This window comes from Xenopus laevis, chromosome 1S (assembly GCF_017654675.1).
Source record: "Xenopus laevis strain J_2021 chromosome 1S, Xenopus_laevis_v10.1, whole genome shotgun sequence".
NCBI lineage: Eukaryota > Metazoa > Chordata > Amphibia > Anura > Pipidae > Xenopus > Xenopus laevis.
This window is the reverse complement of record NC_054372.1, coordinates 92,950,891-93,022,979: the sequence shown is the minus strand read 5'-3', so window position 1 is coordinate 93,022,979 and position 72,089 is coordinate 92,950,891. Positions and strand designations below refer to the sequence as shown.

Here is a 72,089-nt window from a genome sequence, read left to right as displayed (position 1 = left end):
TAATACAGATAATGAATACATGGCAGCACAGTAACCAGTGCAATTAGCATGATAATTTAGTAATCAGCCTTGTAGCATCAGCTTATATTACAGACAAACCTCATTTTCTGCTTGATAATTTGCAAAACCCCTAAGCTTCTCAACAGCTGCTCAGAGCCCATTGAGCATGAGTGTCGCAGACACTTTCCAAGATGATGACCCCCTGTGACAAGTTTGAAGTCCTTGATAATTGCTGCTATTGAGACACTGAAACATTAGGCTGGCGTAATGAGTACAGTATATAAAATATGGCATTCTTAGCATATTAATTTTTACGGTTTAGTTCTCCTTTTGAAGTGTGGGATCAAAAAAATATGTTTTGGACTGTCCTATAGATAAGAAATGTGAGAGTTCAGGTGCCATATTAATCAAGGTGCTAAATTAATTTATTGGGTGATGGCATAGAAGAACTGTGCTTTATTTTAAGACATAAAACCAAGACTTATGTTCATTCCTGTTTTCACAGTGTCAAACGTGTTTATTTTTTTTTGTTTTGTTTTGTTGTTTTCTGGTGAAAAAGAAATTATTAACCCTTTAAGTGCCAGTAGAATTTCACATTTTGGTTACGCGAAATGCCAGCCATTTTTTAAACATTTGTGCTCTCTCACTTTAGGGGCATTTTCTGAGGGGAAACCTATAGTTTACCTAGGAAAACTATACATTGTTTTTTTCGGGAGAAACTGAGCTTTTTAAATGTGCCTGAGTTTTCATGTATTTCCACCTGTGCAAAAAGATTTATAGCGCTAAATACAAAAAAAAATGAAAAATTTCTATTTTTCACAATATATGAATTTATACCAGAAAAATATTTCATTTTACGAATGAAAATCCAACTGATTTGGAAAGCCTCATATCTCTCGAACGTGCCAATACCAGATATGTATAGTTTTAGGCAGATTTAGGATTTCTGTACAGCAAAAACTCCCGGCAGTATATTACCGAATTTTGAAAGCAGAAGGCAGAAAATGGCATACTTTAGATTCCAAGGCCACAAAATCCTGAAACATTAGGTTTACCCCAGAAACCCATATATTTTTGAAAAGTACACATTCTGCTGATTCCAAAATGGGTAACTATGTCTCTCTACTCCTAACTACCAAACATCAAAGCTTGTCTAAACGTAGTGGTTTTTATAAAAATTTATCAAAATTCTGAAAAATCACTTCAAAGTTTTTATTTTGCTGCTCCGCATATCCCACACTGTAATAGGTACCAAGTAAAAGCACCCTGAATATGATTGTCAGGGGTCCACTGAACAGTTCGATGCCCATTGTGCATAGCTTTACCAATTTATCTGGCATTTACAGACCCCAATATGAAGTTAGCACATACAAATTGTCCAGGACTTTACTTCAGCTACTGAAAAATCAACACATTGACTGCATTTTTTGTGGGGTAAAAACACAAAAATATATGTTTACCCCCAAAAACCATTTATTTTTGGAAAGTACACATTCTACCGAATCTAAAATGGGTGCCCATGCCTTTCTGCTCCAAACTACTGAGTCGCAAGGCTTTCCCAAATTTGTCGGTTTTGGTGAAATATCTGAAAATTGCCTCAAAGCTTCAACTTTCCAGCATTATATCGCCCATGAATTATTATGTACCAAGAAAAAACACCCTAAATATGATTGCCAGGGGTCCACTGAACAGTTTGGTGCCCATGGTGCATAGGTGTAGCAAAGTATCTGGCATTTAGAGGCCCCAAAATTAAGTTAGCGCATACAAATAGTCCTGTGGGTAACCAGCTAATGAAAAATCAACACATAGACTGCATTTTTTGTGGGGTAAAAACACAGAAATATATGTTTACCCCCCAAAACCATATATTTTTGGAAAGTACACATTCTACCGAATCTAAAATGGGTACCCATGCCCTTTCTGCTCCAAACTACTGAGTCGCAAGGCTTTCCCAAATTTGTCGGTTTTGGTGAAATATCTGAAAATTGCCTCAAAGCTTCAACTTTCAAGCACCCTATTGCCTATGAATTATTACTTACCAAGAAAACGCACCCTAAATATTATTGCCAGGGGTCCACTGAACAATTTGTTGCCCATGGTGCATAGGTGTAGCAAAGTATCTGGCATTTAGAGGCCCCAAAATGAAGTTAGCGCATACAAATAGTCCTGTGGGTAACCAGCTAATGAAAAATCAACACATTGACTGCCTTTTTTGTGGGGTAAAAACACAGAAATATAGGTTTACCCCCCAAAACCATATATTTTTGGAAAGTACACATTCTACCGAATCTAAAATGGGTACCCATGCCTTTCTGCTCCAAACTACTGAGTAGCAAGGCTTTCCCAAATTTGTCGGTTTTGGTGAAATATCTGAAAATTGCCTCAAAGCTTCAAATTTCCAGCATCGTACCGTGTATGTATCATTACCAGCATAAAGCATCCTAAATATGAATGTGGGGGGATCTAATTAACAGTTTGATGCCCAATATGCATAGATTTACCAAACTATGTAGCATACAGAGACCCCCAAATCCAAATAGGGCATATGAATTCATTATGTACCAAGCAAAAGCACCATAACTATGATTGCCAGGGGTCCACTGAACAGTTTGGTGCCCATGGTGCATAGGTTTACCAAAGTATGTGGCATTTAGGGGCCCCAAAATGAAGTCAGCGCATATTCAGCTACTGAAAAATCAACAAATTGACTGCATTTTTTGTGGAGTCAAAACACAGAAATATATGTTTACCCCCAAAGCCATATATTTTTGGAAAGTACACATTCTACTGAATCTAAACCGGGTACCCATGCCTTTCTGCTCCAAACGACTGAGTCGCAAGGCTTTCCCAAAATTGGTGGTTTTGGTGAAATACCTGAAAATTGCCTCAAAGCTTCAACTTTCTAGCATCGTACCGTGTATATACATACACGGTACGATGCTAGAAAGTTGAAGCTTTGAGGCAATTTTCAGGTATTTCACCAAAACCACCAATAAAGCATCCTAAATATGAATGTGGGGGGATCTACTTAACAGTTTGATGCCCAATATGCATAGATTTACCAAACTATGTAGCATACAGAGACCCCCAAATCCAAATAGGGCATATGAATTTTCATGTATGACACTCAATATAAGCACCCGGTATGTGTATTATGTGCCATGAGACCCCCTACCAGTATGTAGACCCTAGAAAACCATATATTTTCCGAAAGTATACATTCTGATAAATCTAAAGCAGGTAATGACATCTTTCTGCTGCAAACTACCAAACCGCAAAGCTATGCTAAACATAACGCTTTTTTTGAAATTTCTCAAAATAGTTACAAAGCTTGCATTTTACCCCATTATATACCCCACATTTTTTAACGTAGCAGCAAAAGGCATCCTAAATATGAACGCCAGGGGTCTACTGAACAGTTTGATGCCTGATATGAAAAGATTTACCAAACTAGGTGGCATACAGAGACCCCCAAATGAAAATAGTACATATGAATTTTCACGTATGACACTCTGACTTCTACAATACAAGCACCTGGTATGTGTATTATGCACCATAAGACCCCCTAACAGTATGGAGACCCAATAAAACTATACATTTTCCAAAAGTGCACATTCTGACGAATCTAAAGCAGGTAATTACATCTTTCTACTGCAAACTGCCAACCTGCAAAGCTATGCTAAACATAACAGTTTTTATGAAATTTCTAAAAATAGTCACAAAGCTTGCATTTTACCCCATTATATACCCCACATTTTGTAACGTACCAGCAAAAGGCACCCTAAGTATGAACGCCAGGGGACTACTGAACAGGTTGATGCCTGGTATGCATAGATAAACCAAACTATGTCGCGCACAGAGACCCCCAAATGAATATACAGCAGACAAAATTTCCATGGGCAAAACGAAGTAACAAAGAACAGAGCCAAATGGAATAAAATCAGTAAAATCCAACAAAACCACAAAAATCTATGGATAATGTAATTAGCAGTCAGAATCAAAGTTTGATTATTTTAGCATGGCTAAATAGGTTTTACGGATAGAAATAAGCGAACAACACCTACACAAAACTGAAAATGAAATAAAATGGCTAAACATGCAATAAAATGTCAAAAAAATCACCAATATCACTGAAATTGCAATATAGTCATGGAAATAACATACAAAAGGTATTGCGCAGTGCAATTAGCAAATACGCTATTCGCAATGGCAATAAAACAGTTTTTACAGCCAAAAAAACAGGCAATGCAATAAAAGGAAAAAAACACACAAAATAATGTATGTGGGGGGGGCGTGGCGTCATGCGTGGCTGAGCAGACGTGTTGGCGGATAGCTCCCGGTCTGCACTTCGATTTCTAGCTTTTAGCAGCCAACCAACCGTGCACATGATGGGCAAAAGCACCAAGAAACAACCACCGACTACCCCAGCTAACATTTCACAAGGCCAAGGCGATCTGACGAGATTTTTAGACAAGAAGTCTAAGAAGGCGAGTACGTCGGACGATTCCAAGATGGCGGACGCCATGCGGCGTAGCCCCAGCCCGGCAGGCTCCACGGCTTCGGGCTACAGTACGGCCTCCTTGCCGCAGGACCTCCGATCGCTCTTTGCGAACTTGCCGACTAAGGCGGATCTCAATGCGGTTGCACAAACGATTCAGGAGGCGCATAAGGCTGATATTGCGGACCTCCGAAAAGACTTGCAGGCCATTGGTGACTCTCAGGCCCAACTTGAGGGGCGGCTGGAGAAGGCCGAAACCGCCTGCAACACAGTTATAGACCGGGTTAATGATCACCACAGATACTTATACCTCATTAAGAAGCACATGGAAGATCTTGATAACAGAGGTAGGAGAAATAATCTGCGAATACGGGGAATACCAGAATCGGTCCCACAAGCCGAACTGCGCACCACGGTGTGTGCCATATTTAATACTATATTGGGGAAAGCCGTTACTGAGCCCCTTGAATTGGACAGAGTCCATAGGACGCTGGGCCCCCAACGCGTGAGAGCTGAGCAACCGAGGGACACTGTCTGCTGTGTACACCACTTTCTTGTCAAAGAGGACATTGTCCGCAAAGTGCGCAACCAGCAAACTATCCGTTATGATACTTATGATGTTGCTATATTTCCAGATTTGGCATGGCTGACGTTACAACAACGGCGTGCGCTGAAACCTCTCACCACGGCACTACGTGAGAAGGAAATAGCTTACCGCTGGAGCTTTCCCTTTGCCTTAATCGCATCCAAAAACAATAGACAGTTTTCTCTGAAGGAACCGGCTGAACTCGAATCTTTTTGCAAAGCTTTGGATTTGCCTGACATTAAGCTCACTGACTGGTCCGATCTGGCTTACAATGGGGATCTCTTGGATCAGCTACGTACAGATCACTGGGTCCCGGCTCATCAGAGGCCCTCCTGTGGCCCTAGAAGCCAAACAGCCACCCCTCGATCGACCTCTGAGTGAAGACCCACTTTTGGGCTGCAGATGCTGCAGTGATGGACGGTAAACGTATTGGTGGACGTTAAGTTTTCCGGATGGCATTTGCTTTATTCGGATCATTTCTCAGGATATATTGGACGACGCTGCTAGTTAGACTTTCCATTAAGATGCTACAAGATTTGCGGCGCCTGACCATTCAGTTTCGTTGCTACACTTGACAATTCATTGTTTCTATTTTTCTTGTTGGCCCTAGGGGTCTGTTAAGTTATGTTCCCTTCTCTCCATTTCCCTCTCCCCCCCCCCCTTTTTTTTTTTTTTTTTTTTTTTTTTTTTTTCTCCCCTGGTGTGTAGGTGTGACGCAGGCTATGGGACTGAACTCACAAGTGCTCGAGGCGGCTGACCCGGCAGGCTCCAATTATTACTTATAAGTTTGGCATTGTTGTTTGGACTTTTCTTATTGTTTTGGATTATGCTGGTTATATTATGTATGGCATGTCTGGGCTATTTTCAGATTTTCTACGGTATTTGCTCCTAGTCTCCCATTTTTGCACATATCCTGAGCATGTTAGCATTTTCCTGCCTTTGACGATGTGGGGGGCCTCCTTAGGGGGTTGATTTTATTTTGGTTCTCCCTCATTCATGATCGCCCCTTCCCCCTCCCCCCCCTTTTTTTTTTTTTTTTTTTTTTCTCCCACATACTTAACGGCCTATTTTATTTTACTGGCTGCTACATGTTCCGCTCTGTTATTTTGTGTGTAGACCGGGAGCCTGTCTTCCGTTGAGGCTACTCATTACCCTCACCCCCTATCTGAGGGGACCCGGTGGGATACGACCGTGGGGTTACGACCTCCCGGGAATTGGTTCTTGTTCTTTGACATTGTATTTGATTATGTCTTACTCTTTCTTATTCTATCTCTGCTTTTCTATCTCTTCTAGCACCTGTATTGTTGATCTCGAACCTTGCTTGGGTCGCCTGCTGGACGGAGGAGGCCGGCTCTCATCTCCACTACATCGTTATGGCTAAGGTGACGGTAGGTACTTTAAATGTTAAAGGTTTAAATATCCCTTTCAAGCGACATAGGCTGAATCAGGAAATGAAACGTTTGGGTGTTCAAATTATGCTTATACAGGAGACGCATTTTAAACTAGGTAGTATCCCGAAATTACGATTCAAAGGGTTCTCCACGATCCATACTAGCAAGCCGTTCCACTCTAAACGGCGGGGTACGGCGGTGCTCATTGCAGATACCCTGGGCTTCTCCACTATAGATGTGAGAACCGACTCCTTGGGGCGATATAACTTGGTCAAGGGGACTATAAACAATTCCATGTTCACTATTGCCTCGGTGTATTTACCGCCGACTGAGCAGTTGGGTGCGCTAAAGGATTTTTTACAAGATCTTGGTGACTTTGGTGACGGGACTTATATAGTGGGGGGTGACCTTAATACGGCTATTGACCCGAGACTGGATACCTCTTCCGGTTCCTCGAACCTTTCTCGTAAGACTCTTTCTGCCATCAAGGATCTTTTGCGCACCAATATCTTAATTGACACGTGGAGATTGTTGAATCCAGCCGCTAGAGACTATTCCTTCTTTTCGCACCCACATAATGTATACAGTCGATTGGACTATATTTTTGTCAAACATAGTGATATTGGGTTGCTGGAGACGGCCAAAATTGATGTGATCACCTGGTCGGATCATGCACCGGTCACATGCATACTTAGAGTTCCCTCTCTCACCAGATCACAGCCGACTTGGAGACTTAATGATTCCATCATTAGAGACCCGGTTTTCAAACTAGAATTAGTCACTCTTTTAAAAAATTTTTTTGCAGAAAATAAAACTGCGGAGATGGACCCATGGATGATTTGGCTTGCACATAAATGTGTCTTGAGAGGTGAACTTATTAAATTGGGAGCCAGAAAGAAAAGAGAAAAAATGGGTGCCATGAATAAATTGTTAGCTAAACTCCATAGTTTAGAGAGACAACATAAACAAACTGGGAGACCCTCTTATTTGGCGGAACTAACGCAGACTAGACAACAATTACGGGATATATATACCTCTTACACTGAAAAAGCGATCGATTACAATAGAAAGTTATTTTTTGAGCACGGGAACAAATGTGGGAGATTGTTAGCGTCAGCCTTGCGGCAACGACAGACGCGTAATCATATTTTGGCGCTTAAAGATAACAAGGGGCTTACAACGCATCGAACCTCTGAGATAGCCGAAATTTTCCGAGGGTACTATTCTAAATTATACCAACTTCCTAACTCTGATTTACAGCATTCCCAAACCACTCACAAATTGGATAGTGTACGGGCATACCTAGCGGAGGCTGGTTTAAATAAAATCACGGATGAACATGTCCAGGCTTTGGACTTACCTCTTACTTCGGGAGAATTGCTGCGGGTTATCAAGGATGCTAAGACGGGGAAGGCGCCGGGCCCCGACGGGTTCACAGTTGCATATTATAAAGAGTTTGGTTCTCTCTTAATGCCACATTTGCTAGATGCGGTGAACTCAATCTCGTCCGAGAAACCCATACCCAGAGAAGCTTTAGAAGCTCATATTGCCCTTATACATAAGAAAGGTAAGGACCCCCAGGACCCGGGGAGTTACCACCCAATTTCCCTTCTCAATGTGGATCTGAAATTATACTCTAAAGTTCTAGCTCAACGCCTCCAGAAATTGCTTCCGTCCCTCATTAATGAGGAACAAGTAGGCTTTGTTCAGGGTCGTGAGGCTAGAGATAATACTAATAAATTATTTTCCCTTATGCATTTTAGTCAGAAACAAGAGATTCCGTTTATGATTCTCTCTACAGACGCCGAAAAAGCGTTTGATCGTGTGGATTGGTCCTTTCTGACTGAATCCCTACAGTCGGTTGGGATAGGTCCCCGAATGCTGTCATGGATTATGACACTATACACATCTCCATACGCTAGACTCAAAGTAAATGGCACCCTTTCCAACCCCTTTTTAATTCGTAATGGGACCCGTCAGGGATGCCCTCTTTCGCCCCTTTTGTTTGCTTTGTCGATTGAGGGATTCTTGAATCATATCAGGGCGAACCCCAATATCTCAGGGATAGTAGTGAAGGACACCACCCATAAAATTGCTGCGTATGCAGATGATCTTTTATTCTTTCTCCGCAATCCCCGTATATCTTTACCCAATTTATTAAGAGAATTTGACCGGTTTACTACACTTAGCAATTTTAAAATAAACTTGACCAAATCAGAGGCGTTAAACATCTCTTTGCCCAAACAAGAATACTACGATCTTATGTCTAATTTCCCCTTTAAATACACCCAAACACATATTACTTACCTGGGGTTAGCCATATTCTCTTCTATTGCTCATACTGTGAAAACGAACTATGAGACTTTGTTAGAAAAGGTGAGATTGGATTTGAAAGCATGGGACAAGCCCCCTCTGTCCTGGTTTGGTAGGATAAATGTGACTAAAATGAACATATTGCCGAGATTTCTATACTTGTTTCAGACCATCCCTTACCCACCCCCCAAACACATTCTAAGGATATTGAAAAGTCTGATTATCAGCTATATCTGGAATCATAAAAATCCCAGAGTAGCTGCCTCTAAATTATCGGCTCTAAAGCGGAACGGAGGCGTTGGACTTCCAGATTGGGATGCTTATTTGAGGGCTGCACAAATTAATAGGTGTTTTGATTGGGCTTTCCATCACACTAGTAAACTTTGGGTGGGTATAGAACAAGAATCTTCACTGACTCCACTGATGGCTCTACCTTGGTTGACGTCGACTGAGAGACGTATAACTGACAAAACTGACTATAAGCTACTTTATACCCTTCGAGTTTGGGATAGCTTAGTGATGACAGGAAAGTGGACACGTACACCCTCTAGATACACACCTATCTTCGGCAACCCTACTTTCCCCCCGGGATTGAATCCGCGCCCATACGTTGGATGGACCTTGAGGAGACATATGGGGATTCAATCTTTTCTTTTCGGCAATACAGTCCCACAATGGGAGGTTCTGTTTCCGGATGTCCCCCCGACTCCTCTGGATGTATTCCGGCTGGAGCAGGTGAGACATTTTATATTTTCCCGACGCTTGCATTTACTGACTACTGAACCTCCTACGCAAGTAGAACTTCTTTGGGAATCTAAAGAGGCTCCTACTAGAACGATCTCCTATCTGTATCAATGCATTCTAAGTATCGCAGAAACACCGAAGGGTATCTTTAAGCATAAATGGGAGGCTGAATTGGGGGTTCGCCTGGAGGAGAGGGATTGGGATAAGATTGTTTGTTTAGCGCACTCAACTTCGACTTGCTGTAAAATTCAGGAACTCAATTATAAATTGTTGAGTCAATGGTATAGGACTCCGGCTAAATTGGCCAAGATATATCGCACACTCTCTCCTTCATGTTGGAGATGCGTTGGAGGAGATGGGACTCTGTCTCACATCTTCTGGGGATGCCCGGGTTTGACGAATTATTGGTCTCAGATTAGAGAGGTCGTTAAGGAACTCACAGATGTGGACGTTCCTAATGAACCCTTGGGGATACTTCTCCACCACACCTCCACTCCAATTAAGGCTTATCGCAAATCTCTGGTACCAATCTTGTTGGATATGGCTAAACTTCTTGTTCCCATGAACTGGAAACAACGAGCTCCCCCCAGGATACGGGATTGGTTACGGAAGATTTCTGAGATTGAAAGGTTCGAAGGGTATAAGGCATCCTCCACACAAGATATTGAGAAATACACTCAGAAATGGTTTTATTGGGTACAGTTTAAACATTCAGCTAAATACGAGCTGCTGCTGCAGACTTAGGTTGCCTTGACTTTGATGTTGTATTTGGAAAGGGGATGTGTTTCCTGATTTGGCCTGTCGCTCCCTGGGTAGTGATAGCACTGGATCTTTTATTCAGCCTGCTTTTTGAACATTAGCATACACACTGTAGGCTCTGCATGTGGATGTTGTCCGGTGGGAGCTGGCCTCTTCCGTTTGGTGGATCCCTATCTACTTCTCCTTATAACTGGGTAGGTGCATTGTTGCTTTTGCTTATTTTATGTAGACATGACAGTTTATGTGAATAATAACATGCTAGTATCTAATTTCTAGATTCAAAGACTCCTATCTAGTTATGCTGCGCCCTGTGCGAGAGACATTCAGATTTGCTGGAAGATTTCCTTTTCTTTCTATCTTTCCCCCTTTTTCTTTTCTTTTTTCTCTTCCTTTTCTTGCCCTTCTTCTCTCCCCTATACGACAATTGTTTCATGTTGCTATCAGCGGTTCTTATTATACTCAGGGACGTCAGGTCGCTCCCTCGATATCATTGTGATTCTATGTGATGTTTGACTAAATGGATGCCTTCTCCTGTTTTTTTTTTTTGGCTTCCCTGTGTGTATTACCCCCTTTTCTTCTTTCTGTACCCTATTGAAAATTTTCAATAAATCAGAATTTAAAAAAAAAAAAATAATGTATGTGTGCGTACAATATGCAAATTGTGTGTTGTATGTGTGTTGTATGCGTGTTGTATGCGTGTGCAAGCGTGTGTAAGTGCTGTGAATATGTGTGACCCCCATGATCCCCCAAAATTAATGTATGTATGTGTAAGTGTGAATGTAAGTGTATTAGTACAATAAGTGTGTGTTTGTGTGTTTGTGGGGGGGGCACTAACCTGGGGTGGCAGGCTGTAGGTAGTCCAGGAGGGCTGGAGGCAGACTTGGAACATTTGGAGACCATCTTCTTTTTTGGCCCTGGTGAGTAGGCGGGGCTTGATGATAAGCCGCTCCTCCGTTCAGTAAATGCAGGCAGCAGCAGAGCACGCACATTTCGTGTGCCTGCTGCTGCTTTGGGGCCCCTGGGCGATCGCGACCCAGGGGCCCATCTTTCCCCACCTAGGCTCGTTGCCTAGGGGCTGGGGATCCTGCTGGGCACACTAGGAACGGAGCGAGTGGCTTGTAAAGCCACTCCTCCGTTCTGAAAGTGCAGGCAGCAGCAGGGCACATATGCTACACGTGCCTGCTGCTGCCTTGTGGCCCCAGGGCGATCGCGACCCAGGGGACACTTGTTCCCCGCCTAGGCTCGTTGCCTAGGGGCTGGGGAACAAGTCGGAACGGAGAGAGCGGCTTTACAAGCCGCTCCTCCGTTCAGTAAATGCAGGCAGCAGCAGAGCACGCACATTTCGCGTGCCTGCTGCTGCATTGGGGCGCCTGGGCGATCGCGACCCAGGGGCCCATCTTTCCCCACCTAGGCTCGTTTCCTAGGGGCTGGGGATCCTTCTTGGCACACTAAGAACGGAGCGAGTGGCTTGTAAAGCCACTCCTCCGTTCTGAAAGTGCAGGCAGCAGCAGGGCACATATGCTGCATGTGCCTGCTGCTGCCTTGGGGCCCCTGGGCGATCGCGACCCAGGAACCACTTGTTCCCCGCCTAGGCTCGTTGCCTAGGGGCTGGGGAACAAGTCAGAACGGAGAGAGCGGCTTTACAAGCCGCTTCTCCGTTCCCAAACCTGCAAATGCTGCAGAACGTAGAATCTACGATCTGTGGCATTTCAAGTTACTTTGCCACAGAACGTAGATTCTACGTTCTGTGGCACTTAAAGGGTTAAACATAAAGCACCGATAATTTGATGTCCGAGAGGCAATGATCTAGACCACTTTGCTGCTTTCCCACTAGTATTTCTGTTTTCCTTTATTATTTTATTATTATTAACATGTATTTATATAGCGCCAACATATTGCGTAGCACTGAAAAGCAAATGTGATTATACAACTAAATCACATGAATTCTATACATAGAACATATGGAGTTAAATACATCACAATCAATTAGGGCCGGAACTAGGGGTAGGCAGAGTAGGCACGTGCCTAGGGCGCAAAGCTGAGGGGGCGCCTGCTCTGTCGCCTACCCCGTGTCCGGTCCTGTGTCTCCCTGACTGGCGTCGGTAATTTCTGTTTTAAATGCGCTTGCGGCCATGCGCGCCGGCGCTTAGTTTTGCGCATCCGTGCCGGTGCATAGTTTTGTGCATGCGCGCCGGTGCGTATTTTCGCGCATGCACACTAAGCCGGCGCCGTGCCCGGCCAGGTTGCCTAGGGCGCCTGGCCGGGTTGGCCCGGCTCTGCAATCAATACCGGTACAAAAGGTGAGGAACGCCCTATGCATAGGCATACACTCTAAAGGGAAGGGAGTAATACACAAGGTGTGGGAGTGGGCAAGATCGAATTAAGTGGGTACTGTATGTGGTGTTGTGTTTGGTAGTTAAGCAGAGTGAGGGTGGGCTTCTCGAAAGAAGTGCATTTAAGAGATTTCTTGAAAGCAGAAAGGTTAGGAGAAAGTCGGGCAGACTGTGGGAGAGAGTTCCAGAGGAGGGGTGCAGCCCTTGCAAAGTCTTGAATGCGAGCATGTGAGGAGGTAATGAGAGAAGAGTTGAGTAGCAGGTCAGTAGAGGAGCATAGTAAGTGGTTGGGTGAGTATATAGAGTTGAGTTCAGAGATGTAGGGTGGGGCAGAGTTATGAAGTGCTTTGAATGTCAGGGTCATTAATTTGAATTTGATTCTGAAAAGTAGCGGAAGCCAGTGAAGGGATTGACAGAATGGCGTGGCAGAGGAGGAGTGGTTGCTGTGTTCATTATGGACTGGAGAGGTGACAGTCTATGGAGGGGAAGGCCAATTAAAAGAGAGTTACAGTAGTCTAGACGCGATATGACGAGAGAGTGAATAAGAATTTTGGCAGCATCTTGGGTGATAAATAATCATATTTTGGATATGTTCCTCAGGTGGAAGTGACATGATTTAATAAGTGACTGGATATGAGGAGTGAATGACAGGGCAGAATCTAGGATAACCCCAAGGCACCGGGCCTGGGGAGAGGGGGTGATAGTGGAATAGTTAGCTATGATGGATACTTCAGGGGTGTTACTGGTGTTAATTGGAGGAAAGAGAACCATTTCAGTTTTAGAGAGGTTTAATTTAAGATACGAGTTGATTAATTTGCTGAGGGAGGAAGTATAGAGGGAGAATAGTAATGGTCCCAGGACAGAGCCTTGAGGAACCCCAACAGAAAGAGGTAGGGGAGAAGATGCTACTCCGTTGTAGGAGACACTGAAGGAATGATTGGTGATGTAAGAAGAGAACCAGGACAGGGCTGTGTCACGAAGGCCAAGTGAATGGAGGGACTGGAGGAGGAGAGGGTGATCTACAGTGTCAAATGCAGCCGAGAGATCAAGCAGTATTAGTAGTGAGAAATGATTGTTGGCTTTAGCAGTTAAAAGGTCATTAGTTAGTCGAGTCAGGGCAGTTTCAGTGGAGTGTTGTGGCTTAAAACCAGATTGTAGGGGGTCCAGCAGGTTATTGTCAGAGAGGAATGAGGTTAGTCGGTTGTAGACTAAGCGCTCAAGTACTTTAGAGATGAAAGGTAGCAGAGATATAGGTCGGAGGTTGTCAAGATTGGAGGGATCAAGAGAGGGTTTTTTCAGAATGGGGGTGACAAGAGCATGTTTTAATTGAGAAGGAAACAGTCCAGTTGAGAGTGAAAGATTAAATAGGTGAGTTTAGGCTTTGATTAGACAAGGATTGGTATTACAGAGAAGTTTTGATGGAATCGGATCAAGCGGGCAGGTGGTAAGGTGAGAAGAGGCCAAAAGCTTTGAGACTTCCTCATCAGTGACAGGGGTGAAGGAGCACAGGAGAGACTGGGGAGTGTGGAGGGAGGGTGGTGGAAGTCTAGGGGGGTTGAGTAGTGTCCCTTCTGATAGTGTCAATTTTGTTTTTGAAGTGCTCAGCAATATCTTGAGCAGAGACAGATGTGCATGAAGGGGGTGGAGAAGGAGAAAAGTGTTAAAGGTGGAGAAAAGTTGTGATGGTTTTTTAGAAAGGGAGTTAATGAGTGAAGTAAAGTTTGTTTGTTTGGCTTGGAAGAGGCTGGTGTTATAGGAGCGGATATGTAGCTCCAAAAGTCTGACTCTGAGCGGGATTTGCGCCAGCGACGCTCAAGTGCACGTGAGTGTCTTTGGATCGCTTTTGTATGAGCAGCATGCCAAGGTTGAAGTGGTTTGGGTCTAGCACGTTTAGTTTTTATAGGAGCAAGCTCATTTAGGGCAGTGGTGAGAGTACTATAGTAGACAGAGGTAGCCACATTAGGACAAGAGACACGTCTACAGCTTGCAAGTCACGATAAGTACGTGTTTGGGGAATAGCAGGGGGTGAGGAGGGAGTTAGTGAGCGTTGAAATGTGAGCATATTGTCATCAGAGAGGGGAAATGGTGAGTTAGTCAAATTGGTGGTTGAACAGAGTCTGGTAAATATGAGATCCAGAGCGTTACCACTGGAGTGAGAGGGGGAGTCTGAGCACAAAGATAACCTAGGGAGGAGGTTAATGTGTATTAGCAAAGACAGAAATCCCCTGCACACACCTATATCGATATATAAAATGCAGTAAGACATTCTGTCTATAAACTACTAACAAACACGAAACACCCCACCTTTAACCAATACTGAAATATTGGAGTATATCTAAGGTGTCCAACTATGTATAAAACATACCTGATCTGGTGGCTAGTCCTACCCTCTATTTGAATTGCTTTATCAAGAATTCTATGTTTCAACATACATTTTACATCAGTGCTACATTGAAACAGATTGATATGGGTGAGTGCAGAGGATTTTTTGTCTTTGTATACATTTTGTTGTCACACCTTGATTACACCATTGCCTAATGGTTAAAAAATTGTTTAGTGGTGAGCACAACTTCCCCTTCTGTTACTGTGTAGCAGTCAATGTTCATCCGCTGCCTTAGTTTCTATCCTGTTCTGCCCCTCCTGCAGAACACCTGTAGGACACAGTGCATATTATCAACATTGAATGTGGCACAGATGATTGTAAAGGGACTATGGATTGTGTAATCATATTGTCCTTTATGAATATGTATAGATCTGTGCGGAAGATGAAAGCATACGTCCCAGATTTCAGTTGTTCACAAGTAAATGTGCCAGTCATTGCCGGCTAAAACAACTTCTGACAACCATTGTTTTTAAATGTAGAAAAGGCGAGGCGTAGCTATTATTGAAAACATTGGTTTCAAGTCCTAGGATATTCTTCTAGGTACAATAGGTACCTGGGTGCATTCTTGCCACTGTTTGCACTGAAGGAGATTCTCCCTTGGTATCTGTGAATTTGATGTTAATGTGGGATAGTACATTGTAGTCTAACTGTAGATGATGTCTGTATTTTTTATTATTTTAATTTAAATGGTGGCATTCAGGGAATTGAACCCTGTGAGTGAATAGTTTAATTCAAGTTTAATATGGCTTAGAGGCAACTACAACAACCCCTGACTCCCCACCTATATTGATAGTCAAACAAAAATTACATCACCTATTTCATATGGATTGGTTGGAAGCAATAATCAGAAAAGAACACAACAAAATTCTTTAACACCTGGATAACATATATAGCATCAATTCCACACCATATTAGATACCTCACGATTTATACCTTTAGACAAACAACATGGTACAACGAAGAAACCCTTAGAGAACACCCACTTGTAATGGAGTCTACCCAATACCTAGACACATGGTTACATGAACAAGAAAGGCTGGGTTTTGCACCCCCCAGGAGTCATCAAGTAAATAGACTATTGGCTACATATCCATTCAATTCTACATACATAGGGTCATATACAAAATTCTGAGCTGTAAATTTCATAATGTTAATATATATTGTTGAAAACCATTGTTAAAAACTGTTTAAGAATATATACTGATTATTCTTATTATATACAAAACTGCATAATGTAAGCAATCTTTATTATGTGACAAAATAAATAAATAAAAACATGTTTTGAAAAAAAAAAAGATGGCTTTATTGTAGCAAAAATAGGGCAGAGTTTAAATATGGCAAATAGGGAGGAAGTCCCTATCAAGTTAATTGCTGCCTTACCCTTAATACTGCCTAAAGCAGGACACACTCAATTCAAGGTCGACAGACCTCTGTGAAATGAAGCACAGAGGCAAATATTTGCACTTTGCATGGGGCATTATAAATTACTCCTCTTGCATGATTTTGTTAAGATTCACTGTGATTGTTTTGTAATTTGTAATAGTACCTTAAATTTGAGAGTTGTCGGTGTGCTTCTTATAGTCATTTGTATTTATTATAACATTGACTCCAACTTTACCTACTGGTTTAATAACATAACAATAGTATCTTTGCTGTTTTTAGTGGTTTTATAGCTCTTCTTTCTGCTATACTGATTATTATACTGATTATAAAGAGGTTTGTTCTGGTTATCCAGTATGTTGGATGAAACTGTCTAATTCTGAGACCTAGAGATGGAATCTAGAGACCTCTAGTGTCAGATTACAGTTTTAATGCTTCACCATTAAACTGAAAACATGTTTTATATGTTAGTAATTGTAGACATTTTTATATATTATAACTCTGAATGGAGGTAAAAACCCCTAAAAAAACCTGCATGGATTTAATTTTGCCCCAAGTTCAACAACTCTAAGCAGATCACTGGATTCAGCATTCATTTTTCTGAACAAATTGTTTTAGTTTATGAAAAAGCAGAATGTTTACAATTAGACTGTCTCTAGGTCTGAAGCCTATTGTTTTCTGTGTGTCAGTTTCAATGCTCCAAACTTTGACATATTGCAGACAGTATTGGCAATGTGATGCAAGGCTTGCAGATGGCTGTGTCATGTCAATGGCACAAATAAAATGGAAAAACAGAAGAGTAACATGCATTTCTTTCTGTCTATATTCTGTGGCCACTGTTGTGAAAGGCATACTGTACATCTTAATTTGTAGAAGGCAGTGGTTCAAAATTTTATTTTTCCATTTACTTGATTTTTGCTCTCCATAATGAACTTATTTGTATATTATGACGATGTTTATCTTATGGTAGAGACTTCAAATCTACTGCATTTGTAAAAAAAAAAAAGGAAAATGTTTCTTTTTCTTAATAGATACCTCCCTAGACATGGCCCCTTGGGTGCCCATTATGATCACCATCTTATATACCTGTGTATTACAAAGCTGGGGAGAAAACTTAATGACCATGCAACATGTTTTTTTTAGCTTTCAAGCTTTAAAGGTATATGATCTGTCAAACTGATGCTTTTAAAACATGGATTTATAAAATCATCATGCTGAGGGGGCATGGCTGAATGGAGACCTCATAGGACGTGTACCCTTACAGCTCCTGCTCATAAGCTATAACTACCTAATATTTCACTAGCTGTGGACGTCATAAACGGCTACAATTGGCAAGGATGTCAAAAAGAAACATCAAACCTCCAGCCCCCAAAATTATCTCAGCCCAAAACGCCTTCGGTATCCAGATTTTTCTAAATAGCAGACAATGGCGAACCACCACACAGACAAAACAAGATGGTGGATGCCCTAGCCCAGCATCATCACTCACCCTCTTCCTGGGCTCATCAGCACAACCGGACTTACACGAACTGTGAACAGTGGCATTCCAGAGACTGTCAAACCCATTTTGGGTATCTCTACAGGGAATCTTTAACAACATCTTAGACAGGCCTTAGGACATAGCCATCGAATTTGACCGGGCACACAGAGCTCTAGGCACTTCAGAGAGGAGTGAAAAACCAAGGGACATCATATGCTGCTTGCATAACCACAAGCTCAAGGAGACAATTATGCAAAAAACAAGTACAACCGGCCAACTCTCATTCGCTGGCCAAACCATAGAGGTATACCAGGACCTGGCATGGCTCACACTACAACAGGGATGCACCCTCTGACCCCCTCACAACGACGCTGCATGAAAAAGGAATAAAATACCGATGGGGCTATCCATTTTCAAAGAGAAGGGTGCACACATGGCTGAAAGAACCGGATGATCTACGACAATTCTGCCTTAATTTAGGCATACAGCCAATGGAACTGGAGGAATGGAGAATTCTGGCATATAATGAAGATTATCTACCAGTGCCGGTGGTGCAGGACTGGGCAAAGAAAAAACAGAAGCCAAACAATAGAGCTAACAACAGACACGACTGAACAGCTACAAGATGAAGATTAACATATGCTACCTAAAAGTCATTAGATCTGTTTATATTACATGCGTAAATTTGATAAGTATATAAGTTTTGAGTTTAATGTTATGGAGGCAATGTCATACACCCAAGTTATATTATATTGTGAATATATGTATAACCCAGGGGCACATACAACATAAAGTGGCCATACAAAGATTTGTAAATAAATCACTCTAACCTTACACATAGACAACACCACATGGGCCAATAATACAATATATAAATAACGAATACACTTCTCTCACCAGTGTGAAGCTCCCCAATTGGCTCCCGACCATCACGTGTCCAAAATCCAGCTCCCTGGCAACAGAGCGTCCTCACAACTTTCAAAAATGGATTTCCATGGCTCGTTTTTCGTGATATAATAAAAGCTTCTTTATTTAATGTTATATTATTTGCATGTCAGCCTTGACACAGTGCACATTATCGTTACTACTGACCGGTTTCGTACCTCACGGTACTTCCTCAGAGTATACATTTTTTCACACAATACACAACTTTATAACTAACCTTGATTACAGACAAATATCACACTCGTTATCTTAAAGGGATATACCCTAGTTCTGATACCAATTTATTACCACAGTCTATTTTAATTTTAATAAAAACATTTAAGAACAGAAGGATGCTAAAAACATTGTAGATCCATGAATGCAGTTCTGGGTAATATTTTGATTACAGGGATGCTTTACATACACTCTTACATAGTACCTCTCACTATTACAAGTTACAAGTTATCCCATTTAAATTTAAATTTACTTATTTTTCTCTTATTCAATATAGAATTTGATTTCACAATCTTTATTGAGACCCAAAGGCTTTTCCGTTTCTAAAGTAAACATCCACCATGCTTCTCTCTTATTCATTAGCTTTTCTAGATCACCTTTCCTCTTATCTAATCTGACATGCTCTATGCCTTGAAAGGATATGCAGCTGTCATTTCCATTATGTACATTCAGAATATGATCAGCTATAGAGGATGATATATCCTTTCTCCCTACACAGGCCAAATGTTGCAAAATTCTGTCTTTCATTTTCCTCATAGTTCTTCCAACATACTGGCATCCACAACTACATGTAGTTAAATATATAACATTTGTAGTTTTACAGTTAATGTATGTTCTACACTATTCTTTTCCTGTCACCGTACTACTAAATTTTTTTGAAAACATTTATATAACTACATGCTTTACAAATTCTTGCTCCACATTTGTATGTTCTGACATACTTTAACCAAGTGGATTTTTTCTGTTCACGCTTATCAGGGAGCATACTTGGGGATACATAGCTTGCAATAGATCTAGTTTTCCTATAGGTGAACCAGGGTCTGTCTACTTTTAATGTTGGATCTGAGCTTATTATATGCCAATGTTTCAATAGTATCTTTTTTAAATCTATTGCTTCTGTACTGTAGTCTGTCACAAAATAAACTTTATTCTTACTATTATTACTATATGTAACATTTCGTCTTTTTCGTTGTTGTTTATCTTTTACTGCCTCATTGAGCAGAGATTTTCGATCACTAAGTACTGCACGTTCATATGCTTTTTTCGTAGTAAAAGAGAATTTCTACTTATCGGCTTCCTATAGACATTTGTCCTAACTTTACCATCCTCTTGTAAGAACAAAACATTCAAGAATTCTATACATTTATCATTCACTTTGTATGTGAACTGTATACCACAATCATTATTATTGCAAAATGCTACAAAATCATGTACTTGTTCTATGTCACCTTTCCAGATAACAATCAGGTCATCGATAAATCTATAATATTGTACTATATGCCCACTCCAAACAGATCCATCGCCAAAGATGTGGCACTTTTCAATCCATCCCATGAATAAATTTGCATATGAGGGCGCAAATCGCGCCCCCATTGCAGTACCACACTTCTGAAGATAGAACCGCCCATCATACATGAAATAGTTATGACTCAAAAGGTATTGTACTGACTCCATAATGAATTCATTTTGCTCTCTAGAATATGGGTTTGAATATTCCAACCAAAAGTAAAGGGCCCGTAGTCCTAAATGATGCTCAATGGACGAGTACAGAGCCGTAACATCTAAGGTCACCCATATCATGTCATCTTTCCATATCACATCCTGCAATTTGTTAATAACGTCTCCACTATCTTTTATATAAGAGTCCAAATTCACTTATTCATACTCCCCTAATTTCTCATTAAGAGATCCATTACCAGCAATTATAGGTCTACCTTTAGGATTTTCAAGTCCTTTATGCACCTTGGGGAGTGTGTGGAAAATTGAAATCCTAGGATTTTCACACCATATATATTCAAATTCTTTTGCAGTCAGAACTCCTAAAGCTTTGCCATATTCGAGAATTTTTCTAAGTTTCAATTGAAATGTCTTAGTAGGGTCATTTTCTAGACACTGGTACTGTTTTTGATCTCTAAGCTGTATCAATATATCATTCTCATAGTATTCTCTATCAAGCACTACAATTGATCCACCTTTATCTGATTTTCTTATTACTATCTTTTCATTATCCTTAAGGGATTTCAACACATCATATTCCCTTTTCGTTAAATTCTTATGTGTAACCTTTTTTGTATTTTTTCTATAGTTAACAGTTGTTCTTTTTTCTTTTTCTTCTTCTATTTTTTCACTTTCTTTAATTTTTTTAGATAAAGATTTTAGATCATTACATACCAGTGTATAGAAACGATCCAGAAATGGACCATTTTGTCCCATGGGATAAAAAGTAGATTTGGGTTTCAAATCTGTATGTACTATATTGCTGTCCCCTTTATTATCACTGTTACCCAAATCTTCTATATCCACTAAAGCTCTCATTACATCCTGTGTTCCAAAGTTTTCTAAATTCTCCAAATTTTCAGAATTCCCCTCTCTATTTGTATTTGAAAATTCCTGACCTTCATCTATCCCACTCTGGTCTTTCTTTTTAAGTCCACTATTTAGAAAATAACATTTTAAGGATAGAGAGCGTATAAATCTATTTAAATCAACTATTGTTGAGAAGAGGGAAAAATGACTCGATGGACAAAACGTTAGTCCCTTATTCAATACAGTTCTTTCATTCTCATCCAGTGTATAAGACGAAAGATTTATAACCAAATCTTCATCTGCTCCAGTCTTGTTACATAAATTTATCGTTTCTTCTTCTGTACTTCTAATTTCCTCGTTCCTCTTTTCTGTTTCTCTCTTTTCTCTTTCCTTGTATCTTCTTCCTCGCTTTCTTGATCTATATCTTCTTGTCTTTCCTGTACCTTCTTTACTTTCTTCACTTTGACTTTTTCGTTTCCCCCTTCTTGCACCTCTCGACTAGGGATGTAGCGAACGTCGGAAAAAAAGTTCGCGAACATATTCGCGAACTTGCGCAAAAATGCGAGCGGTTCGCGAACGGTTCGCGAACCCCATAGACTTCAATGGGAAGGCGAACTTTAACATCTAAAAAAAAAATTTCTGGCCAGAAAAATGATTTTAAAGTTGTTTAAAGGGTGCAATGACCTGGACAGTGGCATGCCAGAGGGGGATCAAGGGCAAAAATGTATCTGAAAAATCTGCCTGTGTGTGCTTGGAAGAGATAGTGTAGGGGGAGAGCTGTTAGTGATTTCAGGGACAGATGATAGTAAGTTTGCTGGCTAGTAATCTGCTTGATACTGCTCTGTATTGGAGGGACAGAAGTCTGCAGGGATTTGAGGGACATTTTAGCTTAGGTAGCTTTGCTGGCTAGTAATCTACTGTTCTCTTTAAACAACTGCCATACGTTGACCTTGTAGGCATTGTTTGCCCAGTTTTTTTGGACGCAGCCACTGAAGCACAGTTGCCAGAAAAAATATGCCATATAAATGCTGAAAATAGTAATTTTTCGCCATACGTTGACCTTGTAGACATTGTTTGCCCAGTTTTTTTGGTTGCAGCCACTGAAGCACAGTTGCCAGAAAAAATATGCCATATAAATGCTGAAAATAGTCATTTTTTGCCATACGTTGACCTTGTAGGCATTGTTTGCCCAGTTTTTTTGGTCGCAGCCACTGAAGCACAGTTGCCAGAAAAAATATGCCATATAAATGCTGAAAATAGTCATTTTTGCCATATACGTTGAGTCAACGTATGGCAAAAAATGACTATTTTCAGCATTTATATGGCATATTTTTTCTGGCCTCTGTGCTTCAGTGGCTGCGGCCAAAAAAACTGGGCAAACAATGCCTACAAGGTCAACGTATACACTACTACAGCGGTGGATACGGATTACGTAAAATATATGAATGCTGCTTGAAAAAAAGTAACTCAAGTGGTTTTTCTAGAGACGATAATATTATCAATATTTAGACAAAATGTGAACAAGCTCACACAGCTAGATGGCGGGTTGAAGAAAACGCTGTGCAAATAATGCCTACAAGGTCAACGTATACACTACTACAGCGGTGGATACGGATTACGTAAAATATATTATGGCTGCTTGAAAAAAGTCACTCCGGTGTTTTTTCTGGAGACGGTAATATTATGGATATTTAGACAGAATGTGAACAAGGTCACACAGCTAGATGGCGGGTTGAAGAAAACAGTGTGCAAATAATGCCTACAAGGTCAACGTATACACTACTACAGCGGTGGATACGGATTACGTAAAATATATGAATGCTGCTTGAAAAAAAGTAACTCAAGTGGTTTTTCTAGAGACGATAATATTATCAATATTTAGACAAAATGTGAACAAGCTCACACAGCTAGATGGCGGGTTGAAGAAAACACTGTGCAAATAATGCCTACAAGGTCAACGTATACACTACTACAGCGGTGGATACGGATTACGTAAAATATATTATGGCTGCTTGAAAAAAGTCACTCCGGTGTTTTTTCTGGAGACGGTAATATTATGGATATTTAGACAGAATGTGAACAAGGTCACACAGCTAGATGGCAGTTGGTTGAATAACACACTGGGCAAAAAATGCCTACAGGGCAAATAATGCCTAAAAGGTCAACTTATACACTACTACAGCGGTAGTAAAATAAAAAAAAGTAAAATAAAAAAAAATGAATATTAAAAAAAAAAATTAAAGTTGGTGCTGCTGAACTACTAGGAGCAGCAGATTAGCACACCAGTCCCACTCCCCAACACTGCTAGACTAATAGCACTGGGCTCTTATAGTAGTAGTAGTAGTAGTAGTAGTAGTAAAACAACAAAAAAATAAATAAAAGCAGTCCTTACAAGGACTACTGTTATTGCAGCAGTCAGCAGATGAGATCAGAAGCAGGACAGCTGCCCACAGCAGCTACATACAGAGCACTGCAGTAGAAGGTAGATTACTAGCCAGCAAAGCTACCTAAGCTTAAATGTCCCTCAAACCCCTGCAGACTTCTGTCCCTCCAATAACAGAGCAGTATCAAAACGATTACTAGCCAGCAAACTTTCAACTGTCCCTGAAATCACTAACAGGCAGCAGCTCTCTCCCTACACTATCTCTTCAGCACACACAGGCAGAGTGAAAAAACGCTGCAGGGCTTCGGTTTTTATAGGGAAGGGGAGTGGTCCAGGGGAGAGCTTCCTGATTGGCTGCCATGTACCTGCTGGTCTGGGGTGAGAGGGCAAAAAAAAGCGCCAACAATGGCGAACCCAAAATGGCGAACGTCGCGCGACGTTCGCGAACTTCCGGCGAGCGCGAACACCCGATGTTCGCGCGAACAAGTTCGCCGGCGAACAGTTCGCGACATCTCTACTCTCGACTGGTTTCTATTTCGCTGTCTGTAGTCACTAAAAAAGTCACTCCTTGGGTTTCATCCATATCTCTAACAGGTGTGGAACTTCTTTTGGGTTGCCTCCCCCACTTGTTCTGTTTCAAAATTGGTCTAATTCGTTCCCATCTGCCTCTTTCTTTGTTCAATTCCATCCCCCATGAGTAGATTCTTTCATTCTCATAGTCCACTTTATCTCTTAAAAATTTCTGTTGTTTATTATCCATTATTTTTTTCTCCATAGTTTCCAGTTCTTCTTTCATCCTTATTTCTCTTTCTTTGTATTCTGGCATACTTTGGTAGGCATTTAGTTGACCTTTAATTTCTTCAATCTCTATATTTAATCTATTTTGTTCTTTTTTATATTTCCTTATCAAGATTCCCATCAGATTAAACGAGCACTCTGATAGTGCCAGATACCACTCTTGCATCACATCAGTATCTTGTAAGTCAAAGGCAGGAAATTTTTTCAGTCGTAGTCCTCTAGGTACACGTTCCACCTCTATATAATTTTCCAATGTGGAGATCTCCCACCATACCTTCAACTCTTTAAGTGACAACTTCTGAAATTTTTTGAAAAGATCCATCATTATTCCCAAACTATCATCTGATATTCTCTGTTCAGTGGTGGCTGTTGCTTTTCCCATATCAGTCCCAAAAAGCAGTTTGGCTCTCTCTGTTCTTTCCTTATAAGTAGAAAAACAGTCCCGCATACATGTCTCTCCATCTTTAGTGCACTGGCCAGTAGCCATTTTCATTCCAATATAATATAGCTTAGCTGACAAAAGCAATAATTTTTTCAAAGCTTTATCACCATATTAATATTAGTATTCAGGGGAAGAAATATTTCTATATTCAATCACTGTATGAGTATATGTTCAATCGTGAAGTGAGCATATTCTAGATTCAGTTATCCGGAGGAGGGAGTAAAATAAACTTTTTTGCAATCTCCTGTACACTATACGTGCATCTTAGAATCCTGCATATGTATTCAATTAGAGTTCACAAGTCAAATGTCACATAAATCAACTGCAGGCAGCATTAAATAAAGAAGCTTTTATAAATAACGAATAGCCCCAAAAACAAATGAAGGTGGAATACGCAGGATATAGGGCATATTGGCAGCAGTCAAAAAATGTTACACCCCCAAAATTATAAACAACCGACAGGATCTCTGATACAGAACTTTTCTAAGGCTAAGCGAAACTAGTAAAGCCAAGGGAGTTGAGATGGGTAAATGATTATAAAACCTGCCAGGTCTACAGACTCATACCAGGTACCCCATCTACATTATCCGTTTCTAATACTTCCCCGGTGATAGGGGAGGCAGCGGATTATTACACACCGAAAAATATATCTCGGGAAGACACTAGAGGCATGGGCGTCCACAAATAAGGGCAAGGCACTTTATCCATTTCTAATACTTCCCCAGTGATAGTTAGGCGAGGCAGCGGATTATTACACACCCAAACGGGAACGGGAAGACACTAGAGGCATGGGCGTCCACATCGCTAACCACTTTAGAAACTTAGGGACAAGACTGTCGGCTGAAAAGAGAGATCTGAGGGGGGAGTGCTGAAGAAAGAGGGTGGAGGGCTGAGCAGGGAGGGCAGAGGGAAGAATGCGGAAGGAAGAGGACTAAAAGGAAGATGTGGAAGGCTGAGGGCTGAGGGCGTTCTTATGACTGACTGCTCAGAAGGGAGGGTAGAGGACGGAAGTGTGATTGAAGATTTGGATGATGAGTGACGGTAAAAGCAACCGATGTGCCATTCCGAAGGCAAAGGACATCGCATGAAGGACATGTATTTCGCTGCAGGGTATCCTAAAATGCGTTTCGTAGAGGAGCGTGTGCTGCGGCTGCTGCCTCCCTCGTCACCTCACCTGCTTCTTCATAATTCTTTGTCACCTGCATTGCCTTGCCTGCCCCGGCGCTACAGTACCGGGATGACTGAGGCTCACTTTCGCACACAGACAACACCGCCTTACCACGGTATCACCCAGGCCACTAGCACTAGGCCAGGCTGGTTATCTGCGAGTGTCTGCTATGATAGTGCTATTCTCCTGCACAGGCAGCACACGCACGGACTCACCCTGACCCACTCCCAGGACAGGTCCGTGGTCCTGTGCAGGGCTTCACTGAATCAAGGCGAGGGTGAGTCAATGTGCTCATCTACTTGTCCCTTTTATACATGGAATTGCCCCTTGCTAAACTGCTGGGAGTTCTGGGGGGTATTTATACATGGAATTGCCCCTTGCTGTACTGCTGGGAGTTCTGGGGGGTATTTATACATGGAATTGCCCCATGCTGTACTGCTGTGAGTTCTGGGTGGTATTTATACATGGAATTGCCCCTTGCTATACTGTTGTGGGTTCTGGGGGGTATTTATACATGGAATTGCCCCTTGTTATACTGCTTTGAGTTTGCCTTAGCAAAAATTGCCCCTTTGCCATGCTGCTATTTGCTATGAGTTCTGGGTGTATTTTTACATGAAATAATCTCTGCGCCATTGTGCTATGAGTTCTGGGATCATTATAATCACAGGTTTATTATAATGGTAGGAGTGGTTTATATTGTGGGTGGGGCTAAACTTTTGCCGCAGATTCTGAAACCAAAATATTGGAACAAGTAATTGTGATTCCTTTGCCTCCTTGCCCCCCTGGAAAATTTTCTGTGGACACCCATGACTAGAGGCATGTCAGAAGGGAAAACTCATAATCAAGATGAGCAATGCTTTAAGTGCCACTGTTTTTTCACTGTACTTGTGTTCTGTCTAGCCCCATGTCAGATTTCAAAATTGAATATAAAAAAGTCTGTTTGCTCTTTTGAGAAATGGATTTCAGTGAAGAATTCTGCTGGAGCAGCACTATTAACTGATTCATTTTGAAAAAAATGTTTTTTCCCATGACAGTATCCCTTTAATAAGCAGAGACCTTAATTTTCAATTGAACCACCCATAGACTGCTCCACCACCAAGTCATCCATCTCTCCAAGATATCTCGCACAACTGAAATCCCTCCTCAATTCCCCCCACCTGGAGAATATTCAACCCAACACTTAGGGATTACTCCTTCTATTCAAATGCCCACCAACAATATTCAAGGATAGACTACTACTGCATACCACATGCATGCCTACCAACAATTCTCAAAGTATCCATGGGGTCGATCACCTAGTCCGACCATGCTCCCATATTATTACAGATTACAACTACACAACCTAAGCTATAAAATGGCACTGGAAGTTAACTTAATCACTGCTGGACGATACAACCATAATAACACAACTCAGAAAAACGCTCACTGATTACTTTCACAAGGACTTCAACCAAGATACCAATCCCCAGATACATGGAAAAAGTCATAAATGCAGTCAAATGCTAGCAAACGCACAACAAAACAACTAGATTGCCAAACTTAGAACAGCAAAGGGTGAGACCACTACAAATAATTAAACAATTACACAGATATTTAGAGAATTGTATCAATTACTTTATAATTTAAACCCTGCTAATCACACGAACAGAACACAGACGATCTCAGCTGAGAACTATCTACAAACAATAACACAATCACCAATACCAATGGAAAAGTGGGACCAGATAGAGGCACCAATCACATCAGAAGAAATGGTGGCAGCAATAAAAGAGACATGGGAAGGCACCTGGTCCTAACGTATTAACAGGCCTATACTACAAGACATTCTCAGATCTTTTACTCCCACACTTCACAGCTAACTTCCAAACAACACAAAATCTAGGTACTTTGCCAACAGATGCCACAATGGCATAGTCACATTGCTACATAAAAAGGGCAAAGACCCCCTGGACATGAAAAGCTCAATATCACTAATAAACGTGGACACAAAGCTATACTCTAAAGTTCTAGCAAACCGACTACAAAGGGTTATAGCCAACTTTATCCACCCTGAACAAGTGGGATTTGTGCCCAAAAGGGAGTCACGGGACAACACCTTGAGACTATATAGCATCATGGGGCAAATTTAGTAACCTCCGAAAATTCGCCAGTGACGGCTTCGCTCACAGCGCAACACTTTGCCAGGCGTAGATTAGACAGGACAACGCTAATTCACTAAAATCCGAAGTTGCGTCCAGGGCGCTGAAGGCTTGCGAAGTTGCTCTAGCGTTACTGCGACAATTAAAGCGAAGTTGAGCTAGCGTTGCCTAATTTGCATACGGGGGAAGTTAAAGTTGAATGGATGTATATGTTGCAGCAAATACATTACACTACACAAGCCCAGTGAACCTTAATAAAATAGAGTTGTTATATTGCCCTACACATGAGCCCAGTGTATAGTTTATGTGCCATATGTTAGGAAATGTAGGGGGGAAGCGGGTTACGCTCTTTTGCAACGGGAATCGGGTTACACTCTTTTGCAGCCTATCACCCTGAAAAAAGGAAACCACGCCAGCATTTTTTGGGAAAAATTTTCAACTAAATTTTGAGGAAGGCCTATATACTTTGTCTGGTCTGAGGTGGCGAAGGCAAGTCTGGCGCAAGAGGTAACATTCAGTAAATCCACATCTTAGTGAATTTGCGTAGTTACATCTGCGTAGTTACGTCTATTCGCCAGAGCGCATATTCACCAGGCATTAGGGAGCAAAGTATTGGTAGAGTCTATCTCATTTGCTAGCGAAGTTACGCCAGCGACCGTTAGTAAATTGGCAAAGTACCAAAATTATGTCATGCTGGCGAATTTTCGCCAGCGTTAATCACTTCGCCCTTTAGTTAATTTGCCCCCATGAGTCACTGTAAAAGAAACAAAATCCCACTAACCTTGCTATCAACAGGGTTTTGACCGAGTATCATGGGCTTTCATTTTTCAATGCCTTATAAAAATGGGAATAGGTCCAACTTTTATACGAAGCATTCAAAGCCTCAACCCTAAATCATGTATTAGAGTAAATGGATCTCTCTCAGAAACACATGCGCATCATGTGGGAATGTCCAAAGATAAAACCATACTGGGCAGCAATTAAACAACTACTTCCAACTTTTACAGACTTGACAATCACTAATGCTGTGGTTTTTTTTTTGCTACATAACAACCCTATGTCCACTGCCCAATACAAAGCTCCATTATCTCAACCCTGATCAATGTGGCAAAAGCATTAATTCCTGATATTGGAGGTCAGACCAGATTCCCTCAATCAAAGAATGGGCTCTTCAAATCCAGGAAATACACCAATTTGAGAGACTTAAAACTCCTAAAGGCAAACACCACCAAGAGGATAAATTTAAACAGAAATGCAGTTATTGGCTTTTTTTCACAGAATCACAAGAATATACAGCACTCATAACCTAGATGACATAATGTGAAGCAGAGACCATCCCACCCTCAACTAAGTCCAAGTAAAATACCAGGCACTTGCGTACCCAGTGGTCTCCCTCCTGTCATATAAAGGCTCCTGAAGCCGCAATACTGCAATGTACTGCCCTCATGATTGTTACCACATATTGTTGCAACAATTCTATGTTTCTAATTTCCTTACTTGTTTTTCTCTCTTATTTTGATTCAATCTTCTACTACTCTTTATATTCACCTTGCAAACTAAATTCACAGCAATGGACCAAGAACAATGTTTAATACCAAGCACGAAATGTTGAGTGCAATAATACATATTGAACTGGCTAATGCTGATTTACAAAAGAATTTACAAAAAAAAAAAATCAATATGCTGTTGAGATTATTAGTCATCTATATATGAACAGAAGCCAGTGTAGTCAGAATGAAAGCTTGTATTAGAATTAGTAGCCCAATATTTAGATTTTGTAGGCATTTATTTTTTATTTTTAAAGAGGCAACCCAAGAAATAAAGTTTTGAAAAATGTTCCTGTGTGATCTAATTTGTAGTTCATATACAGCAACTGCATTTTACCGTAGTCCGTAACTTAGAATCATAAAAGAGCAACAACAAAAAAACACAATATTAAAAGTCAGGAGTCTCAACTGCAACGCTGGCGGCACAACCCCTCAGTGCTATAGGGTTTCTGGATCTTGGGTCTGGTGCAAAAAGCCCTTTGTATAGGGTTCATTATTTCAAGCATTATTCTGTGTCAAGTTTAAGAACATCTAGAAATGAATAATTCCTGCATTTGCTTAAGCCTTGTCCTCCTTTCTTGCCAATATTTTTAACATGTTCCTAAGAGAAAAAGACCCCACCACCACACACAAGATAGCAGTTTGTATTGTTCCATAAGTGCTCCAAATACTATTCTTCAGTGACAAATGGACAGAAACTTCCAAACAAGCATTACTTCTTCACACTTTTCCTGATGCTTGTGCTGCACCTGCTTCCTTGCCTTCTTTGTCTGGTTTGTTGGCAATGCTGTAGTAATACAAGCGCATACGGTATTCCACATTCTCAAAATTAGGGCGGTCCTCCATCCTGCAAACACAATATTAATGGTTAAATAATCGAAACATTGGGGCTTACCGTGAGAGGCTATGCAGATACTAAGGGGCCGATTCACTAAGGGTCGAATTTCGAAGTTAAAAATACTTCGAAATTCGACCCTCGGATTGAAATCCTTCGACTTCGAATATCGAAGTCGAAGGATTTAGCGCTAATCCTGCGATCGATTGATCGAAGGATTTTCCGTTCGATCGAACGATTAAATCCTTCGAATCGAACGATTAAATCCTTCGAATCGAACGATTCGAAGGATTTTAATCCAACGATCGAAGGAAAATCCTTCGATCAAAAAATCACAGGCAAGCCTATGGGGACCTTCCCCATAGGCTAACATTGACTTCGGTAGCTTTTAGCTGCCGAAGTAGGGGGTCGAAGTTTTTTTTAAAGGGGAAGTACTTCGACTATCGAATGGTCGCATAGTCGAACGATTTTTCGTTCGATTCGTTCGATTTCGTTCGAATTCGAACGAATTTAACCAATTCGATGGTCGAAGTACCCAAAACATACTTCGAAATTCGAAGTATTTTTCATTCGAATCCTTCACTCGAGCTTAGTGAATCAGCCCCCATATGTAGAAACAACTATAAAAGGAATTCTTTGGAGCAACAGAAAAAGAATCGTAATATTATCATAATAATGTTCCATAATTTGCCATTATAACACTATCTATCCACAAATCCCTTTTGTTGTTTCTTTTTCTGAAAGAAAGAGGGAGTCCACCAGAGACACTTTTCTTCCAAATACAAATCAATCACCTCTTCCCTTTTATACTTATGCTGGTGTTAGAGTGAGATTCATTAGGTCCAAATTGTATGTTTAGATGCAACATGTCAATAAAGACTGAAGATATTATTCCAGGGTTCCCCTAAACAAGTGTACCCTGTTCCTACACTTATACGGTAAACTGTAAGCAACCAGGATTTTAGTATATGAAGCAAATATAAAGGAGCTTGTACCTTTGAATAGTGTTCACATAGATGCAATTACAGTATGTGCTATTTATAAACTGGACCTATAGTTTCTTACTTGAATATCCAGCAATCTAACATAACCTGATACATCTCTGGTGGGCAGCCGGCAGGGCACGCCAGACGCTCTTTTCTTTCAATGAAACTCATTACTTCTGTTCCCTTGAGTTTCTACAGGAGGCAATGTGACAGGTACATTTTAAACATTAGTTAAATGCTTTACTTGAAAATAAGAATATGCATTCCCAGCTAAAATACCCAGACCTTACCTTGTAGGGCTTTTGCCCATAGCTGAAAGCTTCCCACATGGTTATGCCATAGCTCCACACATCACTACGACTTGAAAACTTGCGGTAGTTGATGCACTCTGGTGCATACCACTTCAGTGGCCACTTTCCAAAGGACTTAGCCTGCAGGATGCAAATAAATTGAATCATGGAGATTTGTTTAGTGCCTTACTGTTCAGCTCTTCTTCTTTTTTCTTCTTTAGTAGCGATAAGCTCCCTACTGCAGAAACATTCTATATTGTACATTGTGGACACTTTAGGCTACATAAGCATGTTACCTACATGCAATCAGATGCACTAAGCAGTGCCCCACACATTTTCACATCATCAGATCTGATCTTGAATAAATAAGGACAAACTGAAAATGTGTCAAATAATATTATATAAAATATATGATCACAAAGGCAGGGGTACATAAACATTAGTATAAATGGTCACACTACCCTAAACACTGACAATCATTGATGACAGTATTGACAGACACACAACCAAAATATTTAATATGGGGATTGCATGTTACCCTTATATTACTTGGTTTAATTTATATTGGTGGTCAACCTGATTAATCTCTGCTGAGGACTGACAGTGGAGTTAATATCCTGCTGGCTGAACCACAAGTAAAGGCCCTATATGTATATAATTAGGGGTAGAAGAATTTCCCTGGATGTGCTCCCAGTCAAGAACCAAAGAGTAAATAATACCTCTTTTGTGGTCTCTACTATATCATACTGTTAAATATATATGATTTTATATCATCTCTTTGTTAGTGGCAAATAAAGCATTACCCTAATCTGCCTATATACTGAGAACTTCTCCTTTATCCATTTAGCTCAGTGCCAGTTTTTCCACTTGCTGTACTAGCTATTTTCTATTACTGTACTGCCATCTAGTGACCATTTGGTCAATTTGCTGATTAAAAAAAGGTTTCCATTCCATGTGTTGGAACCCAGAAACTATGTAATCGTCATACCTCTATTAGAAAAGGTTCTTGGGAAAAAATATATTAGATATCATATCAGCTTAGTAAGGTGTGAACATTTTGTAGTTTTTTTTTTTTTTTTTTTTAATATTTTGCCTACTTGACCTATAAGTAAAAATGAAGTATCAAAGTTGGTTAAGTTAGAATTTCCAAAAACAGAACACAATCAACCAGGCTTATACAAATAGAGCCTAGAATAATGCCTGATTTGTAAGTTGAATGGTGCAGGACTGCTTCTCACAGCCAGCAGACCTATGCCTTCTAAGTTCGAACTTACTCCTCAACCACTGCTTTCCTTTCATTTGGCTTGCACATTGCAGTATGCTGACATGAGCTTAAAAAATTGGGGTGTACTGGGAGAATTTAAAAGGTAGGCAAGTATACTATGTGTTGAAATCTGACATGGGACTAGACATATTGTCAGTTTCGCAGGTGCCCCCAGTCATGTGACTTGTGCTATGATAAACTTTTGTCACTCTTTATTGCTGCACTGCAAGTTGGAGTTATATCAACCCCCTTCTTTTCCGCCTCCCAGCAGCCCATCAGCAGAACAATGGGAAGGTAACCAGATAACAGCTCCATGGTAGATAAGAACAGCACTTAATAGTAAAAATCCATGTCCCACTGTGACACCTTCAGATACATTGAGTAGGAGAAACAGTAGCCTGCCTGAAAGCAGTTCCATCCAGAAGTGTACTGAATACACAAAAATGAACATGGTTCCACACAGCTCTGCAAGTCATCTAAATAAGTATTTAAAAGTAAAGAAAATAATATCTTTTTATCCCGCAAATTATCCAACACCATTAAAGTAAAATTGATATGTTTAGCTACAGTATACTCTTTTTATGTTCTGAATTTTGGAATTTTTTTTTGAAATTATGTATTGTGTATTGTGTTCTCCTGTGTTTCCCCCCTTAAGCCAAAAATAACTGCTTTGGAAATAGGTAAAATGTTAATTCAGATGTTTTTCTTTCTGTAATTAAAGGGAGTGAAGCTATATTAGCACCATGATTATACTTACTTGTGTGAGTATTAAATGGTTACCTTGTAATAGCTATCATCGGCCGCCAGAGCTTTTGAGAGTCCAAAGTCACTGATTTTGGCATAATGTTGGTTGACCATGAGGACATTACGAGCTGCAAGGTCACGATGCACAAAATTCTTTCCTTCAAGGTATTTCATTCCCATGGACACTTGGTGCATGAGCTCTATCACATTACTAATAGATATTGTATCTCTGGGCAGACAGGAAAGAAGAATTTCATTAACAGGATGAAACTTGATTCTCTGTACTAAATGTCACTGTAAACAGAATGGGGAATCTCACAGGTTTACTGTTGGACTCGTAGCCATTCAATCACTAAGTGATTGCCAAATTAGCCTATGGTTTTGACTGAATTAAGATGCCAATTCAGTTGAAGGAATTCAACACCGCAGACACCCAAAAGAATGGTTGGCCTGAGGTAGCTCGAATTTGACTGATTCTTAGTGAATCCAATACCTTATGGATCGATATTATCATTAGTAAGCACTAATGATAATTATTGATTGGTGACAATAATTTTTTCCACGGTGATCATTAGTAAACAAGACCTTAAGATTTGTTTTTGATTTTAAAAATAGGACACAGTTATTAATCAAAGAGTGAAAAAAAATCTTCCTCAAATCAGTTAATTTGAACATTTAAAATATCAATGGAATATTTTTATTTATGCATAGTTCTCCCAAAATGACTCTGGAACCCAGTGATTTGGTTTAAAGAATTTTGCTGTGAGATAAATCACCCACTTACTTCTTAGCTCCAAGGAACTTGTTAAGGGGTCCCCCTGATGCCATTTCCATTACAAGCATAAGGTTCTCTGCCTCACACACTCCTATCATCCTCACTATGTAAGGGTTGTCCAGTTGGTGCATAATTTCAGCTTCTTTCATCATTTCATCCCTAACATTTTTTTCTTCTTGTACTTTCAGCACCTTTATAGCCACATCAATCTGACGCCTGAAAGATGGGGTAGCAATAGAGGACATTTGAGATAATATCAGCAGGTGACAAATAACAAAACCAGAAATAAGAGAGCACAATTTTCACTGGAATAAATGATCAAGGATGGACAACGGCTCGGTTTAAGGTTACAATATAACACAATTAAATATTAATTGAAAAAATCAGTGGGAATAAATGACCTTTGGGTAGCAAAACAAACCACAGGATCAGCCATGAGAAGCATTTAGGAAAAAACGCTAATGGGTTAAAGTTTGCATGGATTGTAGTTGTACCAAAATACCTTTCTTAACACAGAAATATCTGGTACTTACTTCTTTAGCTTATATACACCCTTCTTAACACATCCAAAGTTTCCAGAGCCTAATTCCACTTCATCTATCAGAAGGAGTTCTCTCTTCACAAACAGCTTTCGTTCCTTTAATTCCTCTGGGTCACTGTAAGGGCTCTCGTACACACTGGTGTCCATTGGCAAAATTCGAGATTTCCCTTGATAACAAAATTAAGGGAAGTAAGCAAATAAAATCCAGAAACTAAAAAAACTTTTTGTTGAATGCAATCTAGAAAGTTTCTATTTTTGTGCAAGGACTGGGTAAATAGAGTTGTCCTCAATAACTAACTGAAGTCTACATTAATCTATTACAGGATCTGACCTCACGCTTCTTCTTCTATTGAGGCCTCCTACCTCAGGTTCCTTAGCACCATACACCACCCCCAGCAAATGGCGATCTACATGATATTTAAATAACAGGGGTACCTGGCTTATAAAAAAACAACAACCAGGAAATGCTTTATCTCTGAAAGAGAAACAGCTCCCTCCTTTCAACAGTGAACAAATTGTGAATACTAAACTGACTTTTAAGCTGACTTTTTTAAGGTAAATTTGATTGTTTTAGATAATTAAAACAAACAAAACAAACCAAATAAGTTACAATGGGTATGAGCATTAGGTAGCACAAAATAGTATAACAGCAAAAGCCATGGGGGAATTAATTTTACACACCAACAGAACAGTCCTCATGCTTTTTAAGGAGAAGGAAAGGCTAAGTAAGCCTTATCAGAAAGGTCCATCTAAATATACCAGTAAACCCCCCAAAGTAGTGCTGCTCTGAGTCCCCTGTCAAAAGAAACACTGCATTTCTTTTTTTCTATTGTGTACTCATGGGCTTCTGTATCAGACTTCCTGCCTTCAGCTTAAACCTCATTGCCCTGGGCAAGAGCATGCTCAGTTTGCTCCTCCCCCCCCCTTCTCTACTGTAATCTGAGCCCAGAGCAGGGAGAGACTCAGGCAGGAAGTGATGTCACATCACGTTAATACTGCAGCTCCTATTCTAAACAAACAGAGAGTTTCTAGAGCTTTTTACTCAGGTATGGTAAAACATTCTACAGAATAAATATAGCATTCTAGCTTGCACTATTGCAGCTAATCTATTGGCAATAAAATGCCTCTGTAGCTTTCCTTCTCCTTTAAGTTTAAAACACAGCTCGTCCCTGTATGGGGTCATGGAATTTTATGACTGCCTTGTGCAGGGAAGTTTCCCCAATTCAGGATTCATCAGAGAAGATAGAAACAGGGTCACTGTCACACCATGGGCCCCAGACCTTTGTCAAATTTTGCAGGTGATTCTTTGACGTATGTGAGTTTGAAGAGCGGGGCAACATTATTAACCAGCTGCATCTGTGCTCTGAGGAAAGGAGTTGGGTATAAGCTGACTTTTAAATGGGAAACTGTTTTTTGCATAATGAAAGAAAATGTAATTCTAAGCAGCAATTCATATGGATTTACTCACCAATGAAAGGTTCTGGGGAGTATCCATCGGAGTTGGATGCTACTTGCCTCTGCATTTAAAAGTAAAACAATATACTTTAGTGGTTCTGGGAATGTAACAATAAAAACCAAAGAGGGATCTATACATCATTTATTACAAAATAAGTTTTTCGCTTCCTTTTATTTACTTGGATCGTCTTAAATATTAATCTGTTAAATTAGAACCGTAGCAAAAGGATCTTAAGAGGTCATTTGCAAGTGCAGAGCGTGAATGATTATTTATTAGAGGTCCGATTTTAGCGGCTTTATACGTTTTTGGAACCACAACTAAACTCACAAACTCTAAAACCACGACTGTCATTGAACAAATTAAAAGATCTGTACGAACGAAAAAAGTGCTGAACGATGAGCTAAAAAATCCAAAAACCTATAAAAAGTCGAGTTTTTCTAACAATTCCTAGCAAAGAAAAAATCTGAAAACCTCTAAAATTATTGATGTAAAGCAGTCCAATCAGATCAGCGCTGCTCCCACTGACTTCTATAGCACCTCAACAACTTGGGGAAATTAGGCCTTAGAGGTTTTTGTGGGTTTTTACATTTAATAAATCTCAATTTTATAAAGCTTTTTTGAAATATAGGAAAAACAATAAGTCAAACCAATTGGACTAGCTGTGTTTTTTTTTAAAGACGTTCCACTAGTCATCCCACTGGCTTTCTCAATTCAGAATGACTTGTAACCATGATCTTTCTGGAATAAATACCCTGGAATGTTGTTCTAACCAGCATAATCTGTTTATCATAATCAGCAAGGATCTCATGAAGGTAAGGGGTTAATTGTATTTGCATGCTTGGAGCTATGAGGTGTTAGTAAACCTTCCAGGTAGAGGTGCCAAAACAGCATTGTATGTGGCAGACAATAGATGTCCCCCCCCCCCCGGCCTCTATTCAAACTTGGTTTTTACATATATGGCTTCTTTAGCACCTCTTTTGAACCAGTCAGTCTAAAATCTGGACTTAGCCATTTTCGAACGTGTGTCCTTTTTCCTTTAGATCAGTTTTCCCCAACCAGTAGCTCGTGATCAGTGATCGGCGATCTTACGCTCCTGTACAAGATCTGCTGAACGTATGTGAATAAAGCCTTTATTCACTATAAATTTCTACTGTCCTGCCTCAATTTTACCTTGTCGAAAGCCAAGCAAGAGTACTACAGTACCCGTATAAACAACACATCCAACCCATGACTCCTTCTCTATTCAATAATCTCCTCCATCCGTCAACAGTAGCAGTCAACCTGATGCACTCTCCTCAGGACTTTGTTGATTTCTTTAAAGACAAAGTCCATCCGCAATCATATCCCTACTTCTACTAATGCAAACCAGCTCCTCCTTCCTAAGCCCCCTTCTGCATGTCTTAATTCCTTCCGTCTGGTAACAATGCCTGAAGTCTCCAGGCTTCTCTTGTCCTCCCCACTCACAACTTGCCCCCTTGACCCCATTCTTCTCTGATCAAACACTGTGTTGCAGAGCTTACACAACCACTTATTCACATCTTTAATTCTTCTCTAGCTTCTGGAACCTTCTCTTCTCCTTTCAAACAAGGTCTTGTAAAGCCTGTTCTTAAAAAGACCACGCTTGACACATCCTGTCTGTCAAACTATCGTCCTGTCTCACTTCTACCACTTGCCTCTAAACTCCTACAGGCGTATTGTGTTCTCCTGTATTACTAACTTTCTATACACCCATCATCTGTTGGACCCTCTGCAATCTGTTTTCCGGCCTGGTCACTCTACTGAGACTGCTTTGTGCAGTTACAAACGATCTTCATGTTGCCAAAGCCAAAAGTCACTTCTCCATCCTTATCCTCCTTGACCTATCATCTGCATTTGATACAGTTGACCACTCTCTCCTGATGCAGATTCTGTATTCGCTTGGCATCTGTAACTAGGCTACATCTTGACTTTCTTCTTACCTCTCTAACCGATCATTCACTGTCTCCTATGCTAACAACACTCCATCTCCACTTAATGTGGGGGTGCCGCATGGCTTGGTCCGCTGTTGTTCTCCCTGTACACTCTGTCTTTGGGAGATCTCATCCATTCATTTGGCTTTAATTATCATCTGTATGCTGATGATACCCAAATATATTTATCCACCCCTTCATTAACAGCTGAAACAGAGGCTCAAATCTCTAGCTGCCTCCTGGCTATCTCAAATTGGATGAACCAGCGCCACCTCAAACACAACCTAACAAAAACGGAACTAATTATCTTTCCACCTAAGCCTGGTCCTACTCCCCTTTTTAATATCTCTATTGATGGCATGCTCATTAACTCTGTCAACTCAGCACACTGTCTGGGGGTAATCTTTGACTCCTCTCTCTCCTTCGCTGATCACATTAACAACACTGTCAAAACCTGTCACTTTTTCTTATGCAATATTGCCAAAATCCGTCCCTTCCTTTCACCTGCTATGGTCAAGACGCTCATGCATGCTCTTATCCTATCCCGACTAGATTACTATAGTCTTCTACTAACTGGCCTCCCTTACGCCCATCTCTCCCCCCTACACTGCTGCCAGAATTATCCTCCTCTCATCCAAAAGGGTACAGGCCCCTCCGCTGCTGAAGTCCTTATCATGGCTTCCTATAAAACAAAGAATAACTTATAAACTCCTCCTCATAAGCTTCAAAGCCCTTCATTCCTCTGAACCTAACTATCTCATCTCTTTCTGTAAAGGTTCTGGACAAAACAGGCTCAAAACCACAGAAGCTTTGCTGCAAGGTTTATTCAACACAACATGTTTTGAGCATTGTGGCTCTTTATCAACACTTGATAAAAAGCCACAATGCTCAAAACATGTTGTGTTGAATAAACCTTGCAACAAAGCTTCTGCGGTTTTGAGCCTGTTTTGTCCACAACCTTTACAGAAATTGCAGTCTATTGGCTTCTAAGTGGGACAGAAGCAGTGGTGCAGGCAAGTAACGGTGTAATTAGTATCAACTTATATTATTTCTTCATCTCATCTCTTGTTTCTATATATGTTCCTGGCCGAAACCTCCGCTCCTCTCAGAGCAACCGCTTGGTTGCAACCCCCACTACTACTGCTGTTTCATGTATCAAACCCTTCTCTCTTGCGACTCCTTATATTTGGAATGCCATTCCTGAATCTCTGCGGAAACTACCTCTGGGAGCAGGCCCGGACTGGCAATCTGTGGGTTCGGGCAAATGCCAGAGGGGCTGCTATAAGATGCCATAGACAGTTAGTATTTAGTGGGCTGGTGGGATGCTGTTTGGGCCTCTGTGTAATTGAAATGCCAGAGCCTATTTTGATTCCCAGTCCAAGGCTGTCTGGGAGCACCTGGATAACACCTGAACTGGGAACTGGTACTTATATAACAGTGTAGCAAACTGTCACCTACAGCACCTTAAAGGGGACCCGTCACCCAAAAAAATTATTCAAAATCCTATTTTATCACATTAGTCATGCAAAATGAACTTTAATTACACTATATAAATTATTTGAATCTTGTTTCCTTCAGTCTGGGAATTCAAAATGATAGCAAGCAGGCAGGAGCCATTTTGTGGACACTGTTTTTAAGGAAAGCCTTGTATCATCTCAGAATCTTGTTTGTCCACCAGAATAGGGGACCTGATGTCCATTTCCATGCACTGGCTAAACAATTAAATGTTAAAGAGAACGGGGATATGTGGGGAGAGCAGTGACATCTAAGAAGTGCTGAATTGAAAGTGAAAGTAATTGTCTGCCCTGCCTCAATGCCACGGGCATAGAGGAGGGGCAGACAATATTTGATTGACAGCTGATGTGTTTAAATGAGCTTACAGCAGCTATGAATGCTTTAATAAAAAATAGAAATTGGATTTCATGTTTAATTTGAAAAGGACTTTTATTATACAGATTTTCGTGTCTGGGTGACGGGTCCACTTTAATATCCCTTTGAATTGTGTCTGTATGCTATGCTCCCTCCTCAAGCCTTTTGTTTCCTTGACAATGAGCACTTAATCTGTATTGTAATTATATTTTATATTTATGTGAATTGTATTTCTAATAATGCACATATAGTAGCTTTTTACTTCAGTGACCCCTTGTTTGTCAATACTAATTTATTGTTTTGCAGTACAGTGCTTTGCCCTCAAGGAGCGCTATACAAATAAAAATATACATACATACATTAATAGAGATATGCCATGACCTGAATGAATGAGAATCTTTACAAACATCGGAAAAAAATCACAATTCAATTGTTTGTAAATGGGCAATTCGTTGTCAAGTGGCCATGTGTTTTTACTTACAATTCAGTGTGTTCCCCACAATTTCAGGATAATTGCAGCTGCAAGCTGGTTCTTTTGCAATTGCAATTAATGCATTAAAACACATGCAGTTAAAAATGCTTTTTTATGTGAATTGGACATGAACTACACTGAAATTTTTAGCGTTTGGATGTTGTTCCAATTTGCACAGTAAGTGACAATTGGCACATGTGTGAGAACCCTAGAGCAATCACCACTTTAAGGTGGTGGTAGGGTTTCTTTTAGGGCTTTAGCACACGGGCAGATTCGGGGATATTTAGTCGTCTGGCGACAAATCGCCTCTTCTTCCGGGCGACAATTTCCCGAACTGCCTTCCCCCTGCCTTCCACCTGGTAAAATGAAAAATTGCCTGCAGCACTGCACTCCCGGCACTTCGATTTCCAAAGTCGTCCGAAGTTTCCTCATGAGGCGACTAAATCTCTCCAAATCTGCACGTGTGCTAAAACCCTTAGAGCATCAGCCTTCTTAATGCTGGTATTTAGTTCTCCCAAGAAGCCTGTTTTAGTGTCATATTTCTCCTATAATGTGTAGAAATCTCTCAGAGGAGCATGCCTTTTGATTAAGGGTGCACCGAATACACTTATTTTTGGATTTCTTCATGAAAGCTTCTGGGGTATGTACACCTGGGCTGTGCTTTTTTTCTGCAAGGAAGACCCTATGAGGTTTCAAAACAATGACTTTAAATAAAATACTTTAAGTATTTTTGATAAAATAAGTCCAGAGTGCATCAGACTACCTTTTTACTTTTTTATACATTTGGAACCACAATTACCCTTGCGTTTTTTCCAGAGAAAAAAACTTGGTTGCCAAGTGCCAAGCAAAAAACACTGTTGTTTTGAACGTATGTTTCATTAAAAAGAGATACAGATGTATAAATTAAATAAAATTTAAAAGATGTTTGACTTTCACTATCTAGAACCCTTTGCTTTGATTCATATGGAAATATTGTGTGTTTTAAATTAAAAATTATATAGTACAAATTTTTATTCAGTCAGATTTAGTAGCTGCAGAAAGTCATCTTTTTTAAAAGCAAAAAAACATAGTTACTGCGGTAGAGCTTCATTGTACATTATACTTACAATTTTAGGAAGGGATGGGGGAGCAGCAGCTGGTGTTACTGCAAGAATAAATGCATAGTGAGGGTCACATACAGCATTTGCAATGACAATGGCAATCACATCTATTAACTTCCATCTATTAACATAATTGCATCAATAAAACAAATCATAATTTTTTACTATAAGATATGTACAGTTTTAATAAACTCTTTGCATAACTCTGCATGCCTTCTTATTTACAGTAGATGATGAGTTATTCCTTAATACACAGGTCTAGACAGAGTCTTTTGCCACCTCCTTCATTGGCAAATTATTTAATCTTCTCATGTCATGATATGTAGTGTGACAAGGGTGTGGCGTTTTTGGTGTTGGAAGCCACAAGTTTTGACCTTCTAAGCAGTAAAGATGACTGTGAAAGAAGTAGCTAAAAAATCAATACAAACATAATATAAAAGGGTTACACCATGTAAGTGTTCCACTTATTAAATGATTATTTAATTGAAAGATACACTACCTAATGTACAGTATATGACCTCACATGGGTAGTGGCTGTACTAGTAAAGGTATGGGATCTATTATTCAGAAATCATTTGTTCAGAAAATTTAGAAATATGGAAGTGCAATTTCCTATAGATTTTCCTATGCCAGAAACAGTCGTACTTGATATTTACATTTAGGGGGGATTTATTGAAGTCCGATTTTGTCTGACTTTTAAAATGAGAAAATCAACATTTTTTTTGTAGAAAAATAAACACATTTTTTTCTAGATTTATTAAACAGCAATGGTATTAAAAGGCTGAATAAAAAAGTACTCCAACTCAGACCTGCCGAGTTCATGTAGATGTCGATGGCAGGTGCCCGTTGACATTTTGAAGATAACCTGATCTTCACTGGGTTTCATAAAAAAATCCAAAGATTTTGTGGTTTTTGGGGATAATCCGAGTTTTCTGACATTGAATGCAAAAAAAAGTAAGATTCGTATTTTTTCACAATTTTTTTTGTTTTATTCTCACACTAGAGATTTTCATGAAAATGTATTGATCAATAGGGGGGAAAAGTCCGTGTGAATTTGGTCGGAGTCGTTTTCAGAAAATAATGAGAACTTTTCGGATTTTGTTAAATAACCCCCTGAATGTTTGCATGTCTTTTAGTAGCCTTTGGGATGTGGTGATCCAAATTATATAAAAACTCCCTTGTCCGAAAAACCTCAGGCATCAAACAATCCACATAACCTGTATACTTTATAATTTTTCTTATTTTCTCATTCCATAGCCTTTTTTTAGCTACAATTCATATTTTTGTTTAACTCACATGAAAATGTGCTGGCATTAGGACATGCTTCCTTTAAAACAGCTATAATTCCATCTGACTTCAGTTTTAGGTATTCCACAAGCTTTTTAGGAAAAGAGAAATATTTAATCACTCCTTTGCAATATAAAATACAATAACTGTTGATGAAGCAGCATTATTAAATTTACTGGACTTACCTGCCACAGGGTGTCAAACTTAGTGCCCTCAGGGATTGAATATTTTCCAGATTTGTCTTGATCTATCTTATAATGATAAACAGTTTTGCCATACATTACAGAAAGAGCATAGGTCCCATTTTCCTTCCTTTCCCTCATGCTGAAGAAGAGAAACATTTTAGTGAATAGCGAGTTAGAGCATGGGCTCTGTATTATGTATGTTGCTAAAGATAATGTTTGGGAAAACATAATGTGGTCATTGTTGATACAGGCGGAAGTTTTATGCTCTTAAAGGAGAAAACACATGGGCTTCAACACAGTGATATTTACACAACCTTCTATTATCGACGTGATGCACAAAGAGTTTATTACTTTCACGCACATATAAACTTTTTTTTAATTGGGCTTTTAAAATATGCATGGTTTTGTTTTTTACAGAGACATTAGTAGTTTATGTAAAAATGCTGAACTAATATCCAAATGACACCCTGGTTTGGAATTAGTTAATTCTCCATGTTTTTTTCTGTCCATGGTCTAATTTATTTTGAACACATTTTGTCATAAAACCCAACTGACTTAAATGCACATTTAAAATTAAAGAATGATACTTCATATTTCAAAGTTATTATAACTCTGTGCTTGGATACTGAAATAAACAAACAGCTTATTATTTCCCCACTCAAGGTGCATGCTAATAGAGCCCACACTCTGGTTAGGGGTAACAGTAGTTTTTTTTCAATTGGCCCTGCCAGTGCTAGGACACCTGCAACAGGAGGGAGCTTCCAGGGGAGAGAGGCCATGTTATGCAAAGCACATGTGCATAATGAGCTTCTGATGTCACACACATGTGCAAAATGAGCAAGTTGCAGCATTTAGTGATTTGAGATGTATATGGAGTTAATTATCAAAATCGGAATTTATCTGATTTTTTACAATAAGCTAGTAAAAAAAAAAGCACGATTTAATAGAATCTGGGGAAAACACGATAAAAACGAGTGAAACCCCGACTCATTTGATCCTTTTCTGGCTTTTTCGGGCTTTTACCCAAAAAAACTAAATTTTTCAGATTTTAACCAAAAAGCCAGAAATAGTTGGATTTGGTCTAAATACAGGGCAGACCACAAAAACTTCCAAATAGCATAGTGGCCCCTCCCATTGACTTATATACTTATATACTGAGATGGCAATTTTTTGGATTCTGACTTTTTCCAGCATTGGGGCATAATAAATCTAGAAAAAATTGAGGGTTTTTTTCCACTAAAAAAAATTTCTAGTAAAAAAAACTTGAATTTTTTGAGTTCTTAGCATTCTGACGTTAATAAATAACCTCCATAATGTTAATGTCATGTAATTTGGGAGAACAAATACATTTCAAAATGGGAATTAATTTTACTCTTACTTTTACCTTTGCTGATTTTTATTCCATTTATACCTTATTATATATCGTCCTGTGTGTATCAGTCATGGTCATGGCATTGCATTTCCATTGAGGAAAAACAAAAAAGGATTACTTGAAACCTGAGACTGAGACATCTTTGAGGACAGGTTCCAGCTCTTTCAAATCCATATTACATGAACAGTAAACTTACAGAAATTTGCCATCAGGTTGGGCTCCTGAGTACAGCTTGCGTTCTGCTTCATCTCTGCTAATAGTTCCATGGTACCAGGCCATCCTCTCATGGGCAGTAGTGGCTATGAGCTTTTCTACTTGTGGGGCCTGGCTAATTATTGCCTGTTCCAGTGCATCCCCCTATGGATAAAGAAAAACAACGAACAAAAAAGTTATTATTTGCTAGGCATTAAATGCTAGATTTGATCAATTGGTGGAACTAAATGTATATTGAATATAATAGTGAAAAAGTATAGAGATATTAAATACATTTTATATGTAAATGAAATACAAAAAATTAGCTGTTTCACAGCTTTTTGCTCCACAATTAATGGTCCTAAACCAAGTTGCAGGTGAAAGCAGTGTTTGGAAAAAGACAAATAGGCATGCACTCCTGTGACACACCGAATTTGTTAAAACTTGTACCTTTATTCCACGGATAAAATCGAAACCGTCCTGATACGTTTCATATCAAAAGATACGTAGTCATAGGTACAATTTCAAAATGAGCCGTTGTACATTTTTAAACCTCAAAAGAGGAAATGACGTGAGGATAAACCTCACTGAAAGATTTTAACCCTATGGGTGCTGTTATACATAAGCCATGTATTTATATTTTATACAAATTTTATACAAATTATATACAAAAAGAAAGAACATGTAAATATAACTGCAGAGTATAATAAATGTAATTTTTAGAATCTTAAAACATGATGTCAGATTATTTTACAGATTAATTAGGGGTATGGGAATTGGGAATGTTGTAAATGTTATACATTCTGGGCAGTTGAAAATCAGGCTCGAAGTTATACAATAAATTAAGTTCAGAGTTGGCATAAAATGCATTCATTAGACTAATTAATCAAACATATGGATAAATAAATTCATAAAGGAATTAATATACATGAATTAATAAACAATGTATGACCATATATGTATTTACTTAAAACTAACGATATCGCTGTAACAGCTGAACTATCACTTACAGCTGAAGAGAGAAGTCCCACCCCTTAACACGGCAATTAAGAAAACCTATTAATGGAGAATGAAAAAAAGGGGGGGGGGGTTGGTGTGGTGGACGAGACAAGCTCTTCCACACTAAAGACACATTATGTCCAACGGAAACCATTCATAAAGAAGCTGCTGTGTACAGGCCCGGAAATTTCCTGTGCGCCAATCCCCATTGCTCCAGTCCAGATGATGAAAATTTACACAAATAAATGGAAGGGGACAGGGGCGGCGAACAGCAGTGGGCTTACGGGCGCCCACTACATAAATCCGGCCCTGGCTGTGTACACATTACATGTGTTCGCATAGCCATGTAAAAGGCTGGCCAATCAAAGTCATCCTTGCAACTTATTGTTTACGCTTATGCCTATCATGAGTCTTTACCTAATGATTAAAGCAGTGATTAAGTGTGGTAATTACAATGTGAATGGTTTGTTGTGAGAATTGAGTGGAAAAATAATGATGGGAATGTCTCATTTGTTAAAGTTTGTTGCTACAACGAAAGGACGATTGAAAAAGCGGTTTGATTTACTAATCTTTTACGCACAGTGTGCATGAATGTAAAGGGAGAATGTGTCAGGTGAATGGTGTGAGTGCGTGAAAATGTGTAAATGTGATGATGATTTGGTGTAGAAATATGCTTGCATTTCTGCCGCTAATATGGGTGTGATTGAAGTGTCCTGGAAAAGTGGAGTTGGTTGCGGCAACGAAAGTAAGCTTAAAAAAGTTTGATGTACAAATCACTTTTGCACAGTATGGATGAGTTGCAAGAGAGAATGTGTCTGGTGAATGTAAGAGCTTGAAGGAAGATGCTAGTATAAGAATGTCCTGAATATTATATGGTGTGGTGCTAACTGTCAAACAGTCCGTGTCTAAAGAGGACAGTGTGACATGTGTGTAGTGAAAGTGTAATATGGAAACAGAAAGTGTGTGATGAAAAGTGTAATGTGAATTGGTCCGTGAAAAGTGAGCTGGACCCTAATGCCTGTGACCTATAAAATATGTTGTGAGATGGTGAGGGCGTGGGGCTATATGTGCAAAAGGAATGGGTAGGTGAAAGTGTGGGGTGTTGCTGTGCGGTTGTGAATATTGCTTGTGGTGATATTGACAATTGTGTTTTGTGTATGATAATGAGTGCGGATGACAGTCTAGCTGTTGCCGTGTAAGTGTATGTGTGGGGAATGTGCTATGGAGTGAATGGGAATGGCTATTTGAATCGTGTGTGTGTTAGTGTGCTGGTGCACTGACCATATTGACAGTGGTGACAAGTGTTGTATGTATGGTGACTGTCCTAAATATGGTGGTGATGTCTGTGACTTGTTGGTGTGAAGCAAATGGTGTGTGAGTGACTAGTATGTGAGTGGGTGAGTTTTGATAGGCCTGTGTAGAAGACTAGAGTGTCGCCATAATGAAAGTGGCAGTGACTATTTTAAGATCGCCATGTGGCTGATCAGTATGCGGTGTTTGGGATGTAGTGTTATGAAGTGAATGCTGGGAAGTGGTAACCTGAAGTGTCAGATCAATGTGAAAAGTGAATATAAATTTGTGCTCTATGTGCTAGTGCATGAGTAATGAACCAAAGTGCTATTTGTCAAATTTAAGATGGCGCTTAATCTCTAACAAAAATGGTAGATGTAAAAATAAAAGTTTGCAGGATGCTTTGTATACACAACAAGCAACATTAAAACGTAAATTTAAACCCCTTGGCTGCCGCGTGTCCAAAATCCTAAAGGCTTCTCTATGAAGCATTTTTTTTGTTAAGTCCCATCCTCTCGAGGTTGGAAGCACTTTCTCAATGCCTTGGATTTTAAGATTATCACTGTTCCCACTACAGTCTAAAAAATGTCTGGATACTACAGAACTGGTACTCAGGCTTACTATGCGATTAATATGTTTTCGCATCCGACACTTACGTTTTCTTGTAGTAGAGCCCACATACTGAATCCTACATTTCTTACAAGTCTTTTAATTAAATTAATGACATTTTATCAGATGGATTACAACATTGTTTTAGAGACAGGAGTGCAGAATGTTAATAGCCAGACAGATACTGATTTTAATACATTTACAATTACATTTACATATAACTTTACAAGTATATTAGAAAGTTGCTTTCACTATGGAATTGTTATGTATCAAACCAGCTGTTAAACAGTACTCCATAGAAAGACTATGAATATGATGTGTATAATTTAAGTACATACAATATATACCGGTAACTCTCCACTCACTTTCTCTATTACCATATCATACCATCTATGGTCTCTACTTTCTCATATGTTTCTTCTATTCTTCTGTGTTTGATTTTCACTGCAGCCTTTCTTTTTTGTTTCAGTTTTTTAATTACTTCTTTCCTCATTCCTGTCCTATATCCCTTTCGCATCCTTTCCTTTCACACTCAATTCCATACTATGCAGCACAAAATATCTGCTATTGTATTGGTTGGACCAGCATAATTTCAAAATTCCTCCTCTGTTTTATTTTTGCTATTTTAGCAATTGTAGATACAGTTGTGGCAGCAATTAGACTGATATAGGTGCTTATGTCATGCCATGTGCTGATTGTCCTTGGGACAAATTTGCAGACGAAAAATGAAAACTGTGTATAGTAGGGATGCACTGAATCCACTATTTTGGATTCGGCCGAACCCCCGAATCCTTCTCGAGAGATGTGGCCGAATACAAACCGAATTATGCAAATTAGGGGGTGGGAAGGGAAAAAGCTTTTTTACTTCCTTGTTTTCTGATAAAAGTCATGAGATTTCCCTCCCCATCTCTAATTTGCATATGCAAATTAGAATTCGTATTTGGTTCAGCCAGGCAGAAGGATTCAGGCGAATACGAATCCTGCTGAAAAAGTCCGAATCCTGGCTGAATCCCGAACCGAATCCTGGATTCGGTGCATCCCTAGTGTATAGTTCACCCAGGAACACTGAATCTAAACAGGTCCCATGCCTAGCAACCAGGTAAAGATGTACAACCTATTATTCACCTATAGACAGTATCAAGTCTTTACATACATGCCATATATTTTAAAAATCATAATGTAGCATTTTAGAAGCAGCGTTCACTTGTTTTATTATAGAAGAACTATTTTTACCTTGTGCTTCTAAACATGATTACGTTTAAAGGCAACTGCCACTGAATTTTTTTGGTTATTGATATTGAGATAAGGGATGGCTTGTTGGGGTGCTGAGTTGAGCTGCAAACAAACCAACCATGCCAGTAGTCGGAAGTGCATTGCAAATTACTGGCGCTGCAATCAGACAGTTACAGTAGACTAGATCTGTTTTCGTCTCACAGCTTGAATGTGTTATTTGCAGTATGGAACAGGTATAGAAAGTTACAAATAAGTTTTTAAACATCTAAACAGAGGTAGGAAAAAAATTCTGGTGACTGTGAAAAATGCATCTGTGAAATACCAGAAAAACACCGTCTTGAAACTTTATGGCACAGACTTTGGCAAATATTTAGCTACACATAATTGTTTTTGCTGCAGGAGTCAGGACTAATGAGAAACAAGAAAGCTTAATAATGCTTCACACTTCCCATAATACTACATATGAATTATCAATGTGTCTCAATTATTTGCATGTGTATTGCCATGAATATGAGCTTCAATATTTGTGTATATGAATATGGTGGTCAGAACGTGTAGCTTGGTTTATGAATACGAGTGGGATGAGTGTGAGGGTTACTATGTGCAAAACTGATGAGCAGTGCCACAAGGAGTCCTCAGGATCTAAGCCTTAAACTAACTATTCAAGACCTTGAGGGTATTGTTGTATGGAAACAGGGACCCCTGTATAAAGCATTGTGATGTCAGGATTGTAACCAGAAACTACCAATGAGAGCATAACCAATGAGACGATCAAACAGGTTAAATTTTGGTGGGATTTCTGTTGCTCTATTGTAAAAAAATGACTTGATCCCAAAACTATTTAATGTGCACCAAATAGACAAAAGAAAGTTCCCAGAATTAAATTAGAGTCCAAATATGGTGCCAAAAAAAAGTTAAAAGTGCAAATATCCGGTCTCCATCAAAGTTGTAAATGGGTACTCTCCCCTATAAAGTAACTAACAAATGAGTCACTTAGAGAGGTAGAATGCTTTTTGGGATTTTACCTTAGAAAAATTGCAAGAGGGATCAAATGAAAGAGTAAAATCTCTGATGACTACAGATACTACTCTGGTAAAGTCCCAATCAGAACACACAGGCAAGCGAAAATGTCAAGTTCACAACAGAATTAAATGTTTATTGCATGGAAAGATTTGTACACTTGCTCCATCATGATGACATATATCTTTGCAACAAATGGAAAATTCAACATGAGTGGGGCAGTCACATTTGATTAAGCACAAGTTAATACACAAGCCAATATTAGCTGCAGAAGTGGGTCTTCAGACCAAGTTGGTAGCTTACTGGCCCATGTAGGGAGGCAAATCACAAGTTTTCACAATTTAATTATTCCCACCGCCACCTCCCTTTGGAGAGTGACAAGTTAATGTTATATGCACTGTAGTTTCCAGTCCAGTGGTCTCTTTAAGATAAAGGAAACAAAATGTTGTTTAGGATATAGGTGTAGTTTTGCATAGGTGTGCATAAGAAAAAAACATTATTAATAATAGCTGATCTCTTAATATAGAAAATAGGTCAAGACCTACTTTCAAGACTCTCCTAGCTGTGAGCAAAGGCACATAGGGAAGTGGCTAAACTTTCCGTTTAACCCTCTTGTGCCCACAGGGAGACACAATAGAAGTAAAATAGTGCTAAGAGCCACTGCAATTTATATAGCGTTAGGGGCATATTTACATTAAGTGGAATGTGATCGGAATTGCTATATCAAGGTCTATTCAGTTGAGGTGCAGTTCAGTTGAGATGCATCTCAGTAAATCAAGTCAATAATAATTAGTAATTAGTTAGGGTAGGCAACAGATTTGGGCAGAAGGAAGTAAAGGACTAAGCATTAAGGGGTGCTAATTGCTAAATTGTACCTGTGCATCTTATATTTTTGCTTTCATTTTCTAAAGGTGGCCATGCACGGGAAACTAAAAGCTGCTTACTCCTCTCGGAAAATCAGCTAGATTCATTAGTGCAGGTTTGAAAATACCATTAAACAAGGGCCATAGTTCTAAACGTATTATCAGCCCAATTTGGCTGAGTCAGATCTGCTTGTGTGCAGGGCCGCTCCGACCATGAGGCATGAGCAATATCGCTCACTGCACTAGCGACGCGGCCTCTCCTCCACCTGCTCCGACGCTGGAAGTTAGAAGCGTGGAGCAGGAGGCGGCATCGGTACTCAGTCCAGACCAACCCTTGTTAGAATGTCAATTTTGCAAGGCAAAATCACCACAAAATGGACATTATAACAAGGGATTGGTCTGGACTGAGTACCAAGCCTCACTTTGGATTCACATTGGAATTTGGGAACCTTGGGTATTTGGCTGTGTCTAACATGACTTTAAAATGTGATTGTTTGCACAGTGTGTTTATCCTGATGAAGGGAGGGTGAAAAAAAGCCCGAAACGTTGATACACAGGTGGTGAAAAATAAAAGGGGTAAGCTCCCCACCGGCAATAATAATGGTGTCGTGTGAGTCTCGTCCATTTTGCTGTTACTCATATGATTGATGTGTGCACCACCAAGCAGGGATATCAAAGGAAAGGAGAGGAGGTGCGGAAATTCTACTTTTGGACTATCAAAATGTATGGCCATCTTAACTGAACAAAACGACTTCTTGGCTGGCTACTAATGGCAGCCACACTTGAAAGAGTGTATCCTTATCAGGCCCATGTCTTTTTATTTATAGGGACTGACTCAAAATAGATAGTACACATAGAATTTAAATGTCAAAGTATAAGGCTGATTAGTAATTAATACAGATAATTACTACATGAGTTGCCATATTTAGGGCTCCCACCCCTGGTTCACCTGATTTCTGATGATTTTTCTAGATATCTGACGATTAGTAAAGATTCAGTGGGAGCGATGTGAGCATGTGCAAGACAGAATCTTTAGCCTAAGGAAAGGTTTGCGCATTCACGTGATGTCTTACTTAAGCCTATGTCACTTCCAGGAATGGGGACATTTCTGGCGGTGCACTTGCACACATCGCGTATCCCTCTAGAAACGAGCATTGAAAGTTGACAGCTTTGAATCAGTCTTGTAGCATCAGCTTATATTACAGGAAACCTTATTTTCTGCTTGATAATTTATCACGACCCGTAAGCTTAGCTTCACAACAGCTGCTCAGAGCCCACTGAGCATGTGAGTGTTACAGACACTTTCCAAGATGGTGACCACCTGTGACAGGTTTGAAATCCTTGATCATTGCTGCTATTGAGAAGCTGAAACTTTAGGCTGGTGCAATAAGTTCAGTATATAAAATATGGTATTTTTAGCTACATTCATTTTTAGGGTTTAGTTCTCCTTTAAAATATGAAACAGTATACATTATGTAGAATAACCAATACCCAAGTATTTGTACAGTTCTTAAAGTATTTCCACACATTAATACAAAATAACTGAACCCCAGCCTACCATTTGTGGTCTACCTAATGATGCCATCCTCTCAAAAGACCTATACTAGAACTTCTGGGTGAATGACTCATAGATCAAAGATCCTGATACCTGTAAATGTGATATGTGGGTGTAAAACATTCCTACAAACCTGGTTTTTCTCAGAAGCTGTTGACTTTATATTTAACCAGACTCTATAAAAACTGCTCAGTAACTTGTGACTTTGTATTTGATCTTACTGACAAAATTAGAACTGTAAAATTCTTGGGTGGGGGGTTATAAATGACGCAACAAAGGCTTTATATATATATATATATATATATATATATATATATATATATATATATACATATATATATATATATATATATACTTTGACGTAGTTGGCCAGCTTAAATATATTGCAATATATGGACAAACAATCCCTGTTTTGATTAAAGGGTAAGACATTTTTTTAGTAGCAGTATGCACAAAATGTCTCTGTCTTAAATATATTGATAATGGGTTGAGTGCAGAGGACTCTTGCATCTGTCTATATGTATTTTGTGGTCACAGCCTCATTGGAACCCCGCCTAATGGGTTTAAAAATTAGTGGTGAGCACAACTTTCCCTTGTTTGTTATAGTTATATAGGAGCAGTGACCAGCTCCATGTTGTAGCTCTCACCCTTCCCAGCTATAGTCAGGTGATCCCACTGGTGTCTAATAAAAGGGCAGCCAAGTTTGGGAGTTTTACTTTGAAAGCAGCTAGTAATTTGCAGGTAAAACTTAGTCCCTTTGTAAAATGTATAATTAAGCAATTGAATGAATAATGAATCAGATGAAAATTGAGCATAGGATTGGCCAGATATGGGATGACTTTGACACAGTTGAGTGCAGAGGACTCTTGTATTTGTATAATATATATGTATAATATATATATATATCTATTTGTAATATAAATGTATGAAATGTTAAAGGTGTTGTTCACCTTTGAGATACATTTTAGTATGATGTAGAGAGTGATAGTCTGAGATAATTTGCCGTTTGTTTTCATTTTTTATTATTGAAGGTTTTTGAGTCATTTGGCTTTTCATTCAGCATCTCTTCAATTTGCATTTTAAGCAATCTGGTAACTAGGATCCAAATTACCCTAGCAACCATGCACTGATTTGAATAAGAGGCTGGAATATGAATAGGAGAGGCCTGAGTAGAAGGATCAGTAATAAAAAGTAGCAATAACAATACATTTGTAGCCTTACAGAGCATTTGATTTTTAGAAGGAGTCAACAACGCCCATTTAAAGATGCAAAGAGTTTAAAGAAAATGGCATCATGTTTTGTCGAACCATTTAAAATTGTTTTACCCTACTCCATAAGCTATGGACCATATTACACTATCTTATATAGTATCTTATAGTATTTATAGTATAGTAATATAGTATTATAGTTCTAGAGACTATACACTCACCTCCAATTTCCACGTCTGCCGTACATATTCTTTCATCATGTTATCCCGCATATTATCAAACACTCCTCCCTGGCACTCCACGCCAGCTGGCCGGTTACATGGCCGCCGCAGGATACAGGACAATCCATCTGCATCTTTAGAGTAGTATTCACATAGTTCAGCTGGGCCACAGTGAGCTTTTCCTCCTGATATAGCATAAGTGCCATTCAGTTGTCGTTCCACAGGGTAATGGTGAAAGTGCAGGTTGTATACCATAGAAAGGACATAGCCACCTAGAGTCCGTAGGCATTGCCTCAGCAAGAAAAGACCGTCCATCATTCCACCTAGTTTGAGATATTCTTCTGCATCAGCGCGAGATATACTGCCATAGTAAAATGGCAAGTGACCAGCAGCATCTGGCATCTTGACTTTTCTGGGATTTTACAATGACCTAGGACAAGTACAGTATATACACAGTTACAAATTCAATAGATGCAGCTACTTTGCACTTCTAAAATGCCAATTATTTTTTTATAGAGGTGAACAAAAAGTGAAAAATAAATATAAAAACTGTGAGTTCAGGTACAGAGTGAAAGGAACACTTACAATGCTCTGCAAAGTTTACAACCCACAAGAAGTGCAAGGTGGAATTTGTTTGAAATATTTTATTTCAAAATATCTATCATCAACAGTATGGAAATGACCTCAAAATTGGCCTTGCCTCAATTGTAATTATTTAAGAGAGGAGATATTATTAAGAGATGAAATACAAGGGATTAACAACACAATAAATTACCACTATGTATACCATCACTTACCCAATTAGTTTTACTACTACAGTGATTAACAGGCAGTGGCATAACTAGATATGACAGGGCCCCACAGCAAATTATTTTTCAGGTCCCCAAAATGTCTAGAGGTTGACATGTATTACCAATATTTATTGAAATTGCTTTTAAATTAGGGCCTCCTGGGGCCCCTATACCTCCTAGGCCCCCCTGCAGCCGCAGGGTCTGCTTCCTCTGTAATTACGCCCTGTTAACAGGATATTATATATATATATATGCGGCTATGTCCTTTCTATGGTATACAACCTGCACTTTCACCATATATACACACAGATCCTGTATGGTACACTCGGTAAACATTCATTCACATGCCTGTGTGCAGGACAAAAGAGCCATATTTACCACAATGAAAAGACCGCACCAATCAGGTCTTGAGAAAAAGTGAAAAATATTTATTCAACGTTTCGGCTCCTCACTTGAGCCGTCTTCAGCCTGATTGGTGCGGTCTTTTCATTGTGGTATATATATACAATTCAAAATGGACCAGCACTCCAGCAGTTAATACACGAGCGATGTGTCAATAAATTTGTTTGACAAAACTGCTGGAGTGCTGGTCCATTTTGAACTGTGGATATTATACTTTGACTGTGCACCTGTAATGGAGTCCGAAATCGGTTTACAAAATGGTGGCCACGATGGCGTCCAAGATGGCGGCTCCCTGGTTCCTCACGGACGCAGCCGGATGATGACGACCTCTTCCCACACTCTGATTGGTCGCCGGCGACGGAATGGACGTCGGCGTCAATAATTGGCGCCGGCGTCAGTCGCACACGTCAGCGCGTCGGTCGCTGACGCCAGCGCGTCCGTGCACACGTTATGACGCCGATGCGTCCAAATTGGCGCCAAATCTGGGACTATATTAAGGAGCTCTGGGAATTCACCTGTGCCCAATTATAGGTTTTAGCTTGCTACTCCTGGGTGTGATCTTGTGAAATCCTTGTTATCCGTGTACCGACCTTTGCCTGAATTCCTCGACCTTGAACCTCTTCTGCCTGGACTGATCTTGTTGCCTGTTTGACCATTCTTTCGTCTCATCCTTATCTGTACCGCGAACTTGGACATTGTGATCTCCTCCCTTGGTCCTCACTACCTCTGAGGCCTTTGGGCCTTACATTATAATTGGGGCGATGGGGAGGCAGAACTTCGGCCGACTTTTTATTGAAGACATCAGAAAAGGCTTGATAAACAGAGGGCAGAGAAGAATTTGGAGACACAGATGAAACTTTAATGATGGATTTGGTGGGTAAACAATTTTGTTGGCAGAAAGGACTCCAACGGGAGATTTGAGACGAAGCCCAGTCTATTACTGGGTTGTGGGTATTCAACCAGGGCAAACCAAGCACAATGGGAGTGGAAGGACAGTCAATTAAAAAAAAAGACAATCTTTCAAGATGCATGGTTCCCACAATAACAGAAAGTTCATCGGTGGAGTGAGAAATAATAGCAGAAGACAACGGTCGATCATCAATCGCCAATGCACGAAGGGGAACAGCCAGAGATTGCAGGGGAATGAAGTGACTTTCAGCGAAGACTTTATCCATGAAATTCCCAGCTGCGCCGGAATCAAGGAAGGCTTCGGAAGAAATCGTCTGGGTTCCAAAACGAATCTGCACAGGAAGGAGGAAGCGTTGAGCAGAAGAATGGGGAGAAGGACCAATTCCACCCAGGTAAGTCTCCCCAGTCTTACCTAGGTGTTGGCGTTTCCCGGCTTCACTGGGCTGAATTCTCACATAATAATGCCTTACATGTTTCTTCTGGAAAATCTCAGTTTTTCTGTATGTATGGTCTTAATCCTTTGGCTTTTCCTCAGGACTTATTACTCACCAATGTCCCTGCCGCCAATGATCAAGCTGCCCACATGTCGGCCATCTGGCACGCCACTGTCGTCAATCTGGAGAGAAGTTCCTTGGTCCAGAAGAAATTCGCCGATCAGAGGAGAATTCCTTCCCCTCCGTATGCACCCGGTGACAAGGTTTGGCTGTCTACACGGAACATTCGTCTCAAAGTCCCCTCTCCTAAACTTGGTCCCAAGTTTATTGGTCCCTTCTCCATCTCTGAGATCATCAATCCGGTGGCGGTCCGTTTACAACTTCCCCCGGAAATGCGGATTCCGAACGCCTTCCATGTCTCCTTGCTCAAACCTGCAGGTACTTCTTCTTCTTCTTCCTCCTCAGCTCCTGTCATGGTGGACGGTCATCAGGAATTTGAGGTGAAAAGAATCCTGGACTCCCGGGTTTCGAGGGGTACCCTACAATACCTCATTGAGTGGAAGGGGTTCGGCCCTGAGGAGTGCTCCTGGGTAAGAAGTTCGGATGTCCATGCTCCTCTCCTGGTCCGAAAATTTCATCGGCAGTTTCCTTCTAACCCAGGTGGTCCTGAGGCCCCCCCTAGGGAGGGGGGTACTGTAATGGAGTCCGAAATCGGTTTACAAAATGGTGGCCAAGATGGCGTCCAAGATGGCGGCTCCCTGGTTCCTCACGGACGCAGCCGGATGATGACGACCTCTTCCCGCACTCTGATTGGTCGCCGGCGACGGAATGGACGTCGGCGTCAATAATTGGCGCCGGCGTCAGTCGCACACGTCAGCGCGTCGGTCGCTGACGCCAGCGCGTCCGCGCACACGTTATGACGCCGATGCGTCCAAATTGGCGCCAAATCTGGGACTATATTAAGGAGCTCTGGGAATTCACCTGTGCCCAATTATAGGTTTTAGCTTGCTACTCCTGGGTGTGATCTTGTGAAATCCTTGTTATCCGTGTACCGACCTTTGCCTGAATTCCTCGACCTTGAACCTCTTCTGCCTGGACTGATCTTGTTGCCTGTTTGACCATTCTTTCGTCTCATCCTTATCTGTACCGCGAATTTGGACATTGTGATCTCCTCCCTTGGTCCTCACTACCTCTGAGGCCTTTGGGCCTTACAGCACCCACCATTGACCAGTGTATGAGTGCAGGTACCTTTGGAATCTTTATAAATATATATATATATATATATATATATATATATATATATATATATAGATATATATATATATATATATATATATATATCTTATAGATGGACCCGCACTCCAAATTCATGTGAAAAAAAGGTTTTTATTTGTTCATCAATACATCACTCGTGCATCCAACGTTTCGACCCACTATGGGGCCTTTATCAAGGAAATATATATAGCTATATATATATATATATATATATATATATATATATATATATATATATATATATATATATATATATATATATAGCGTCCATGTTGGGCCGGCACTACTAGTAAGAAAAGTGTTTGGTTCGGGGTGCTATCAGCAAAGCGAGTAAGAAATCCTGGAAAAAGGCGAGCACTCAAAGGTCTTAAGATGCAAAAAATCGGTGAAATTTATTGTAAATAACTAAATTTAGTTATTTATTTACAATAAATTTCACCAGGATATATATATACAGTATATATATATATTTCTCAGTATATATATATATATATATATATATATATATATACTGTATATATATCATCTCTTTTTTAAATATAGCATACAGTTCATCAGAAGGACCCGCACTCCACAATGTGAAACAAACTTGTTTATTATAAATGCATATCCATGTTTCGGCCCATGATGATGAAGACCCTAACGTGGGACAAAATGTTGGAAATGCATTTATAATAAACAAGTTTGTTTCACACTATATGGAGTGTGGGTCCTTCTAATGAACTATATATATATATATATATATATATATATATATATATATATATATATATATATAAATGCTAGAACGATTCTAACGATTTTAAGCAATCGATTTAAGGATTTTTATTCGATCAAAAAAATGTTAGAAAAGTTCTGGGGAAGGTCCCCATAGGCTAACATTAAACCTCTGTAGGTTTAAAGTGGCGAAGTATGAAGTCGAAGTATTTTTTAAAGAGGCAGTACTTTGACTATCGAATGGTCGAATAGTCGAACGATTTTTACTTTGATTCGTTCGAATCATTCGATTCGATCGAATTCGATCAATTCGATGGTTGAAGTACCCAAAAAAATACTTCGAAATTCTAATTTTTTAACATTCGAATTCTTCACTCGAGCTTAGTAAATCTGCCCCTATCTGTAATCCCTCATATCTAGCACAGAAACCTTGTGTTGCACGGATGTTTGCCATAGCTCTAAGAAAACATAAGAAACACAGTTCCAAAAAGATATCAATAAGTCGTCATGGAGATGGAATTTCTGCTTATGCTAATAGACAGAAGGCCATTCGTAGCTACCTAAAATAATTTCTTTTCTGCTTGTTACAAGAAAGGAAAGGCGAAACATGCCTCAAAGCAATGCTAAGAACTGCTTCAGTTTTGAATTCTATCATTATTGATTTGGAAGCAGATTATACAATAGACACATCGTAGTTCATACAGGAAACTGAGGCAGGAAATGCTCACTATGCTATGAGATATGGAAAATAGTTGGTTTCGCACTTGTAAAACGGTGCTGTAACACAATGAATAATAACAGCAGCATTTTATAGGGCAGTAAGCATGAGATCCTTTATTTATATAGCTCTGTCACATGGTACAGCAGAGGTAGTAATAAAAAAAACGTTATCGACGTTATGTTATGCAGTGCTTTACATCAATTTATAACAGGGCTTTTACAATAATTTAATCAGTGCTGGAACTAGTGGTAGGCAAAAGAGGCATGTGCCTAGTGCCCAATGGTGGGGGAGGCACAAGACACATACCGCTTCTGCCACCTATCTCTCGCCCAGACCCTTATCCCTCTATCCCCTGCTCTTAGTTTACCTCTTTGCAGTATTTGCATGCATCATTGTTCATGCATGCATGGGAGGGGAGATACGTGGCTGGCCGGAATGCCTAAGGCACCAAGCAGGCTTGGCCCACCTCTGAATTTAACAATGGTTACAGAATAAAAACTAGGATCAGGGGGCTCTAAACACAAGAGCTTACACATAAATGTGACTAGAAATCGTATGTGTGCATGATTATTTTGTGGGAGCTAATGTTTGCTGAATAGCAGTTCATTCCATACATAGAATGCAAGGCACCAAAGTGGGTAACAAAAGGTGCCCGGGACTGTGAGGAGGTACTGGGAGCAGAGAGAACCCTGGGAATGGCTACATGGGATGGAAGAATGGGTTGATGGCACTAAGGGAGGGCTGTTATAAAAAGGAGAAGCTGCTTATTCTCCTTCTCTTGTGACGTCACGGGCACCTGGAGCGATGTGCAGGCTGGCAGCGTGTCTGGTCTCCCCTAATGGCGGCCGATTATCCCACCCCCCACCCGTTGCACTGTTACAATTATATTGTTACATTCATGTGTTAAAATTTTTTCAATGGATTGTTTTCCATATTGTTAAGAATGTGTTATATAAAAAAAAATATTATTATTGTCACAGCTGTTGGCGGGTAATTGATTTTGGGCCTTGCCATTTGGGTATGGCCAGCAGGTTTTTCCCTTTACATGCCCACTGCGGCTGCGATGGCTGGCATCTGTGGTAGCCTGGGCTTGGTATAACATGGCAAGGACAGGGTTATGTTTTTTTTGGAAAATATGGTTTTAAATAAAATATGGTTTTAAAATAAATAAAATCTGTGGCCGACCTTCACCCACGAAAAGGAAAAAGAGTCTTGAGTTTTATTTAAATATTAGCTCACAAGTGACTGACTCGTACAGTCTTATTGTCATTTTTGTAGTCTGCGTTTTACATTTGGGGGCAGATTTATTAAGGGTTGAATTAAAAATTCATGTGAGTTATTTAAAACTCCCATAAACTCGAAATTCAAACAATCAGAATTTATTAATAAAATGAATATACTCAGCTCAACCAAATTTAATCGAGCCGAAAACTAGAATCGAACTAGATTCAAATTAGAAAAACTCGCATCGAATTAAAAAAACTCAATTCGAGTTTTTTTTTTCCGAAAAAAAACTTGAATGTCAGGAAGGCTGCAAACATCCCTAAATTGATTGCTGGACCTTTCCCATTGACTTATACAGCAATTCGGCAAGTTTAAGGTGGCGAATAGTCAAATTTGAGTTCTTAAAGGGCCAGAATATGATAAATATCGAAATTCGAATTAAAACTCAAATCGAGTTTGGATATTTCACAATTGGAATTTAAGAGTTTTGAGTAAAAATCAATGTTATCGTATTGTATGTGGAAGAAACCGCACCTCTCACCTTCCTGCCTTAGTGGTGCAGATTTTCCTAGATGGTCGGCACACGTCATAACAATGCAGAATTTTTGAAGGGAATTGCACGACACCAAATAAGTTGCAGGTGGGGAGCATCCCCTTTTCTTTATTGTGACCACCTGTGGATCAACGTTTCGGGGGGATTAACCCTCCCTTCGTCAGGATACAAATGTTAGTGCTACACACACATTTAAGACATATGGGATACATGATTCATGATCATGATACATGATTCATGTATCCCATATGTCTTAAATGTGTGTGTAGCACTAACATTTGTATCCTGACGAAGGGAGGGTTAATCCCCCCGAAACGTTGATCCACAGGTGGTCACAATAAAGAAAAGGGGAAGCTCCCCACCTGCAACATATTTGGTGTCGTGCGATTCTCTTCAAAAATTCTTTATGTCATTGTATACCATGCAAATAAATGCATACTTCTAAATTCTTTTGTCTAAAGATGTGCATGTGCAGTCAAATGTAAAATTCTGCTGAGAAAGGAGGTGTTAACTTCAGTGGGTTATGGTAAGTATAGAGTGGTGTGATTTAAGCATTAGTCTAGCATGAAAAACACACCTTTATAAATACACAGATCAGCTTATTGTGTTAGCTTTAGAAATATGCTATTTATTTATCAGCAACAGTTTATTGGTGTAAAATATTTTACTCCTCTTTATAAATATGTACTTTAATTTGTTTTTATATCTTTAATTTGCCTCATAAGGTCTCATAAGGTCAAGTAAGAGTTGTCCAAATGCAAATTTGGCCCTTGTTTTGATTAACTGCAGCCAGTTTGCAAATGCTTTATCTAATTTTTTTTCAGGTGAGGCTGCATGTGAAAACAATATTTTGCAGGGGTATTGCAATGCTTATAGTATATACCGTATAATATGTGCCTATAGTATATACTCATGTCTTTTAGATCTTTTTAACTACTTGAATTCCAAAAAACAACCCTATTGACGATAGTGTTTTGTGCTAGCATAACTTGTACATGTATGGGACCTGTTATCCAGAATGCTCGGGACCTGGGGTTTTCCGGATAACGGATCTTTCTGTAATTTGGGTCTTCATGCCTTAATGTAATTTATGTAATTTAAACATAAAATAAACCCAATAGGCTGGTTTTGCTTCCAATAAGGATTAATTATATCTTAGTTTGGATCAAGTACAAGCTACTGTTTTATTATTACGGAGAAAAAGGAAATAATTTTTAAAAATCTGGATTATTTGGATAAAATGGAGTCTATGGGAGACAGCCATTCCGTAATTCGAGCCTTCTGGATATCGGGTTTCCGGATAAGGGATCCCATACCTGTATAACAGGATTAGGGATTTAGCTAGCATCAGTTGACTTCAGTAATAAATAATACATTATGGAAACGTTTCTCATAGTGGATGAGGGTATAGGGTTTCAGTTAAACATCATGATCCATTTTTTTGACTGCAAAAATGATTATTTCACTATTAATTATATAAATATTAAAGTCGTCTCCATTTGTTTGTAGCAAAAACCAATAAGCAATGCTAAGAATAATCAGCAAAACATATAAATACCATGGATGGATTGATGATAGAGGTTACCTAATTTGATACCTGAGAAGTGCAATCGGCTAGTGATGGGCGAATCTGTGTCCTTTTGCTTCGTTAAAAAATTTGCGAATTTACCACAAAACTTGCAAAACGACGAAAATTTTTAAAACGCATTGAAGTCAATGGGCGTCAAAATAATTTTGACGCAAGTGTCAATTTTTACACATGCGACTATTTTGTCCAAATGTATTAAAGTCCGAATAATTTTGACCAATTTTATGCGGAAGGCTATTCGTGCCTGGTGGATTTATTCGCCCATCACTGCAATCGGCATGCAGGAGCCCTGCCTTGCCTCATTGCTCTTTTTTATGAGTAGTACCCAATGCACAATAAATGGTGGAATACCACCCTTGTCTGAATGGTGAACAAGGTACTCCCGGATATGACAGGAAATTATTTGCAACGTTATGAATGAAGCACTATTCTCACAAATAATCCCCCAAACTGAGAATCCGTACCCAAGGGTATTACAGGATTGAGTTACAAGTATTATAGATTTGCAATTAGGCAAATGCTGCAGCTACTGCATTCTTATGCTTCTTATTGGGCCTGAGATGCAAAAGTAGTAGAAGAACATAAACAAAAGCACAAAAAGTGCCATACAAAAAGTGTTATAACATAATTTTTTTTTTAAGTAACGTAATAGATGTGATACAATTGTAGTAATAAAAAAAACTGAAGCTGTTTTTATAAGGGCACAGATGTGTACAGATCATTGAATAAATAGGTGTCATTACTAATTACACAGTTCCAGTGCCAAAAATAGAAGCAATAAATACTTTTCTTTATATTTCCTATATTTAGTATTTCCTACTAAAAAAAAAACATATGTGCATGTTCTTTATAGAGTAGATTTATTTTGATAAAATGAGGAACTGAATAATGTGTTTTGAAATTATATACAGTTGAACCCCCACTGTACACTTTTTTAGGGGACCGGAAAAAATGGTGTAAAATCCAGGAAAACGTAAAATCTGGGAAATGCATGATATATAGACGAGACCACAAAAAAACCACTATAAAATTAGGCAAAACTTAAAATCAGTGTACTGTATGTACAATTGAGGTTTCATTGTCTTTTTGAACATGTATATGTGTATGTAACTGTAAATATATATATATATTATATATATATATATATATATATATATATATATATATATATATATATATATATATATATATATATATAGAGAGAGTCCCACAGTGCCTGCACTCAAACCAAAATTCGAAGCCAGAGGTGCACGGTCCAAATATAGTGCATATGTAGAAAGAAGATCAGCACACTCTGTAGTTTAGGTGAAAATAGTGTTGATTTATTAATCAAAAATCACATCTTATCCGACGTTTCGGTCCCGCATGGGGACCTTTCTCAATATATATATATATATATATACACAATATATATATAGATCCTTGAGAAAGGTCCCAATAGGGACCGAAACGTTGGAATGCAACAGAAATAAAAAAACTACTTTTTACATATGGGAGTGCTGGTTCTTCGCAGAATTTGTATATATATATATATATATATATATATATATATATATATATATATATATATATATATATATATATATAAATACTAGCCATTCATTCCGCAACTTATTTTCATTATTTTATGTTTCCCCCCTCCCCTGTATCTCCCTTAATTTACTGCGCATAAACATGTCCCTTGTATATATTTTTTATCCAGCAATACATTTAATTATCCTCTTTTTCAAAAAAAAAAAAAAAATACTGTATCAATGCACAATAGCTTAATTCCTTTGTTTCTCTAATTGGATGGCCAGATTTCCCATTTATGAGGCAAAGTGTCAACACTGCTTGTAATGTGTTATACAAAGTAAACTTACAATGCAATCGTAAGGTCGATGGCGCTAAACAACATTACAGAGTAAGCAAAATAAAAAGGCTGCTTTGGACAACAAGAAGATAATGTGAAAAGAAAATAAGCTCACCTTGATCCTGTGTCGAATCCTTCAGCAAAAATACTTGTAGCAAATGTAAAGCGAATGACTCTAATTGAGATTTGGTTGTTAAAGTAAATGGCCTCATTTTAGAAGCAGGAAAGAAGGGGGAGAGAGGGAGGGGTGAATAAACATCTGATGTCTATAACATCAATAGCGTATTCATTCTAGAAGATAATGAGTTAACACCTGCAACATTTCCTTGCACAAAAAGTCTATATTTGTACGAACTGCCCATTTAGGACATTAAAATGATGAATGTAATAAATATAAAATAAATATCAAACTAAGGGACCAGTTAATGACACAAAGACTAAATGGTATTCAGGGCTTGGCATAGACAATTTAGAATCACAGATTTATCAAGGGTCGAATTTTGAGGTGAAAAATACTTTGAAATTCGACCATTTAGGATCCTCCGACATTCGAATTCGAAATCGGAGGATTTTATTCATCGTACAATCGTGTTCCGATCGTACGATCGTACTCCTGTCGTACTTCGAATCGTACGATTCTAACGATTTTATCTTCGAATATAAAAAACTTAGAAAATTGCTCTGGAAGGTCCCCATAGGCTAACCTAGCACTTCGGCAGGTTTAAGTTGGCGAAGTATTGAAGTCGAAGTTTTTTTAAAGAGACAGTACTTCGATTATCGAATGGTCGAATAGTCTAACGATTTTTACTTCGCATCGAAGTCGAAGTAAATTCAAATTCGTAGTATCCTATTTGATGGTCAAAGTATTCAAAAAATTACTTCGAAATTCAAACTTTTTGTACTTCGAAAATTCACTCGAACCTTAGTAAATCTGCCCCATAGACATCAAAGTATATAATAGATCTCCATGTCTACCCATTCATAAACTTGAAATAAATTCAGAAAGCAAATACAAATATATAGAGAAAGTAAGATGAAAAAAAAATTAACAGAATGAATAGAGTGATTGTTACTTCTTCAAACTCTTTTTTGCCATTATTGCTCTGAAGTAACTTTTCTTATGTTGAAAAGAAAAGGAAAAAACGTAGGAAATAGGATGCAGACTAGAGGCAAGGCATTTTACATTATATATCACCATGCACCATTAATAGTAAAAGTCTCTTTGGAATTAAGGAGGTGGGTGGGTTCTTTAAGGCGATCATTGTCAGCTTTTGCATTGAAGTGTGGCATCTTGCAGACTTGTATGTAGGCCCTGCTTCTACTACCAGCTTGACCATCAATGAATGTCCACATTCTTTCTTTACAAAGTTGAGTGTGTGTGTTTTACCTATAGCTAAAGGTATTGTTCTTATAATAGGATGACTCTGCTATAGATGCAGCAGGGACAAAATTAAATCATGGTGCAAAGAACTGTCATTCACTTTGCCACCTAGGTAAACACCCATTTACAGTCACAAAGTTGTATCTTTTTCAGTTCACTGAATTGTTCAACCCCTATACTTGAACTGTTTTATGGTTATATATCTCTTGCACAGGCTCGTAACAAACCAAACTCATGTACCAAACCATTCTTCTGGACTGCTACAACCCATAACTGCTGTCTGAAAAAAAATTGGAAGGCACCAATACATTATTATTTTTACCCTGTTTAAATGTAAATTACTGGAAATTGAATAAAGTCAAGCAAAAACAGAAGTAGGGAGAGACTTACTGTTACGTGAAAAAGAGGAGCCCAGATTATGTATAAAAGGTAGAAAATCTTTATTTAGGACATAAATTTGCCTGACGCGTTACGTGCCAAGGGTGGGCACTTACTCATAGGCCTATGTAAGTAAGTGCTCACCCTTGGCACATAACGCATCAGGCTTATTTAACTTACTCATGGGCCTATGATTCAGTACCCACCCTTGGCACGTAATGCATTAGGCTTATTTATGTCCTAAATAAAGAATTTCTACTTTTTATACATCATCTGGGCTCCTTTTTTTTCACGTAACAGTAAGTCTCTCCCTACTTTTGTTTTTGCTTGACTTTAACAAATTATATGGCCCTTTGACTGGGGGTTCTTTTTGGAATGCGACTACTGGGTATGTTTTTTTGACCTTTTTTTCACTTTATTGGACAAAAATCGATTTGGAACACTGTATTATTCTTCAAATAAGTAGAACTACACACCACAATAATAGAGTATATTACTGGAAATTGCAGCTTCCTAGACCCCTAAAAGTTTAAGGATTCCAGTGTACCATATTTAGGCCACTGAAGCTATGGAAGGTTGTAGCACATTAAACGTTTTTTACCCCTAATTAATCTTCTCCAGAACCGGTGACAAAATATCCAAAGTTGCTTTCCACCTGCCCTATGAGCAGCAGAGGCAATGCATATGTTTTTCTATCAGTGATTTATACAAATGCCAGTGAGAAAGAAACTTAAGCCATTTATGGTCCATGCTTGAGGACCACCAAATGAGCAAGGTAACCAAATGAGCAGATTTCTGCCCGATTTGGCTCTAATGCAAATGCTCTTATACAGTTCTACATCGGATAAGGAACCCATAGGTACCTGCCAGTTATCTTCTGAAAAGTGAGTTACCTGTGTTGCAACCCAAAGGTAAGATTTCAATGAAAGCATGTTTTAATCCTTTTTTCCCTGTATTTCTTCACCCATGCCCACTTCTGTTGTTGTTACTTCTGGTTTGCAGCCACAGCCATTCTGATTTAATGGTGACCAGAGTGCTGCGTTGCTGGTAAGGCAGTTGTGGGTCGGATCCAAGAGGATAAACATACAGGTGGTGGGTCACAGTGCAGGTCATGGCCAGCCAGCTCTGTCAGGAAGGGCCAAATAGGTAGCTTATATTGGCTGGGTTACTTTGTTAAACTCTGGAGCCAAGAAGCACAAACATTCCAGCTGGAAGCTACATAACTCTTCTTCCTTTACTCTTCCTTTACTCTCCAAATGCTAAGTGGCTTCCACATGGATACAATGGAATAACACAAGGAGGCATGGTTGTATGCCTTTCTGCATAGCAAAAGAAAACATTATTTGTATAATATATATATATATATATATGTATAAAAACATTTTATACATATATAAAAATATTTGTATAATATAGCTCACAATTATAACTGCTGCTATTTAAACAACAATCATTAATGAATACATTAAAAGCATAAGTTACCCTATTCTATATTATGTTTCTGAAACGTTGTAACCTTTGTAAGCTTTTTATGACTTCTTAGTGTTTTTATATAAAGGTCATTTCTATTTTTAGAGCATCATATGACTCCCTTTAAAGATATTATCAAATAACTGCATACTAAATGCGTGTTGGAAAAAAAAAATACTTACAGTGTATAATTCACAAATAAATTACTTCTCTTTACAGGTCTCTTATTTACTGTAACCAGTGAATAGGGTCCCCATTTGTTTTTAACTGTGTCAGCCAAGACAAGGCTACAGGCTAATTTGTTCTGATGTTCTTCTGGTTAGGAAACACATTAGAAACAAAATCCATTCATATTAAGCTAAACCATAAAAATTAATATGGCTAAAAATGTCATATATTATATTTCTGAACTTATAGCACCAGCCTAAAGTTAAAGTATCTGTGACACTCACATGCTTAGAGGGCTCTGAGCAGCTGTTGAGAAGCTAAGCTTAGGGGTTGTCGCAAATTATCAAGCACAAAATGAGGTTGACCTGTAATATAATTTGATGCTACAAGGCTGATAATTATATTCTGATGCTAGTTGCACTAGTTTCTGTGCAGCCATGTAGTATTTATCTGTATTAAATACTAATCAGCCTTATATTTTGACATTTCTATTCTATGCGGACTGTATATTGTGAGTGGTTCCCTAAGCTGGGAAACCTTTAAAACATCAAATAAAATTTTTATTTTGCCCTACACATGTGCCCACTGTATAGTTAAGTTGCCCTGAGTTAGGAAATGTAGGGGGGAAGGAGGCGAGCCCCAAAAAATGTTTCGATCTTTTTCAGCCTATCACCCATAATATAGAAAAAAACGCCAGCGTTTTTTGGGACTTATAAAAAATGTTAACTTTTTTTGAAGACATCCCTATCTACTCTATTGCGCTTTGCCTGGTCTGAGGTGGCGAAGGAAGTCTAGCGTAAAAGGTAGCGTTCAGAACAATGCGCGCGTTAGTGAATTTGCGTAGTTACGTCCGTTGCGCAAATTCGCCAGGCGTAAGGGTGCAAAGTTACACTAGCGAAGTTACGCCAGCGTCCGTTAGTGAATTTGCGAAGTAACGAAAATGGCCAACGCTAGCGAATTGATGCTAGAGTTAGGCGCTTCGGCGCATAGTGAATTTGCCCTTCCGTGAGACAGACTTTCTGTAATTCTGAGCTTTCCGAGTCATAATGCTAGTATTCACAGTATAAATTAATAATGTCCGTTAACGCCAGGAATGCTAATAATCACTAGAAAATCGATAAACATCATTAACCCCAGATATGCCAGGAATCAGTGCAGTAAATGGATGTACACATTAAACACAGACATGCTGACAGTTACAAAACAGTCACAGGTACCACATAATCCCAAACCTACATCCAAATAATCACAAAACAGATGACACAGCAGCCCCTTGCCCCATGGCACAGCATGTATAACCTTACCAAAAATTTCCAGCACAGCACCCCTAACCCCACCAAACACAGCTGCCCCCAAGTAACAGCACCACTAACCCCAGTAAACACTCCCAGCACAGCAGTCCCCACCACCCATCACAGCACAGTCACACTCATCACTGATTGCCTGATAAATAACAATCTGCAAAACAACTGACATTTATCAGTTATCAAAATGCCACTGTGTATAGTAGAATATCTTTTTAAACTCAGCCTCATCAAATGCACTGCCAGGCCTTCCCTGCCTTGATAGAAAAAAAGCCCTGCTGCTCCTCTTCCTGATTCCCCTGCCTAATTTTGCAGACTTTAATACTTGTTTAGCTGTGCTAGTAGGCAGCTACAGAAAATGAGCCGCAAAAAGTGTTTGTCTTTGGTGTGAGCCACACCAACACACCCACTCTCTCTACTGCTTCTATTGCTGCCAGCCATTTGAATAATGACAGAATTTAGTGCACTCCCTAGCAAGTCATACTCTTGTCAGGGATCATCTAAACCAGTGCTGTACAACAGGCGCCCCCCCTTATGTGGCCCTGCACATGAAAGTCTGCCTGCTGTGTCTGTTTACCATTTGTAAAATTTAAAAGGTATCACTACAGAGATTAACTGGCCCCTGCCAAATTCACACTGTAATCCCCTGTATTGTTCACACATGTAATCCCCCTGCATTGTTCACACTTATTACACCTCTATTGTTCACATTCACATTCTAAACCCTGCACTGTTTACACCTGAGACCCAGACTGAAACTGCCTACACTGTTCCCCTGTTCACATTTTATACAAAATCAAAAGAAAAAGTACCCCGCTTACAATCTTGCTAGAGCTGTTACTGTATAAATTGTTTCAAAACCTGTTAGTTAAAATTTACATATGTTGCCGTGCAAGCCCTGTGATTAACGTTGGACCAATCTAATAAATGGTATTGACTTAAGTGCCGTGCTATAAATTCATTGTATAATAAATAATGATTAAGAATGAAATTGATTATACAGTAATTGAAGTGCAGTGCAATGAAATTAGTTACTAAATTTGAAATTAAAAAACTTTGATTAAATCCAGCCACCATAAATCGATTAGAAATAGTGGCAATAATGAGGCGTGATAGAGGTAACTGCGTCCAAACTTGGACAACAATTCAATAATAAAGTGCTTGGCAGTGCTAATTCAATAATTCATTATGACTCAGGTAATTGATTATTAATTGATTAGAGTAACCGCATAAATAGGGATAAAATTTAAAAACAATACTCTGGTTCATAAATTGAAATAGGAAAATGGAAAAGGAGAGAGGTGGAGTTGTCCCAAATCTACTGCCTAATTTTTTCTAATCCCTGGGACACCACAAAGGCAAAGTAGGCAGAGCAACCGGGACTGTGGTCTCGATGGTTATTCTAAGCCCTAAGCTGTCAAGGACTATGCTGGCCTAAAAAACCACAATTCCACGGCCTCTTGTAAGTTCAGTAATGCGAGAGAGAAGAGAAAGCGAACCAGGCATTACATTAAATATCCACCACCCCTTCCATTCCCATTTAACCCAAAGTAATTGAAATTGTTAAAAGATTGAAATCAACAAGATTCAAAACGCCAACGCGCGTTTCGCTATACTCGCTTTATCAAGGCGCAGGGATTAGAAAAAATTAGGCAGTAGATTTGGGACAACTCCACCTCTCTCCTTTTCCATTTTCCTATTTCAATTTATGAACCAGAGTATTGTTTTTAAATTTTATCCCTATTTATGCGGTTACTCTAATCAATTAATAATCAATTACCTGAGTCATAATGAATTATTGAATTAGCACTGCCAAGCACTTTATTATTGAATTGTTGTCCAAGTTTGGACGCAGTTACCTCTATCACGCCTCATTATTGCCACTATTTCTAATCGATTTATGGTGGCTGGATTTAATCAAAGTTTTTTAATTTCAAATTTAGTAACTAATTTCATTGCACTGCACTTCAATTATAATCAATTTCATTCTTAATCATTATTTATTATACAATGAATTTATAGCACGGCACTTAAGTCAATACCATTTATTAGATTGGTCCAACGTTAATCACAGGGCTTGCACGGCAACATATGTAAATTTTAACTAACAGGTTTTGAAACAATTTATACAGTAACAGCTCTAGCAAGATTGTAAGCGGGGTACTTTTTCTTTTGTTTTTGTTACCTACCCATTACTGACTTAGGTCAGACCTCTACTACAATCGAGGGATAACATAATAATTTTATTTAAGCCAAGGGATCGTTCGAGTGTTTTTATTTTATACAAAATGTTAATGGGGTACCAGCACTGTGTCACTGTATGTAGTGCATATTAGACTGGTCCTGATCAGTAGAAACTGTCTCCTGCTCTGTTCTGCCTTCCCTATGCTCCCTGTGTGTGTCATACTTTGCCTGCTCTTTGCACCCTGTGTTTGCAATACTCTGCCTGACCTATGATCCCTATGGAACATAAACCTAGTATTTGTTCTGGGGGTTTGTTAACATTTGAAAATTATTGTTAGGGGCCCCTAAGGTTTTTAATCATATGCTGGGGTACTGTATTATACACAGGGGAGGAGGAGGCATATGGATTTATGGGTATGTCTTAATATGACTTTTTTCACATATGAGTGACATCCTTGCCAGGGCAGGCACAAGGTAGTTCAGCACCCTAGGCAAGAGCTTCAATCAGTGCCCCCCTGTCCTGCATTACCATTTCCCTCCTTACCATGATGGTTTTTAAATAAAGAGAGCAAGAAAGTGTACAACACTTTTTCATTTATATTACTGCCCCCTGTA

The 72,089-nt window shown here is 39.3% G+C and overlaps 1 protein-coding gene across 1 annotated transcript; it reads right to left on the bottom strand.

The window, feature by feature from the left end:
* Window positions 1-29,011: 29,011 nt before the first annotated feature.
* On the bottom strand, window positions 29,012-64,807 carry zap70.S (zeta chain of T cell receptor associated protein kinase 70 S homeolog). The gene is made up of 13 exons (XM_018243635.2): window positions 64,705-64,807; window positions 54,124-54,553; window positions 45,130-45,290; window positions 43,562-43,700; window positions 43,386-43,467; window positions 42,096-42,133; window positions 36,712-36,760; window positions 35,236-35,410; window positions 34,712-34,918; window positions 33,964-34,156; window positions 31,920-32,060; window positions 31,709-31,821; window positions 29,012-30,655 (listed from the first exon to the last, which is right to left on the bottom strand). Exons 2-13 carry the CDS (start codon window positions 54,523-54,525, stop codon window positions 30,529-30,531), a joined length of 1,827 nt encoding a protein of 608 aa, XP_018099124.1. The 5' UTR covers window positions 54,526-54,553; window positions 64,705-64,807; the 3' UTR covers window positions 29,012-30,528.
* Window positions 64,808-72,089: the final 7,282 nt, after the last annotated feature.

Excerpts from the sequence above, each read along its gene's own strand:
- zap70.S (XM_018243635.2), bottom strand. The coding sequence starts at position 54,525 with ATGCCAGATGCTGCTGGTCACTTGCCATTTTACTATGGCAGTATATCT. Across the intron at positions 43,468-43,561 it reads AGTTTGACACCCTGTGGCAG|CTTGTGGAATACCTAAAACT; the intron begins GTAAGTCCAGTA and ends TTTCCTAAAAAG. Across the intron at positions 30,656-31,708 it reads TTAGATTGCTGGATATTCAA|GATGGAGGACCGCCCTAATT; the intron begins GTAAGAAACTAT and ends TTGTGTTTGCAG.